Source organism: Canis lupus, chromosome 8 (assembly GCF_003254725.2).
Source record: "Canis lupus dingo isolate Sandy chromosome 8, ASM325472v2, whole genome shotgun sequence".
NCBI lineage: Eukaryota > Metazoa > Chordata > Mammalia > Carnivora > Canidae > Canis > Canis lupus.
In genome coordinates, this window is record NC_064250.1 from 31,818,974 (window position 1) to 31,875,956 (window position 56,983).

The window sequence follows — 56,983 nt, forward strand, 5'->3', positions numbered from 1 at the left end:
TTTTGTAATACATACTGGACTGCAGTGTATTACTTGCCTCTGGTAGGGACTTTGGGGGAGGAGGAGCTTGTTTGCTCACTCTGGGTAGATTGGACTTTGGGTTGTTGTTTGGAGGTGTTCGCTATTGAGGATTCTGAGTGTGAAGCCCCATTCAAGAGCCCATTTCAAGGAGACTCTGGAATCTTCTCCTGCATGCAGTTAAGATAGATAGAAACCAAGGAGCAGATTTATACCTAGAATTGCCCAGATGCAGGGGATTGGCTTATGTGAACTTAACAGTGTTCCCTGTAGTTTAGTGAAGTCTCTTCTGAGAGATTGTGACACCACAATTCTCTCCAAAAGCCAAGGTGGATGAAGAGATAGCTGAAGGAAGCTATGGCTGTACTGTTTTTAGTCAGCTCAGTAAAATGGTACCCAGATGATTTGCAAACTTAGTGCTTATTGAAATCATCTGGTGGGTCTATAAAACACACTGATGCCCTGGGCCCAGCCCAGTCAGGAGTTTTGTTACAGGATCTGAATCACTTATTTTTTGTCACCTTCATTGAGGTATAATTTACAAGCAATAAAATAGACTCATTTTAAGTACAGAGTTCAGTCACTTTTGATGGAAGCATACATTCCTCTAATCACCAGCATGATCAAGGTATAGAACATGTCCATCACCAAAAAAACATTTTCTCGTGTCCTTTGAACTCAGTGCCCCTCCCCACCAAACTCCTGGCTCCAGGCATTCATTGATCTGCTATCTGTTACCATAATTAGTGCCTTTTCTAGAATTTCATAAAAATGGAATCAGACATTACCATGAATAAAATATTATTTTGTATCTGGCTTATTTCTCTAACATAATGTTTTGAGATTCACCCATTCTGTTGTATACATCATTGATTCATTCCTTTTAATTGATGATTAGTATTCCATTGTGTGTCATACCACAATGATTTATCCACTCGCTATTTGATAGCCATTGGGTTATTATAGAGTTTTAGCTTATTAAGAATAAAGCTGCTATAATCATCATGTAAAAGCTTTTGTGTGGAATTTCTGGGTCATATAAGAAGTATATGTTTAGTTTTATAAGAAACCACTAGCTTGTTCTCCAAAATGGTTGCACCATTTTTAGATTCCCACCAGTACTGTTTGAGAGTTCCAGTCCTTTCATGTCCTCACCAACACTTGGTTTTGTCAGTGTTTTTAATTTTAGCCACTCTGATTGGATACCTGGGATTTTGTAAATAAGCTCCTAGATCATTCTGATGCACACCTAAGTTTAAGAAGCCTACCTCTCATAAAATCAGTAACTTCTGACAACCTAAAAGCAACCTGAGCCCTGAGTCTCAACCTCAGCTCTGAGCCTGCCACTGCTGTCTTAACCCTGTGCTCTTCCCTAATAAATAGGATCCTTGCAATTTGGTCTTTTCTGTGTCTGGCGGGTGGGTATCCCACCTCTCTGCCACTACAGCCCACCACATACTGTTGCCCATGTACTGTCCTCATATCTGCTAACTCTACACCTAGTGACTCTGGAGCTGAGTTGTATTGAGTGAGTAGACACTGTGGGGAGGGAGTTCACAGTCCAGGCAAAGGGACCAGCAGAATAAAGGTTTGGAGACCCAAAGTAGGCTGGTCCATTTAGGAAACTGCAGGTAGTTAGGTATCCTTAGAGGGTGACACTGAGAGGAGAACTTGATGAGCAAAGGCTGGGGAAGGACCAGACCTCAGAGCGCTTTTAGGGCATGGTCAAGGGCTTGGACTTTTTATGTAGGAGAGGCTGAATGAGGGGGCATGCAATGCTGTCTTCTGTGTTTCAGAAAAATTACCCTAGTGTTTGCCTGGAAAATGTATTGTAAGGGAGGGAATAGAGACGGGAACAGTAGTTGGGAGTCCAGTGCTGTACACATGTGTACAGTCCACATGTGTCCCCAGGACCTGTCCAGTCCTGACTCATTGTGGGTGTCTTAGAATTATTTTTAAATAAAAATGAAAATAATGAATGAATCTTTTTGGGTCACTCACATCTTGCTTTTTGGGGTCCTTCCCTCCCCTCTTGCCCCACCAAAGGTGGTGGAATACACTGGGGGATGTGGGGTTCTGGGTCCTACCCAGACACAAAGATCATCTTGCCAAGATAAACACCACAAGATAAACACCAACTTCACTACTCCATGGGGTAGCCTTGTCATCATGATAGTTTTGTGACTATTGCCGTCTGGTCTTCACTCATTTCTCCATTCAGCAAGCTGAGAATTTAGTATGAGCTAGGCATAAGCTGGGCATTCAGAGATGAGAAAACACCATCCCTACCCTCATAGAGCCTGTACTCCCTCCTCTCATCTTCAAACCTTAGGCCAAGGGCCTGAAAAAGACTTCTATAAAAGGCCAAATAGTTAATATTTTTGGCTTTGGAAGCCATTTGGTATATTGCCACCATTAAACAGCCATCAACAACATGGGCCAGGCTGTGCTTTAACAAAATTTTAATTATAGACACAGAAATTAGAATTTCACGTAATGTTTATATGTCATGAAATAGTCTTCTCTTGATTTTTTCCAATTATTTAAAAATACAAAAATTTTTCTTAAGTTGGGGCTGCACAAAGCCAGGTAAAGGGCAGGATTTGACCCATTGGCTGTGGCTTGCCCACCCACATCTTAGGCTGTCTTCTCATCATGTATGAACAAAAAGTCTTAATTTTGATACCAGGTACAGTCACCACTATTTTCTCCTGCTTACTCTCCAAGGTCATGTCCTTCCTCTACCTCACATATACTTGCCCCAGTCCTCCATCTTTGCTATCAGAGTCATCTTTCTACAAGGTAAACATGATGGACTGCATTCTTCCCTGCTCAAAACCACCCTCTGTCTGCATCCTGAGCTGTGCTGCGGGGTAGCTCTCAGCCTCCTGGGCCTGGCTGCCTCTCTGCTGAGGGCCTCTCTCCTTCTTTCTTGCCAGCCTCCTCCCTTACCCCTTCCCACCTCCAATAACTCAGGCTCTGGTTGCTCCAGAGCAGTCTGCTGCTGCTCTTCTTGGCTGTATTCCTCAGTTCATTGCATTTGCCCAGCTTTGGATTCTTTTTTTCTTTTTTTTAGGATTTTATTTATTTATTCATGAGAGACACACACAGAGAGAGGCAGAGACATAGGCAGAGAGAGAAGCAGGCTCCATGCAGGGAACCTGATGTGGGAGTGGATTCTGGGACTCCAGGATCACGCCGGGAGCCAAAGGCAGATGCTCAACTGCTGAGCCACCCAGGCATACCCAAGCTTTGGATTCTTAATCTCTTTTCTATCTGCTAATTCCTGCTTCCTTAAGGCTCGGGCCCTCATCTCACCTCCAGGTCACCTGCTTTGACCACACACCCCTGGATAGCATTGGGCATGCCTCCTGGCACGCAGTGACCCCTGGCAAGCTTGGAGCAACTGAGGGTTATGTCTTGTCCATTTTCAAGCACCCACTACAATGTGGAGCATAGAGCAGATGCTCTGTAGACACTTTCATGAGTTCTCAAACATCGAGACCCATTTTACATACTTAATAAAACCATTAAGTATTGTGTGTACATTCTTTTTTTTTTTTAATTTTTTTATTTATTTATGATAGTCACACAGAGAGAGAGAGGCAGAGACACAGGCAGAGGGAGAAGCAGGCCCCATGCACCGGGAGCCCGACATGGGATTCGATCCTGGGTCTCCAGGATCACGCCCTGGGCCAAAGGCAGGCGCCAAACCGCTGCGCCACCCAGGGATCTCTGTGTGTACATTCTTTTATAGATTTTCTTTTCTTGATTTCATGAATGGTTGCCACTGTAAAGTTTTAAGTTTGTAAATGCAGCACAGAGTCTGTGTTTTAGTATAGATCTTCCCCATCCTTCCCCATCCTTCCAATAACATTTTGTGGTTCCCAGATTCTCCCCTGGGCTTCTGGGTGATTGTGGTGGGATGTCAGTAGGGGGCCTCTAACCAGCTTGTCTCATAGGAACCACAGAATGCCACTGAGGTGCTGTTAGGGCTTTTCTCAGCAGATGAGGAAACTGCTGTGCCAGAAGCAGCAGCTTGCCTGAAGGCTCAGCTGGTAAATGACATAAACAAAACACAGGCTGGGAACTGGGCCTCCAGATCACTAGCATTTGAAGTTTTGGTGCAGTTTGTGTCAGGTTGAGCTCTGATATGGATTTGTGATATGGATTAGGTGTAGGGTGAGTGGAGGTATGGAGTGTGCCTGGGAGGCTGGGCAGTGGTGACCTTTAGTACCTCCCATCTTCTGAATAGGATTCCTTGTTAGCTGGTCCTCATGGCCTTTTTCTTGTTCCTTTAGTTTATCAGTCATTCCCTAAAACAGTGACACTCATTATAGCTGCCAAACAAATGGTCGGGAACTAGGCAACTCCAATTATTAAACTCAGCATGTAAAATCATTTAATCAGAGCTCGCAGGACTGAGGGGCAGTATTAAAAAAGAAATAGGCACCCTGTCTTGTCCCTAGAATGAACTCTTTTCAGGAGAGAAGAGAGCTTATTTATTGTGGCAGGAGGAAGATATAGTGTAGTAATTCCATGAAGGAAGGACGTAGATGGAAGTGCTTAGAGACGAGGACTCCACTTGAACTCTGTTCCTGATTTCTTTTTTCAGTTTAATTTTAGAACAAGTATGTAATTACTATGTAACTCAATTTCCCCCACCATAAAATAGAACCACTGCCTTTTTAAAATGTATTTATTTATTTATTTTTTGTATCTTTAAGATCTCTTATGATACTACCCTGGAACCTGGAGCAGAAATGTCTGTATCATCTTGCATTCATCCAAATGGTTGTAGTTATGGACCTCATTTTATGGTGGTTTTAACTGCAGTATGTATGCCATCTTGGCGGTTCCACTGAGTACAAGGATACATTTTTTAAGGCTTAGAAGCCATAAGCACACATTTAAAGGGTAATTTTGTGTTCACCACTATTTGCCTTTTTTTTTTTTTAATGGTATAGGCAGCCTTTTGTTAAATGTGAGATTATGGAGGATGGAGCATTGTGCTGGGAAATGTAATAGTTGGAAAATACATCAAACACTAATCCAGACAGATGCTGGTAGTGGCAGCAGGCTTTCCTTCATAACTTTTTTTTTTTTTTAAGATTTTATCCGATGTGGGATTCCATCCTGGGACTCCAGGATCACACCCTGGGCAGAAGGCAGACGCTCAGCTGCTGAGCCACCCAGGCATACCATCCTTTATATCATTTCTAACTTCTTTTGGATTGAGAAGGATTCTTCCAGAACTGTGTATACAGGGGCAGGAGGCTGCAAGGGGACAGCCAGCCTCCGACCCAGCCACCACCACTTGGAACGAGCATGCACATGGGTGCCGCATAGTCCCTTTCTGTCTCTCCAAAGGTGTTGCTACAACACATTTTTTGGAAAACACGCTACTTGTCTTCAAGAATCTCATATTCTTTTCTAAGGAAAAAAAATTAACATTCTTCTCCTGACTGCCAGAATTTAAAGATAAATGCATAATCCTGGCAAATAGGATGGAACTTGTAAATGACCACACAGAATATGCTTTCCTCACAACATACAGAGGCATGGGCTAAAACCTAATACCTCCATTTAATAAAATTAATTTCACTTAGATGCTACCCAGAAAGCTGTATGTGCATGTTTGTTTGTTTGCAATTTTTTCTTTCAGTTGTTATTGGCCTTCAAAGTTGTTTTTGTATCTCAGATAGCTTTGGGAGCCTAAGGACTAGTAGACAGAAATTACATAAACTGCCAAGGTGGGGAGTGTGCAGTGTGGATAGTTAGGGAATTAATGAGGATTCAACACACTTTATGGTTCCTGCAGCCTTCGTGAAGACCCTGTATCAGGTCTTTTAAATGAGGAGGATTTTATTTTATTTTATTTTATTTTATTTTATTTTATTTTTTTTTTTTTTTGAGGAGGATTTTAATATGCAGTGTCTCTCTCATTTCATTTGAATCGAGCTCTCTAGGGTCCAATGTCAGTGGAAGAAACTGCAGTCATTTGCTCTGGGCAAAACCTTGTATTCTTACTGCTTGGTAGTGGGACTTGGAGGGAGAAGAAGGCTAACAGGAGGCCAATGGTAAGTGGTAAGCAGACCCACATTAATCAGGGTATTTTAGTCAAGCAGAATCACAGAGTCATTATAATTTTTTTAATTCCCCATATAAGCTCTTTTTTTTTTCCTGATTTTTTTCTGTCCTTCTGTCTCATTAGGTTTTTTTTTTTTTTAATATTTTATTTATTTAGTCATGAGGGACACAGAAAGACAGAGACATAGGCAGAGGGAGAAGCAGGCTCTCCGCAGGGAGCCCGGTGTAAGACTTGATCCCAGGACCCCAGGATCACACCGTGAGCCAAAGGCAGATGCTCAACCACTGAGCCACTCAGGCACCCCAGTCTCTAGTTTTTAAATCTCTACTTCTTTTTTTTCCTGCCCCCCCCCCCCCACCAGAAACAAACAAACCAAAATATTCAGAAGACAGGTTTTAAGAGCTCTAACCAAGAAAAGAGAAACCATACCGAACCACAACTTGGCCTTAGGCCTTACACAGCCAAGAAACAATCTTTTTGAATATTCTGATCAGGAGCTTTGAAAACAAAGATTTAAAACTTCGGCTCAGAAGAGTATGATTAACTTGGAGCGGATGTGGTAGTTCTAGTCACGTAATTTTAGACATTCTAATTGGCAGTTTAAAAATAGCAGAGTTGCAGCCTCCTCCACTGTGTTTTCCCTTTGTTTGCCTCTCGCCTCTGTATTGCATTTAAGGAGTCTTGTGTTGCCTGCGGCCTGGGAACCACGAGTCCCTGGGTCCTCATCTCCTGCTTCCCAGTTCTCCTGCCTCTGCCTTGAAATACCACGAGGGTAATAAAAACTTGTATTTTCTTAGGAATGCTCTCAGCCTCGGACTCACAGACATATTCCTCTTCCTTCATCTAATAACTAGGTGCTTAAGGGGTATACTTCAATGATGATATTCAATTAAATCAATTTCTGGACACTTTAAGCTTCCAGCTGAACTGCAACATTCACTTGCTAGGTAATAAGTACTTTAAGATGTCACCAGAAAAAGGAAAACACTGATTTCAAATAACCCAATTATTTACTAGATTCTTTCCCATATCTCTGTGAGGTAGTGTCCAGAAGCTAAAACCAATGTTTGTTCTTCTTAGCTGCTGTTTCAGCTGACAGCAAGATAACATATCCTGGTAGGCACCCACGACAGAGCTGATTTCCTTTCCCTGTGTGTTTCCAAGGGGCCCTAAGAGGCTTGTCCAGTTAGGCATGAAGTCGCTTATCTTTACCTCATTTCAGTCTCTGAGTTTCCCTTCTGGGAGACACTTGTGTGTCACTGAGGTGAGGGTAAGAAATGCCCAAAGCAGTGTAGCTGCCTGTGGCAACCCCAACCCCCTTATCCCACATGGAGGTTTGGTGGGACCCGTGCTGCCGGATTCTCAATTGCAACCACATTCCCTGTGGGATGTGGTTTATCTTCCCTGCTTTGAATTTTTATTAACACGGAACCTTGCAGTTTCCTAACCAACAAGGCCACAAAAGCATAAACTATATTAAGTTCATAAATCCCAGAGTGCCAAATCTCTGGAATATCAAGTGTCTGTTTTCTAACCCCCGGTGAGTAATAAATCTCCCTGTCCATTTGTGTGGCAGGCCTTTGGTGCACCAAGAGTACTGTTATTCTCAGGGCACCCTTTTCTTCCTGCTCTTTTCCCCAAGGGGTCTTGCGGCCACCTCTCTCTTACATCTTAAACCCTCTTATAATGCACCATTTTTTCAAAAACTGGAAACAGGGAAAAAAAACAAAACCCAAAGTTGTTTTTTCCTGGCTGGCTGGTCGCAGCAGGTGAAGCCTGCTGACATGAGGCTTGTCTTTCATCCCAAGCTCTCAGAAACACACTGGGAATAGCAACAGAGATGTGTGTCCCTCCCCTCATCACTCAGTCTTCTCGAGCCCCCTCTGCCCCCATGGTGCCAGTAGTCAGAGAAACTGTTCACCCAGAACCAGAGGCCAGTCCCTCTTTTGCTTTTCCCAGAAGTCATGGTAAGAGTAAGACCCTCAGTGTCCCAGGGAGAGGTGAAGAACAAGCCTCATCCCTTATAAATTTCAGCACTGACAGTCATCCAAGGGCCCTGACAAACAGCTCTGGAGAAATGAGGTGATCTGTACTCTAGGAAGTGGTGATGACATTTCTGAACATGAAGGATAGTGAAGAATATACTCAAATTTTAGTTTTGGTGTAGAAAAAAGGAACTCTCATGCATTCATTGGTGGGAATGTAAATTAGTACAACTGTGGAAAACAATATAGAGTTCCTTTAAAAAGTAAAAATAGAAATACCATATGATCCAGTAATTCCTCTACTGGATATTTATCCAAAGAAAATGCAAACACTAATTCAACAGGATAATATACAGCCCTGTGTTTATTGCAGCATTATTTACAATGGCCAACATAGGGAAGCAGCCCAAGGATCCATTTATAGATGAATAGATAAAGAAGATGTGGTGTATATAGTGTATATACAAAGTAGAATATTATTCAGCCATAAAGAAGATTGAGAGCTTGCCGTTTGTAGGGACGTGGATAGACCTAGAGGATATATGCTAAGTGAAATAAGCCAGTCAAAGAAAGACAAATACCATATGATTTCACTCCTATGTGGAATTTAAGAAACAAAATAAAGACAAAAAGAGCCAAACAAAAAACAGACTCTTAAATACAGAGAACAGAGGGGAGCTGAAATAGATAAAGGGGATAAGATGACACATATTGCGATGAGCACTGAGCAATGTATAGAAGTTTTGAATCACTATTGTACACCTGAGACTAGTATAACACCACATGTTAACTCTACTTTAGTTTTTAAAAAGGGAAAAAAATAACACACTCAAGTGGCTCTCAGTGGGGAGAGGCTAGGTGTCACCTATGTGTCACTTTGGGTCTAATAATAGTACCTACCTCATAAGTATTCATATCATGTGGATTAGCTAGTTATTTTATTTATTCCTACATATTTGCATTTATGTGTATATACATACTTATACATACATGATGTGTGTATAATATGTATGCATGCATGAAGTCCTACAGTACTGGTAAAAAAGGCTTAAGATGGAAGCAGCACTATGAAAGCATTTGCTAACTAAATAAACAAGGCTTTGAGGTAGGTGCTACTTTTCTCTCCATCTCAAAGATGCCAAGAGTGGCATAGAAGGGTTGAACAACTCTCCCACACTTATAATGGCTTGTTGGTTTCAGAGATGGGATTGGAGCCCAGGCCACCTGCACCCTTTAAATACTGTGCCATACTGGTGCTTGGTAAATACTGGAATGCATGAGTGAAAATACAGGTAAACTGATAAGAGTTCCACACTGTGACTTATGCCACACTCTACAGCTAGTTGGAAGAATTGGTATAAAACTCTAACTCCTAAAATTGAAGGTTTACAAGGATGGTTAGGAGCCTACAGGTTCTGTGCCCCTTAATGAGAATCAGTTTGATGAGACTATTATATCTCCAACACTTCCTGAGATGAGCTGTGCTGATGGAGAGAATAGGGATACCGAGAAAGAGAGACAAGGAGATTTGGGAGTGCGAGGCTGTGTGGGATTAAGGCAGGCCAGGACTGAGAAGCAAAAGTAGCAAATGTTTGACCTGCAGGGAGAACTGAGGATAGGTTTGACTTCAGGCAAAACTTCAAAGTTGAAATTTTCTTTTGCTTAAAGTCAGGCCTATTCAGAGAATAGACTGCAGTTGGCCATGACTTAGAAATGTGAAGCCCTGCTGAGCATGCTCTGAGCCGCCTGGAAGAGTACAGGCTGCAGGAGAAGGGAAGAGGGGATTGCTGCTCCTATTTCCAGGCCATAGGAATCCTACCTACTTAGAAAGAAGCACCTCAGGCTCACTTTGCTGTCTCTCACATGATAAACTGCTTCTAGAGAAGCAGGGATAGATAGGGGGATCCACAGACCCATCCAGGGTCTTCTGTACATAACCTGCGAAGGGCATGTATAAAGCTTTAGTGATGAGATAGCTATTACCTATCACTGCTCGCCAAACACTGGCTTTACACTTAAAATTATTTAATCCCTGTAGCTCTGACATAGTTAATCCAACCTATGTGTATATGTTTAAAATCATGAGTTAGAAAAGGAAAACATCTTAGACCATGACTCCAGAGCCAATAGTCAATATAGTCACCTCAAGGAGTCCATCAGCCACCAATAAATTGTTCACTTCAAGCATATGGTATTAGGGTCTTTTCTAGACACAGCTGAATCTGTCCCCGAAACCTGCAGCCTTGGTGCATCCTCACTTGCAGTCTGTCTGGTTCCACTCAAACTATTAAGAAGTCGAGGTCACTCTGCAAGGCATGGCCTGTAAATTTCAATCTCCCAGCCTAAATGTGTGCAAAGTGGTATGTGTATGTCTCCAGCCAGATTTCACTGCCACAGGAGGTGAGAGAATCAAAAGCAGGGGGTTGGTTTTTAAAAGGCCCAGAGAAATTTATGACTCAATTTAAAACCACTTGTAGTTTATCAAAGCAAAGGAAATGGAATCACAAGCTCCAGGGCAGGAGCAGATTTTCTGTAAGGGAGAAAGAAGAGCCTGTCCTTCTACCCAGTCTTCCATGACAGCAAAATCTTTCCCCAAATCCCACAAATCTGGCAACAAAGCAGTTTCTTTTTGACATGACCAATAATTGTGCAGAATTTATAAATGTCAAGACTGCCTTTATAAAACCTTGACTAATTGGGGGGTTGGGCAAGAGCTTCTTGGGATGGCTCTGTCTGTTCTCTGACTAATTTCACTTAGCATAATGCCCTTAAGTTCCATCTATGTTGTCACAAATGGCAAGATTTCCTTCTCTTTTATGGCTGAATTATAGCCCATTGATATGTATACCACATTTACTCTGTCCATTCATCTATCAAAGGACATAGGACATTTAGGTTGTTTCTACACCTTGGCCATTGTGAATAATACTGCGGAGAACATGGGTACTCAGATACCCATGATTTTCTTTCCTTCAACTATATACCCTAGAGTGGGATTGCTGGATCATATAGTAGTTCTAATTTTAATTTTCCAAGGAACCTCCATACTGTTTTCCATAATGGCTGTACCAAGGAGATAATGTCTTCTTTAACACTTCTGCAAGATGTGTTATCCATAGGATGGTACACGAATGAAGGAATAAAACCCGAGATTCATAAGTATCCTTCCACACCCATTTTAACTCTTATTCTCTAAAACTTCTCTCTTCCTCTTTTATCTAAAGAGAGATTACTCTGTCAGTTAACAATATCTACTTCAGTGTACCACGAAAAATCAAGGAGACAGATCTTGTAATTCCTGATCCTGGCTGCAAATCACAATCACCTGGGCAACTGTTTTAAAAATATAGATTCCAAAAATAAAAATAAGAATATAGATTCCCAGGGCTCTATCCCAGAGATTCTTTTTTTTTTTTTAAGATTTTATTTATTTACTCATGAAAGACACACAGAGGCAGAGAGAGAAGCAGAGACATAGGCAGAGGGAGCAGCAGTCTCCCCACAGGGAGCCTGATGCAGGACTCTATTCCAGGATCCTGGGATCACGCACTGAGCCAAAGACAGACTCTTAACCACTGAACCACCCAGGTGCCCCTCTCCCAGAGATTCTAATTCAGTAAATCTGGGATGGTGTTACTAAGCACTTCAGATAACTTTGATGTGTCTCCAGAGACGGAGTCCTCCTTTCTTTGTGTCAATACCTTTGCTTCCCTGTAGAGTATTTATAGGATGCTCCAGGAGCTTGCTCTCATGCCTAGCTCTGCCAAACCCTGGAGGGTGGGAACTGTCTTTTCTCTTAGCATTTTGTCTGTAGCACAATGTTTGAGTGCCTGGTGCATAGTAGGTACTCATTAATTATTTTTTACATTGTTTAAATGAATTAAATGTATAATTTACCTCTATGAAATGCTGCTGAGAACACTAGTACAAGGAAGTTTGTCTTATCTACTGAGTGACCTGTCTTAACTTCGAACTCAGGAACAGAATGTGCTGTGGAAGTGACTAATAAAGGATTTTTAATGACCTTGGTAGTGAGTCACTTGATAGTCCTGAGATTCAGGACTTCTTTTTTTTTTTAAACAAAATAACATGTATACAAATAACTGTGATGCCAGTTACCCATGGTGATCAAAAAGTTTATTTGGAATAACACACATTAAGTGCTTAGTGCAGTGCCAGGAAGAAAGTGATCTAACAATAAATATTAGATGGTGATGCTAATGATATGACAACTCTAATTATAAGAGAAAACCCTTAAAAACAACTTAGAATATATAGAAAAATATAAGGAATAAAACTACCCTTAATCTTGCCAGCAGAATCAATACCTTACAGTATAATTTCTTTTAGTTTTTTCTGAGTATCTATATTAACATGTACTTTTAAAATATATAAAGTATATATTAATTAAGAGTATATATTATATGTTTTTGAATGGCCAGTAAACACATGAAAAGATGTGCTCAGCATCAGGAATCATTAAGGAAATGCAAATCAGAATCACAGTGAGATACCACCTCATACCCATTAGGATAGCTACTCCCAAAAAAACAGGAAATCACAATTGTTGGTGAGGATGTGGGGAAATTGGAACCCAAACACTGTTGATGGGAATATAAAATGGTTTTGCTCTATGGAAAAAAAAGTATTGTAGTTATTCAAAACTTAAAAATGATCCAACAGTTCCATTTTGGAGTATATACCCAAAAGTATTGAAAGCAGAGTTTTGAAGAGATGTTTATATACTGGTATGGGTTGAATTATGTACCCTCAAAATTCTTATGTTGCAACTTTAATCCCCAATATGATGGTGTTTGGCAATCAGGCCCTTGGGAGGTAATTAGGTTTAAATGAGATCATGAAGGAAGCCTCATAATGAGATTAATGCCCTTATAAGAGACATTAGATATTTACATATTCTCTCTCTCTGTCTCTTTCTCTTTTTCCTGCTCCCCCTCCTTCTCCTTTTTTCTCCCTTTCTGTCTCCTTTTCTCTCTCTATCTCTCTTTTTCCCCTCCCTCTCTTCTCTCCCTTATGAGGACACAATGAGAAGGCCATCTGCAAGCCAGAAGAGCACTTTCATTAGAACCTGACCAGGGTGGCACCCTGATCTTAGACTTCCAACATCCAGAACCATAAGAAAATAAATTTCTCTTGTATAAGCCACCCACTCTATAGTATTTTGTTAAGACAACCCAAGCTGACTAATATAAATCCATATTCATAGCATAGCAACCCAAGTGTCCATTGACAGATGAAAATGGTATATACATATAATGGAATATTATTAAGCCTTTAAAAGGAAAGAAATTCTGACATATGGTATGACATGGCTGAACTTTGAGAACACTATGCTAAATGAAATCAGCCAGTCACAAAAAGACAAATACTGTGTAATTTCATATATATGAGATAATTACAGTAGTCAAAATCATAGGGACAGAAAATAAAATGGTGATTGCCAGAGGCTGAGGGAGAGGAGAATGGAGAGTTATTGTTTAATGGATACAGAATTGCCTTAGCTATTCAGGGCTTTTGTAGTTCCATATAAATTTTAGAATTGTTTGTTCTAGCTCTGTGAAAAATGCTGGTGGTATTTTGATGGCGATTGCATTAAATGTATAGATTGCTTTGGGTAGTATAGACATTTTAACAATGTTTATTCTTCCAGTCCATGAGCATGGAATGCTTTTCCATTTCTTTGTGTGGTCTTTAATTTTTTTCGTAAGTGTTCTGTAGTTTTCAGGGTATAGATCTTTTACTTCTTTAGTTAGATTTATTCCCAGGTATCTTATTGTTTTTGGTGCAGTTGCAACTGGGATCAGTGCCTTGACTTCTTTCTCTGAAGCTTTAATCCCGAATAGCCAAAGCAATTCTGAAAAAGAAAACTGAAATTGGAGGCATCATGATTCAAGATTTCAAGCTATATTACAAAGCTGTAATCAGTATGACAATATGTTACTGGCACGAAAACAGACACATGGATCAATAGAACAGAATAGAGAACCCAGAAATGGACCCACAACTGTATGGTCAACTTATCTTCGACAAAGCAGGAAAAAGTCTCTTCCACAAATGGCACTGGGAAAACTGGACAGCAACATGCAGAAGGATGAACCTGGACCACTTTAGTACGCTATACACAAAAATAGACTCAAAATGGATGAAAGACCTAAATGTGAGACAAGAAACCATCAAAATCCTAGAGGAGAACACAAGTAACAACCTTTGTGATCTCAGCCACAGCAACTTCTTAATAGGCACATCACCACAGACAAGGGAAACAAAGCAGTAATGAACTATTGGGACTTCATCAAGATAAAAGCTTCTACAAAGCAAGGGAAACAATCAACCAAACTAAAATGCAACCTACAGAATGGAAGAAGATATATGCAAATAACTTATCTGATTAAGAGTATCCAAAATCTACAAAGAATTTATCAAGCTCAATATCCAAAACAAATAACACAGTTAAGATATGAGCAGAAGGCATGAATAGACACTTCTCAAAAAAGACACCAGGTGGCCAACAGACACATGAAAAGAGGCTCAACATCACACATCATCAAGGAAATACAAATCAAAACCATGATGAGATACCATTTCAAACCTGTCAGGATGGCTAAAATTAACAACACAAGAAAAAACAGATGTTGGTGAGGATGCAGAAAAGGGAAACCTCTGCACTGTTGTTGGTGGGAATCCAAACTGGTACAGCCACTCTGGAGAACAGTATAGAGGTTCCTCAAAAAGTTAAAAATAGAACTACCCTATGATTGAGCAGTTGAACTACTAGGCTTTTACTGAAAAGATACAAAAATATAGATTCTAAAGGATACATGCACCCTGATGTTTATAGCAGCATTACCAACAATAGCCAAACTATGGAGAGAGCCCAAATGTCCATCAACTGACAAATGGATAAAGATGTGCTGTACACACACACACACACACACACACACACACACACACATATGCACAATGGAATATTACTCAGCCATCAAAAGGAAAGAAATCTTGCCATTTACAACGACGTGGATGGAGTTAGACTGTATTATGCTAAGTGAAATAGGTCAGTCAGAGAAAGACAAATACCATATGATCTCACTCATATGTGTAATTTAAGAAAGAAAACAAATGAACACCTGGAAAGGGGGAAAAGAAATAAAGGAGAAAAGGAAACAAACCATGAGAGACTTTTAACAATAGAGAACAAACTGAGGGGTAATAGAGGGAGGTGGGTGGGGGATGGGTTAGATGGATGATGGGAATTAAAGAGGACAGTTGTGATGAGCAGTGGCTGTTGTATGTAAGTGATGAATTACCAAATTCTATTCCAGAAACCAATATTGCACTGTATGTTAACTACCTAAAATTTAAATATTAAAAAAGGTAATACAATGAAAAAAGATGGATACAGAGGTTCAGTTTTACAAGGTGAAAAGAGTTGTGGAGTTGGATACACAGCAGTTTGGATGCAGTTAATACCACTAAACTGCTCACTTAAAAACAGTTAGGATGGTAAATTTTATGTCATGTATATTTTACCACAATCAAAAAATTTAAAAGATATATATGGTTTAAAATATTTTAAGAATCTACTTTAAACATATTAATATTTTAAACATGTATAATGTTGCATATTATTATATATAATCTTATATCACACATAAATTAAAAATACATATTTACACATACTTAGATACACATACTTTACACATATTTTTAATTTAATATTTACACATACTTTTTAATACATAAAAATATGTATTTAGATATATTATATCCAGCTTTGTATCAAGTAGCACTATTCCCTGAGATCCCTCCTTATGCCTCTCCCCATTTTACCAGCTTCATTGGTTTGGGATCCATTGGCCACGGCTCCCCTTCCTCTGTGTCGAGAGCCCTGCCCACCACTCTGCATAGGCCAGCCTGGGGTGGCAAGCCCAAACTGTTTTCACAGTGATGATAATTGGTATGACCAGGAGCTTGGACAGTCTGGTCCTGTCGTGGGGCTCTGCTGAGCTGTGGGGTCACTATAATGCCAACGAGGGGGACTTTTTTCCCCCTCAAGCTGTGACCACGTTCATTACTGGCCCTCCCTTCTGCTGCCATTTGGAAAAATGACATGTGGCCGTGGCTTTGTTGCCACACGTTAAGCCTCATCTCACAATGGGCACTTGGTCGGGCACTATCCTGGGCATTTGAAAGTGACATTACCATTTCCTACAAGCTGAGACCCATGAATCATTTCCAGCCAAAGGTAAAAATTTACATTTCAATGATCAGCAAGTTTTAGTACATTTAAGAAACCGGCCAGAGATGCTCAGCCCCCATATACAGGTTTTGTTAATGAATTTGGCAGAGAGGAGCTGCATTCCTAGGCTAAGTATTAGAACAAAAAGGACCTGTTTTCCTATGTAATGAATTGCTGAGAAATTATTCAAAATGTGACTTAACAAGCCTCTTGCCAGAGAGCTCAATTCTCTGAGTCATGAATTAGATAATGGGCTTTTATAAACCCACAGAGGGAAACCCTCTGAGGATTTATGTGGGTGAGGAGAGAATGTCTCTCCAGAGCTGCCACCTTCTCGCAAATGCTCATGCACAATGCAGAGGCTCAGGGACTTGCACACAAATGCCAAGGCCAACTGTATTACCAGCAAGGGTGGCATCAGCAGTGCTCACCGTGAATACTTGCCTAGGCTTGCAGCTGCAGATCTGAGCAGAATGCAGCAGAGTGCTGCCCTTGCCCTGCCACCAGGAGAGAATGAATGGTCAGGGAGAGAGGGAAGGCCTTCTTCCCAGCACCATCACTTTCTCAAATATGTGCTCCCTGTCCCTACGCCCTAACCCTAATTCAGATGACAAGACCTGAGCCTCCCATGAAACTAAGGCTTATAGCTCCTAAGTAGGTATGGTGGGAGTGTTTGAAGATGAGTCCACAGAAATGAGGTCTGTGTCACACAATAGAAATAGAGTCCTTTTCACAAGTAGAGCTTCAAGAATGAAGGAGGTAGTGACCAGTGAAGAAGGTCTCAGACTGTGACAATAGAGCTCCATGATATCTTCTCATCAAGCTTTGCCTTCATAAAGCCAAGGACACTTGTGGGCGCATAGCACTTATTCAATGCATTTTTTTCCCCTTCACTTAAATGTTCTCTGGTACAAGGGGTACAAATTATTTCTATCCCCACAGGAAACCTTGCCTTGTTTAACTTTGATTACTTCTCAAGCTAGCTGCCTGTTTTGACATGAGTAGAGCTCAGATTTGAGTATGCTGGTGCCCACTGCCCACTCTGACTGTGTGCCCTTGGACCACCAGCTTGGAGGTCTGGCCTGGTTCCCAATAATCACTTGGGCATGAGAACAACCTGGAAGTGACATCTGTCAGCCCAATGATGGCCAAGATAATCTGGCAGCACCTACCCTTTTTTGATTCCCAAGAGGTTCCAAAAACTATTTTGCAATCTCATATGACTAGTGGTCACAGAAGTCACAAAAGATTTCTTCTATAACCTAAGTTTACATGCCTTTTGAGAGAGAAATAAATAAGATGCAAGAGGGTCTTCCATAGATTAGAGCCAGAAAGATACAGTGGGTGAGAATGCCATGAAGTAGTACAGCAGACCACCCCAGTATATAAATTTAAAAAGAACAGAATCCTTTCCTAGATCATACTGGAAATGTCATTATTCTGGGGGTAAAACCCGCCATGTTTCTAATTCTAAAAGCTCTCACTGTTACTTCTCCAGAAACTCCAAAGTTCAATGAAGTGTAGACCTCATATCACTCTGGGGAACTAGAAAGGCAGATTGATATTAACAAGATATTTTGTGGTTCTTGGAGGTGTAGGCAGAAGCTGGTTGGTCGGTTTGGTTAGAACGCTGCAGCAAGCAGACCAAGTTCATATAACCAGATGGCCCAGACAACATTCTTCCCATTTGTGGCCATACTTGTGGTATGGTACTTATTTAGTGTATGGTCTCATTGGTAGATGAGTGTGTGTTTGTGTCATTCCTCCTTTATTTTTTTTAAAAGATGTATTTATTTTAGAGCAAAAGTATTGTGGGGAGGAGCAGAGGGAAAGGGAGAGAGAGTCTTAAGCAGCACAGGACTCAATCCCAGGATCCCTAGATCACCACCTGAGCCAAAACCAAGAGTCAGACGCTTAACTGATTGCACCACCCAGGCTCCTTGTGTCATCTCTCCTTTAATTCAGTAAGTCTGTCCTAAATACAATGCCTAGCATTATAGTAGATGCTTCAAGATATAAAAAATCACCTCAAATTTATCTTTTTCCTCCTCATTGTAAGGCTGTGGCAGCTGATAACTGAAACCTAAAAACTCAGCTCCAGGTTTCTCAGCCATTGTGACTCAAGTTGCAAGGTATAAGCACTTACACACCCTCTGATCATTGTAATCTGGGATTCACCTGGCAGTTGCATGCCCCAGATCAAAGCCACCCCTCCCCCCACAGTCTCCATAATTGTGCCATTATAGCATTTTCTTGACTATACCTGAGGTTCCCACTGGTGTGAAGGGTTTGTTGTTTTAGTGTTAAACCACTTGTCTGAGGTTTGGTGAGTTCACTTAGCTTTGGCCAGTACCTATTCTTGAGGGAAGAACACCAATCTCTCAGTAACCACTCTTGCTCTATGGAGCCCTGTCCTACACTTGAGACTTGGATACGGTCACCTCTTGACTTGCATACTGTTGGTTGTTTTATGCTGATTACCACATCAGGAACACATGGCTATTGATGCCATTTGGTCAAGGCTGAGGGCACCATTTCTATTTGGATGACTGACAAATGGTTCTTCTTGGTCCACCCTTGCTTCTGTCATGTCCTCGCCTCCTCTGTCTGCCTGGCTCATATTGAAGTCCCTGTGTGAACTGGAGCTGAAACTCCAGAGATATGAAAACCTGTGATAGACAAACTCTACTGGATGGCAGAGTTTTTATGCTAGTTGTCAGTACTATTCCTTTCACAGAGCGATAGCACCCAGGTCATAATCCCTCAAAGAACGTCCTAAATCAGGGCTGTTTCACTCTCTACTTCATTACTCTCAAAGCATTTAAAACCAACTCTTCTGTATTGGATTTAAACAAAAAATCATAAAGTCCCCATTTCTACACAGCCTCAGTCTTCTCTCTCTCTCTTTTTAAAGATGTTATTTATTTATTCATGAGAAACTCAGAGAGAGAGAGGCAGAGACATAGGCAGAGGGAGAAGCAGGCTCCATACAAGGAGCCTGATGTGGGACTTGATCCCAGGACTCTAGGATCGTGCCCTGAGCTGAAGGCAAGTGCTTAACTGCTGAGCCACCCAGGGGTCCCATCAGTCTTCTCAATCATGCACCTGTAGGTTGAAAAGCCAGAAGTCTGGAAGAGACATTAGAGGGCAGGAAACCTGTATAAAAAAAATAAGTATTAGCTATACTACAAATTGGTGGTAAAATAGAGTCGGCTATAAAATACAGTAAGATGAAAAGGCTGAGACCTAGAGAGCATCCACAGATGTTGAAAGTAACACATTATTTGTCCTCCTTATTCTTAGAGTTGTTGGATTGCCCTGTAGTAGTATCTGCTACGCTCTTTTCTGGTGATAAAATCCCTCTTCTTTATTTTGTTCTTTTCTTATGCTCTGCTCATGCAGTACCTCTGGCTACAAGGGTGGCATGGGGACAATACTAATCACAACACTTTATCCCCCAGCTATGGATTCATTGACAGGTGAGCACATGTCATAAGCCAGAAAAATCAGAGGCAGCCCATTCTGGGATAGTAATGCAAACATGAAAGACTGTGGGAACCTTTAACTGCTGAGAACTATTTTGTCCACCACACAGAGACAGCCTGCCACCACAGAGGAGAGCAAACCTTAAAATGTGAAGAAACAGATTTCTGATGACACCACTTGACCCAGCCATGCTAGAAGTCAGCAGATCTATGTCACATGGTCTATTTGGTGGCATAAACAAAGAAATGATGCTTTTGTTAAGTTTGCTTGAATGAAATTTCTCTCATTTTAAATCAAAACCTTCCTGACAAGTATCCACCCTATTTTTGGGATGATGAGGCTATAGCCTGGACACAGTAAAAGTTATGAGGAAGGAAGGTTATTGGTCCATGTACCAATAACTGGAGAACACACTTGCAGTGAGTAACACATAAGGCAGTTCCACAGCAATTAATGGGATTTAGTTTTAAAAGTATTTCTTCTTTTTCATGGGGAATTTGACACTTGATAATAAAAGATTTATTTTGTTGCAGAGGTCCATATAGATGACATACAAACCACAGTTTTCAAATATGCTAGCCAAAGTCATTGGGAATTACTACAAGATCAAGAAAACTTGAGGTTTTTTCAAGCATGGAACTAGACTGGAATGAATCAAATGACAAATCTCTCTGCCCTTCCACTTTGTCATGAAAATACTAGGTGCTACACCTTATCATGAAAATGAGCATGCCATGATACATAATTTATATTAGGGGTGGAATAATTTACAGGGACTATGAATCGATTCCATAGAACCGAAAAGGCAAAAGTAACAGTGGTTTGAATAGGACAGGAGCTTATGTCTATCTCAAATGAAAGAAGTCTGAAAGCAAAGAGACCAGAGCTACTCTGGGGACTCTACTAACTCATCAGAGATCCAGACACCTCCCAGCTCTCTGCTTGCCCTTCCTCTGAGGGCCAGCTCTGAGATGGCTTCTTGAATTCTAGCCATCATACCCTTGCTGCAGGCAGCTCCATGGATATATGGATAAAGAACAAACCTGTCTCAGAAGTCACATGGGCCTCTGGCCAAAAGTTGTCACATGGTCTCTCTTCACAACTTTTATGGCCTAGTGAACGTGTTCTTTCAATTGGGTGGCAATATGCCCGACTAAAGATCCGGGATTATATTACATAGAAAAGGGGCAGAGTGGATTTGGGGAGGGGAGCAATGCAAGAGTAGGGCGGGGATTCAGGGATCTTGAACCTTTCAAGGCTCAAAGATTTCTGTGTCTTAAACTTGATGTGTCTGAAAGGAAGCTATGGAATTGTTCATTATATGTATACTTGGGCTCTTGCTTTTTTGAAAAACTTTGTGTTTTGGCTTTCTCTGCCTTGTCCTTTATAAAAATCAGGTCCCAAAAATGCACACATGAAAACTAGATGTTTCCATTACTCAGGGATTTTTATTCATTGCATGAACTAGATTACTCATATATTTGCTGGTGATAGGTATAAGTCAAGATTTTAATGATAAACATAAAGTGAGTACATTATTTCCTTTCTTACTATGCATAATTTCTAGTTCTTCCCTTTCTGCTTCAAAGAATCTTCATTTGGTTTAAACATTTGGATGATGGCAGAAAAAGGACTAACACCGTTTGAAGAGGTAGACTTAAAATTCTTTCTCAACTCTTCATTGTTTTATCAACCTCCTACCACCACCTCTTTACCTCTCTCTAGCCTTCCAAAATCTACAAGGCACTGTACAGGGAAAAAAGTGTCTTCATAAAACTGTGTGTAGATTCTGATACATGGCTGTTTGACTGGCTGCCTGATTGGTGAGAGAAAAAAGGATTAAAGAGTTTACACAGAGACCTCCGGTCAAGATGTCATGATAGATTCAGGCTTTGATGTACCCATGTGGCAAGCATGTAGCAAAAATGGGTTTATTAAGATGAACCATATGAAATTGCCAATATTTCACCATTTTGCCAATAAACTGACAATTTTATATAGTTCAATATAATGTAAAGAAAAAAAAAAGAGAGAGAAAACAAGTTTCAAAATGACATAGCCAGGATCAAAAATAAGATAACCATAACTTAAGGCCAGATTTGGAAAAGAATCACTAAGCAGTGAAAGGGGCTGAAACCACTGGCCTGTGTGGACTCTTGGATTCAGGCAGTAGCATATAGGAGTTTGGCTTTTGTGGAATAACAAAGACTCAAAGCGCTCTGTGCATGATATCTAAAGCTCACTCTTGAATTAGCAAAGCCACCCTGATCCTGAAAGAAGTCTGAAAAATCTGCTTTTGACTGCTGCTTGGGGCAGTGGTTCTTGATAAGGTACAGGTTTGGGAAGATAGGAAAATCCAGAACCAATCTCCCAAACACTTACATAGGTATACATTTTAAGAATTCAAGGGTGTTCACCCAAAGAATAGAAGGAATAATGCTCATATCCTGCTGAAGTATAAGTTTCTCTAACAATTTTGAAAAGTAAGTTAACAGTACATAATAAAGTTGAAAATATACAAACTCCACAAACCAGCAATACTATCTCTAGATGTAAATACAGAGAAAGTCTCAGAAACATATGCTGGAGGTGTGCAAGAATATTCATTGCCAGAGCGCCAGAATGGTTCAGTTGGCTAAATGTCTGACTTCAGCCCAGATTATGACCTCAGAGTCCAGGGATCAAGCCCTGTGTTGGGCTCCCTGCTCAACGGGGAGTCTACTTCTCCCTCTCAAATTAAAAAAAAAAGAAGAATGTTCATTGCCGTGTTTTTGTGATATGGAAGTGAGGAACAATTCCATTCATAAATGAAATATCATACAGCAAAGAAAAATGAATACACTTGACTAGAATCACATGTACAAACTATATAAATCTCAAAAAAATGTTGAGTACAAAAATAAGTTGCAGAATATGTACAAAACTATACTATTTTTATCCAGTTTGAAAACACATAATACACTTCTATATTGCTCATATGTAGTAAAAATATAAGTTTCTTAAGAATTATAAGTCCCTTTTGGGATATGAATTATCTCTGAGGAAGGAGGAAAGCATATGGAAGGGAGAAGTACTTAGGTGGCTTCAACTGTGTATGTAATATTTTCTTATTTTGTTTCACCTTTTAATATAAAAACAAGATTTTTTAAACTTGAGTAATAAGAACACAAGTGCCCTGTTTTTCTTATACTTCTTTGTATGTTTGAAATATTTCACAATTTAAATAATTTTTAATGATTTTTTAAAAGATTTTATTTATTTGTTTGACAGAGAGAGAGAGAGTGAGAGCGAGCATAAGCAGGGGGATCAGCAGACAGAAGGAGAAGGAGAAGCAGACTCCCTGCTGAACGAGGAGCCCAACATGGGGCTCGATCCAAGACCCTGGAATCATGACTTGAGCTGAAGGCAGATGCTTAACCAACTGAGCCACTCAGGAGTTCATGATTTTTATACTCATGGGAACCAGGACCTAACTAAAATTAATATATGGAAAGTAAGAGATCCAGGAGCTTCAGAGAAGTGGTAAGAAAAAATACAGAAGGAGTTAACATCACACAATTTCATAAAATCAGTAATGCTTCTGTCTTGTTCATTGATATGTTGATTCCCAACCTAGCATATTGGTGCTTAATAAATATTGATTAATAAATTAAATGAGAATGTGTTAGGTGTAAGAGAACTAACACATAGCAGTGGAGGGCAGATGCCCACAGACTAGAGCAGTCGTCTTTCAACATTTTTGTTCACATAATACCGAAAATAATTTTGAAAAACTATATGACCCTTGCACATTTTTAAATGACATTCAAAAAATTTTATCCTAAGTCTAAATAGTTGGAAAAGGTGCAATTCCCAGAAACTGTAAATATTCACATTTAAAAATAAAACTTTGTCTTGCTCTTTTAAAAATATCCAGAGGTGGGGTGCCTGGGTGGCTCAGTTGGTTAAACTAATGAACTATTGGGACTTCATTAAGATGAAAAGCTTCTGCACAGCAAAAGAAACAGTCAACAAAACTAAAAGACAACCTACAGAATGGGAGAAGATACTTGCAAATGACATATCAGATAAAGGACTAGTGTCCAAGATCTATAAAGAACTTATTAAACTCAACAGCAAAGAAACAATCCAATCATGAAATGGGCAAAAGACATGAACAGAAATCTCACAGAGGAAGACATAGACATGGCCAACATGCACATGAGAAAATGCTCCGCATCACTTACCATCAGGGAAATACAAATCAAAACCACAATGAGATACCACCTCACACCAGTGAGAATGGGGCAAATGAACAAGACAGGAAACAACAAATGCTGGAGAGGATGTGGAGAAAGGGGAACCCTCTTGCACTGTTGGTGGGAATGTGAACTGGTGCAGCCACTCTGGAGAACTGTGTGGAGGGTCCTCAAAGAGTTAAAAATAGAAATGCCCTACGACCCAGAAATTGCACTGCTGGGGATTTACCCCAAAGATGCAGATGCAGTGAAAGACCCTGCTTAGAGGGAAGCCTGCTTCTCCCTCTTCCTGCCACTCTCCCTGCTTGTCCTCTCTCTCTTTCTCTCTCTCTCTCTCTGTCAAATAAATCAATAAAATCTTTAAAAAATATATCCAAAGGAAAACATTCGGAGGTGATAAATATGTTTATGTCAGATTGTGATGATGGTTTCATGGGTGTGTATTTCTCTCAAGACTCATCAAATTGTGTACATTAAATATATACAATTTTTTGTATGTTAATTATACCTTAATAAAGTGGTTTTTAAAAATCCAAAGAAATCTACAACATAGTAGTCTGATACTCAACATTATCCACTTAAAAAAATAGATGTGTTATGTATAAAAAAATCTAATATCTCAAATATATATCAAATATAAATATAAGAATGAGAAAAATGCATAAGCCTACTTTTAAAAACTGGTCATTTTATATCATTTTTCTCTTTCAGTGCCCCCAGTTAATCTTAATGTAGTATTTTTGTTTAAAAATCTTATATTTATTACTCCATTATACTTTGCAACCAAAAAAATGTATATACATAGAAATTTAATTTTTTTAATTCCCCGTGACCAAGTCTATAAATGACAAAATTTCTTCTGAATTGGGTATAAATTTTAGCAATATGAAGCTGGTAAAAAACAATAAGAACGTGTTACCAAGTTTAGTAATCAAATTTAAAAGTACAATTTTATTGGAAATTTCTCTCAATATTGATAGGGATTTTAATAATTTCAATTCATTCATGTATCAGTGGATAGATATATTTTTGCTAAATAAGTTAGGGTTCAGCATCAATTCCATTGCCATTATTGCTTTTATTGCTGTAAGCTGAGGAATAATATTAGTATGGCAATAGCCATGATCCACACAGACTCTGGAGTGGGTCAGAGTTTAAATCCTAATTCTGTGACTTGCTGCTCTGTGAACTTGGATGCATAGTCAACTTCTCCGAGCTTCCTTTTTCATCTATAAATTAGCTGTAATAATAAAACTTACCTTATAGGGTTGTTGTGAGTATTGAATGAGTGTGTGGAAAGTGCAAATACTCACTGGTGGCATATAATAAATATCTTTAAATATTTAAGCAAAATGCTAAATAAGCAGACAAAATAGAGTTTTTGCTATAGCATAGCATCCAGTTGTGTTCATTCCTCTGAGCTATTTGCCAAAAAAAATCACATCATGATCTATTTTCCAAAATTATTTCTAGTAATATATCAGGTGACAATTCCTCCTTCATGTCTGTAAAAGAAGTGAATTGGAAATTATCTGACTTGAGGGAGGAATTGTTAGTCATCTGAATCGTTTACTTTTTCAGTGTCTGCACTAACGTCTCTAACTTTCCTTTGCTTGATGACCCCAAGGTTTTTATACCCCTGGGCATTGCAGTAGAATTCTAAATGGAAAATCAGAAGGCAAAAAAAAAGAAAAAAGAAAAAAGAAAAGAAAAGAAAATCAGAAGGCCTCTTTCTTCCAGAGGCAAAGGCAGACTGTAAAATAGATTGTTTGTCTAAAGGTAAGATCCCAGGATCAGTCATAGTTAGGAGCCCGCCTGAAACTCAAAGGTCTTCTTGTTGGGAGTGTGCTGTGGATGTCTTGTGACTCCCAGCAGAAACTGCCCTGTTGGACGTCTCTGATGAGTAGCAGACCTGGGGGTGGTTGGGGCAGCCTGGGATTCAGTTCCTTCTACCCGAAGGGAAGCAGTAGAAATAACCTAGTTTCTCAGTGGCCTGGAGAGTTAAGATGCCAATGGTTGGCCTACAGTTTGGAGGAGGAGCCACAACAAGAAGCCAATTTTTTCCAGAACCAGGAAAATAAGTGTACAAAAGGATCCAGAAGCAGGAATTGCTGAGACTTACCTCCTAAGCCAGATGTAGTCAGTGGCCCTCAATGCTTTCCTGTAAGGGGATTTTTTTCTCACGTTCTTCCTCTTACCTGTAGGAAATTGCTTTTGTTTGTTAGCAGAAATGCTGCCTGCTTTAGGACTGGGGGCTTGGCAAGGTCCTCGGCTCACAAGGTAGAGCACACTGGTATTCAAGAAACGTGGGAACTTGGGGAGGACAAACAGGTGGGCCTGACATTGGACTGTGCTCTCTTGGTGAGGCACATGCATTTCCAGGGTCATCTCCTAGGATGGCAGAAAGCTCAGAAGAAAAATCCCCGCTGTGGCAGAGGATTCTTTAGCCTGAACTGAGTGGTGGGTTTGCACCAGAGACATGACTTTCCCTCATTCACCTATTGATATAAATTATGAACCTCCTCTTTGTATTGCCTGGAAATAGGATTTGTAACTATTTTCCTACACTTAATTCTTACACCTACAAGTGGATGCAGTGAAAGAGCCAGTTATTTTTTAATAACTGGTAATTTAAAAAATTCCAGATCATAGCTGGCTAAGAAATGCTTCTGTGCTTTCCTGAGGTGTAAGTGGGTGTGGTGGTATGCATGCATACATAGCCCATGCAGTGAGGGGCCCAGCAGCACACCACCAGCAAAGACCAAACACTTGTTCTATATCTCCTGATTTGGGCTGCTCTTGGGTTATTATATTTTGCTTCTCTCTTTTTCGGTGGGGGGAAAGGGTCTAAGAGAGAAGAAGTATACGGAGAATCAAGACATTTGTTGAAATTCCATGTGATTGTGAGAGGCTTTGCTAAACCCCAGATGCTGTATACAATCTAATAAAGGCATTCTGTAAACAACAGCCAAGATGTAGACAACTAGTAGAACACTCCCATAGAAAGAAAGAATGAGAAGAGGTAAAAGAAAAAAAAAAGTTAGGCTTCAAAAGACCTTTGGAGATTATTTATAGAAACAGCAGACAATGAGAACTGACAAAATTATTTTCCAATGTTAGATGGTCTGGTATCACCGAGGGAACTTTCCATCTGATTAAAAATAATTATTGCTGGCATTAAATCCAGTTGGAATCACCCAGCACGATTTATCTTCTATGTCATGCTGCTACCATATGCCCGACATTGTGGAACAGAAACATTCTCTTTCATTCTGATAAATAGTACTTTGTAAATATTTAGAGACGGAAGCTCTGGATCACTGAACAGTTCTGACAGGGAACATGTGCAAACGAGCTGGTTATTCATGTTCCTGACAGAGACTCTGTTTGAGGTGTAGGGCCCAAAAGCATTCATGAAGCCAGGTATGCCTTTCCCAAAAGTCTTGTTCAGAATTGACAGCATTTGGAGCAGCGTGGCTGGGCTCTTCAGCATGAGCTGTGCTTTTCAAAAGTGCATACATACATACATACTTGGGAATAAGACGTTCTGCTGTCTGGCTAACGCTGTATACGATGATAAACTGCCATATTTATTAAACTGGCTGTTTCCAGAACACTTGATTCAAGAAAGAAATCATACTTAATGTGACCTTATTTGGAGAAAGGGTCTTTACAGAGGTAATCAAATTAAAATGAGGTCATTAGGGTGGACCCTAATCCAGTATGACTGGTGTCCTTATAAAAAGGGGAAATTTGGACACAGAGACAAACATAGAGGGAAGACAATGTGAATAGAAAACTGTCACCTACAAGCCAAGAAGAAAAGCGTAGAACAGCTTTTCTCCTCAAGGCCCTTAGAAGGAACCAACCCAGCCAGTGTCTTGATTTGGAACTTCTGGTCTCCAAAACTGAGATAATCAATTTCTGTTATTTAAGCCGGTCTGCTCTGTTACGGCAGCCTTAGCAAACTCATACAGAAAGAAACTATGCCCACTGCTTTTGGGGGGCTTCTGTTTGGGGAATTTGAGTCCCCCCAGAGGAGAAGGATTTCTACTTTACTCTCCAGGTAGGAGCTGTTTGGAGGAATCCCTGTTCCTCTCTCCCCTCCTGAGAGGAGTAATTCATCAGATCACTAACACTGGGACACAGGTCACTAATTGCATGGCCCAGCTTATTGTGCCTTGCTCTCTCTGGGACTGTCAAGCCCTCAAACTCAGCCTCCTCTTTCATCCACTCTGCTGCCTTGCAGCAAACTGTCCAAACTAAGGTGCACACTCCCTGTGCTGGGGTGACCACCTTCCTCCAGGGCTTTCCTTGGGCTTCATTTGAATGGGAAGCATAAGAAGCTCCAAGTCAGTCTCATGCTCAAGCTGGCTCTCTAGCATCTGCAGTGACAAAACTACTAATTTGATATTCTGTTGTCTTAGTCCGTTACAAGGATACTCTATTGTCTAGGACTATAGCACCTTGAATAAACTCCTGCAAAATATTAGTTTGAGGGGGTCTTTGGCTCTTCTAAGGAGTAGAATTGGACCATGATATACATCCTTCTTGTTTATGTGTGGGTGTGCCTCCCCCCCCAAAATCGGAACTGTTAGAAAAACATAAAGAGTAGGAATTTCAACATTCAGTTACCTTTGGACTCAAGTTGGAATTTTCTGTGCATGCCTTTTATGGATATCTGACATATCCCCTCCAATAAGGAAACTTGCCAGATCAGCATTCCTCTGTAATTTTGATGTTTCAATAAGCCTATAGAAAATCATTCTCTATGTCTAGATAATTTCCAATGAACTTTTTTAAAAAAAGGAACATCTCATCTGCCCCATCCTGCCCTCATTCTGAAGCCTGTAGCTTTAAATTTAGCATCCATCAGGAGCAAGGATGAATATCTTAGGACATATGTCTTACCTGTTCATTGTTAAAAATCATTTATCCATCTTGAATACATCTTCCAAAGTATTTACCATGTGTAATTTATCAGGGTGAAAGGGGGTTTTCTACTCAGCAAAGTTAGGGTCTGGTAGCTCTGTGATACAGAAAATGAATTGTGCAGAAAATAATGTCAATTGTCATTAGAAACAAAGAGTAAAAGGAAGAAATAGAAGAAAAATGTAGGGCAAGGGAGCAAATTCATTGTTGTTAAAGTGCCCAGAAAAGATGCTGTTAAGAGTTAGAGAGCCTCCTTTCCTTGTCCTGGACTAGATGGACCAGAGCCCAGCCATGCAGTCAGATGGGGGGGGGGGGGGGGTGGAGAGAGGGGAAGTAGGGAGAGAAAGGAGATAAAGAATGAATGCTAGCAAAATGTGGAGACACAGAAAAAAAGAAGTAGAAGAAATTATGTGTCTGCATGTATTTTCTCCTGATTGAACATACACAGATAAAATTAAATACTAGGTCTTTTCTGAATAGTCACCGATTCCTATAGCTATATACTAGACAGTGGTATTTAAAAATAGCATTTATGTAGAATATAGTTCTTTATCCTTCATTAAATAAAAAACACTTTACTTAGGAGAATTTGGGTTTTGCAGGTTATGCACCCAGCTGATACAGGTTAACAAGTCTTTAATGGAAACAATGGATGGTTTGGAAAAGAGCAGATTCAGCATTTTTCACCAACTGGTGAGGAGGAAAAGTTGTTTAACTCTGAGTAGCAAAAAGAATACACACACAATGACTCTGCAGTCCACAGTTGTTATTAAAGGATGCAACTCATTTCTGATCCATGTGATGCATTTTCTGGTTTTGACTGCTATAAGGGTAAAGAAATACTGGAGAAGCCCGTGTTCACCCTGACTCCAAAGGAATATGGCAAAGTAAGATGTGGAAATGGAGTGTCCCATCACTGACAATCTTCAGAATACAGCTCAAGGGGATGAGAGGTGGATGTGTAATGATAATGATAAAACTGTAGCTCCAGCTTAATGATTCTAATACATATTGAGAAGGGTTGGAGACTCTTTAGAAATAGATATGAATAGTTTTGCTTAGAGCTTGGATGCCACCTCAAAGATACGGTCATTAACGTTGTGCCTTCAGTGCTTTTTTGAGAAGTACCTAATATATCTCATCTCCGAGGAACAGTGTGTCTCATCTTTATGTTTTTGTCTACGCCATTGGAATGTTGCCCATTCCCTCCTTTCTGTTTTCTCAATTTTATTCAATCTTCAAGGATTCTATTAAATCTCTTTTCCTATGAAATTTCTTGACATGCCCAGACAGTGATGATTTTAATGTAATCCCATAAAACTTAGTGTATATATTGCCCATAGCTGGTATGAATTTTGCTTCACTACCATGCTGGACTGACAAAAAAAATCTGAGCGATGAATTCATCCCAAACACTAAATTATATGACTTGGAATTCCACTGGCCAGGATGACAAAAAAATCAGTCTCAGTTCTTACTGGGATTTGCCACACCATCCCATTGTTCAAAGGCCCCATGGGTCTTACAGAATCTAACATAGTCTGCCTTTAATCCTTATTTGGTACTACTGAGATGATGCTCCTTGTCCCACACAGTTCTGCCTTCCATGCCACATGGGGCATGGAGGCCTCTGACAAGGCTGGGGGGTCTATCGTACAGGGCATAGCCTTCCCTTAAAGACAGCACTCTGCCATTTTCCTCTTAGCTTTGTCCACTTTCATAGGATGCTAAAAAGGTTAAGTCTTGAAAATTTAACCCTGGGATTTGAAAAACTCAATCCCAATCTACTCTCAAGGAATCTCATGTACCCTGGTTCCCTGGCTTATTTCTACCACTACCCCTACAAATATTTTTTTAGTAAACTCCTCCCCTGCCTCCTGGCAAATCCCATGTACATGTCTTTCAATGAGCCTTTAGAAATACATCCTGAGAATGGGGTTTGGGGGGGCAGGGTTGCTGATACCAGTCAGTTCTCTCTTACCTACTCACCCAATTACACTGTCATTTGGCATTCACCATATAGAGCTTTATAGTTATTACTTGTTACATTTTTCAAGTTCAGTGTCTCACCTATGCAACTAGATTATAAATTTCTGCAGACATTGCCCATACATCAAAAGCCTTTATAATCCTTACAGTGCCAGGCATACAATGATTTATTTTTATTAATAGGTGGAGAAACACTGTTGGCTAGGTGTTTTGTTTTTTTCTAATCATTTTATCTTTGCAGAAACTGCTAGTAAGTCAGTTTTCTTGTAGGGCCTTTTTTAAAGGTGAGAGAAATTCACTATAACCACTATTATATAAAATATAAATGCTATTTATATTTTAGGACCTTGTTCAAACATCATCCCTTCAATGAAGGCTTTCCTGAGTTCTCTAAATAAGAGTAATTCTTTTTTTCCTATAAACTTATAAAATACTTTAACCCTTTCTCTCCTTTTCTTGGTCTAGATTTCTGGATATTGAGAAAGTAGTGTGTGGGGTGGCTAAGGACAAAGATTCTAGAGCCAAATCACTTGGGTTCAAAATGTAGGTATGTTGTTTCCTAGGTTTGTGACTTTAGGTAGTTTTATCATTTGGAAAATAATGATAATAATAGTAACTATCTCCTGTTAAGTATTATGTGAGTTTATATACAGAAAGCACTCGGGACAGAGTGGGTATTCAATATGCCTTAGCCATTAATATATGCTGATTTGGCTCATAGTGTTGCAGCATTAATTTAAAAATCCCTAATAACAATAGTAATGTGATAATAACTTGGAGTGAATGGAAGAAAAAGAGATATATACTAATAGAAATGGATTTTTAAAGTAAATCACTGATTGAACATACACAGTAATCAGAACTAAACTGATAAAGATGTTTCCTAAACGAGGACCTCTGATGATCTGCTTTAAAGAAGGAAATTATTTGGAGTTAACATATCGGTTTTTGCAAAGAGTGCTTCTAAAGAGTCTAAATGTCTAAAAGTAATTTGCTCTATCTAGCCCTTGAAAGACTTAACAGTTTTATGTAATGTATGCTAGATATATGTACATTTTACAGGCCAAATAGAGGTGTGGTTCTACATCTAAAAAAAGAGAAATTACCATATTATTTTAAATGAGCCAAGTTAAGTAATATATGATGGACGACAGATACTAATTTGTCCCCAATCAATGAGGTTTTCCAGTTTTGTGATCTTTTATCCAAGTATACCAGATACAAATGACCTGGAATGCTTCTAGGAATGGAATTAGACCTAGTTTTCAAAGGATGGTAGAGATGTAGTTTAGGTTGAGACTCCTTGAAAAAAAAAGACTTTGAGATGGAGATTTGTTTGCAGGAGGTTTATTGGGGAGTCCTCTGAGGAACAAAACCTGGAAGGAAGTGAGGGAGCTGAATTGGGCAGAAGTGGAAGATGAATTTTGATGATGCTGCCACAGAGATCTGTTTTGATCCCACAGGAGCTTTGGAACTAGGGTGGCCCTTCATAATTACCCAAAATTGAGTCAAGGGTCTAAGCTTCTGTATAACCATCACACACATGCACACACACACCCCGACCAACCCGGGAAAGGAAAGGGGCATAACACTGTGCAGTGTAGCTCCTGTCAGCTGTTGGCAATTCATCAGCCAACACTCCAGAGAACTGAGGGAATGAATGTCCAGATTCTGAAAGCAGGATCTGAGTGTAACAGCACAGCATCTAATACACCACACCAGACAGACAACAGTTCATATGATTTGATTTTAAAGTTTATGAAGGAGGTGACATAAACCCTACTAGCAGACTCTAGTTTCAGTGCTGAACAAGTTATCCATCTTTTCCTCACTCAGGGTTCTTACATGGAAATTAGAGATACTATATGAAGAGTGGCTAAGATGGATGTTAGAAGAAAAGTCACCCAAATCTACTTTGATAGAACATTCATAGACAGCCTCTTACCAAGGCTTATACTACTTTAATTAAACCTGCTCCAAACCCTTGTGATTTTTGCCCTCAGGCCAAAAGAACAGCTCATCCATCCCTTGCCTATCAAATTTACTTTGACTCTCCATGGTCCAAAAATAAGGAGGGGGGTCGGTCTGGCAGTTATGTGGACAATTAAATTCATAGAATATTCTTCCTCGCCATCAGATCTATACTGAAAATGAAAAAAATGGAAAGATTCTGTTTCTGTGCTGGGAACTTGTGCACATCTTAATTCCCTCAAGGTGTCATAATACTATGCATTTATTTTAAATTTGATTAAAACCCAGGAGTAAACAATGCATATTAATTGATCCATGCATTGCAGCGGACAATAAATTTGAGTCCCTGGATTGATTTCTCCAAGCACGCCAATAAAGTAAGTAGACCTTGCATTATTTATCACTGGTCATCCAATGTAGTGTTTAAGTCGACAGCACTGCATGCTTCCTGTGTCTCCTCAGGGAGAGGAGCAGGCTTATTTAGGGGATATTAGGGTATAGCATCAGATCTTTACTTTCAGTCTTTCCAAACCCAATCCATCCAGAGCTTTCTGTTTTCTGAGTACACATGTGTATAAGGAAAGACAGTTCATCTGTAACCTTAGAAAGAAGTTAATAGACCAAAATGAAACCAAGTATATTTTTGCCTATCAGATGAGTCATTTTCCCATGAGGTTAATTATCATTAATGACTTTAATTAAGGAATCGTGTGAAGTATTTATCTTGGAAAATGTGTATCCATATGGTTCACACTATTGGATTTTAGCTCTCTGCTGTGATGGTGCCCTTTCAAAACACCCTATTAATGTGAAATCTCTTTGGTGCTATATGCTTAGGATGTGGTGCGGAGGGCATATTTTACAGTGACAGTGGCCAGGTGTAACCTGGCATTTAACTAAGTGTGGCGCTAGAATTATTCTTGTTCATCTGAGTTTCCAACTTGGAACTTGTAAGATAAATGAGTCAGTTGCATCTATTCTCTAGCAATTAACTGGTAATTGGGGCATTTAATCAGAATACTGACTTGAAGGACTTTAGCCTGATTAGATGCTGTTGGTATGAAAAAAAATTCAAGTCCTAGTTCATCTCATTCATGTGCTGTATTCGCACCTTAAGCCCAGATCAAACCCAAATCCATATAAATGAATACTGATGAAACTGCTTTATGAAGATTAAATAGATTTAGAAGCCAAAATTCTCCAAAATACTTAGGGTAATAATATTCTTTCTATAATTATTTGTTACTCATCTACTTGGTGCAAGAAAGTTCCTTATAGGTATACAAACAAAAATAATATGGCTGTTGAATTCAAGAAGCCTTCCTAAATTTCACTTGTATAAGTCAAGATAAACAACTGTTCCTCAGTGTCATCTATGAAAACCAGGTGACCACTGTACTTCATGATCCACACAGTGAAGATGCAACAGAGGAGTAAGTTTTTGTGGTTTGCACCAAAATTATCAAGGTTAACATACATAATTAGTTAAAGTCAGGAGTTCAAATCTCACTGTGTGTTAGAATCATCTGGAATGTTGGGGTGCCTGGGTGGCTCAGTTAAAAGTGTGACTCTTGGTTTCAGCTCAAGTCATGATTTCAGGGACCTGAGATCAAGCCCTGAATCAGGCTCTGTACTCAGTGGGAAGTACGCTTGGGATTCTCTCTCCTCCTCTCCCTCTGCCCTTTCCCCTGCTTTAAAATAATATATATATTTTTAAATGCAAAAAATTAGTCACCTGGGATGTTTTCTCAAAGTTTCCTTGACCAGACTCTGGATCTATTAAATTAGAATATCTGGTCTAGGGACCTTTGTATGCATTTCTCAAATAGCTTAGGTGATTTTTAATGTGTGAATTAATAACTGTAAAATTTTAATTTAAGTAAAAAGTTTTTAATTTAAGATTATGGATACAGAGTTATAGCAAGAAGATAGAAGATCCTAACAGTCTGTGGGGCCATAGGAAAACCAGGTGCCAGGTGTGGGTATAAAGGGGTAGAATGGAGTTGGAGGTACAGGGGCCAGGGAGCCATCCTCTGGCCATCTGAGTCTAGCCTTGCAATTGTCTCTCCACTCACAAATGTGTGACCTTACTTACCAGCAGAAAGCTGCAAGAAGATGGCCTCTGCTTTACATCTGCCTTCCAAAGCTCAGACAAGTATGACTTGAGGCCTCTTCACCTTTGCAGAATAGGAAGATACCATAAAAGGAGGGTGGAATGGGTTGAGCTACACAATCTAAGTATCCCTTACAAGCATCCCTCAGAGGTGGAACACATCCATTTTCTTGGTTTCAACAGCTATCTAAATGATGATGCCACTCAAATCAATACCTGCAACTAATACCTCTCCTCTGCAATTCAAATTTATATACCCAGATGCCTCCCAGACAGCTCCACCTAAGAATTCTAGAGTTAACATATTCCCAAATGAGTTCATCTTGCTTGCTACACTTGCGTCTCTTCTCATGTACCAATTCCCAATTGCTGGACATGTCACCATCATCCACCCAGGCACCCTGGCTGTGTTCTTAAACTATATGCTGAGATCCTTTCTTTGCCTCATCTCCCATATACATCTCCCATATGAGTCTTTCTCATTCATTCTGTCCTCCCCAGGCCTGCTACCACTGTTCTAGCTTAACCCCCCATCATTTCTTACCTGGATTTCTGCAACAACTTTCTAATTGGTTTCCCTAGTACCAGTCTTCAACTCCTCAAATCTATATCCTCCATAAAGTTGACTATGATTGCTTTAAAGACAGACAGGATCACATCAGCTCCCTTCTTGATGGTTCTTTATAACCTAATAAAATGGCCTTAACATCTGCCTGCAGATTAAAATTTATTTAGAAAATATTATAAGACACATCTTGGGGGCTTTTAAAACTATTAATGCCTGAGCTCCACTTAAGACCAGCTGGATCATAATCTCTGGAGCTAGGGTTCAGGAATCAATATTTCTTAAAAGCCCCTTAATTGGTTCTAATATGCACCTAGAACATGTTAGATCAAATTCTGTTCTGGCTATCCAGCAATTTTATTGCTACCCAACAAAATTTATATGCCCAACAACTTAGTGATTTAAACAACCATCATTTCATCATATCCCACAATTTCATGGATCACAAATTAGGAGAGGGCTTACCTGGGCAATCTGCTCTATATCAAGTGGGATCACTTGTATTTAAAAGACAGATGGGCTGGTCTTGAGGACCGAAGATGGTGTCACTGAAGTCGGAAAGGCTGGGCTCCCCTGGCACCATCAACTAGAGAGCCTACACATGACTTTTTCAGTATAACAATCTCAGATTAGTTGGTCTTATTACATGGTGGACCACTTACATGGCTTTGCTGCCCAAAATATGGTCCACGGAACAGCAGTACAGGCATCATCACCTGGAAGCTTGCTAGAGAATAAAGAATCTCTGGCTCCACCCCAGTCCTTCTGAATCAGAATCAACTTCTTAACAATAGTCACTGCGGTTTGTATGCACTAATGTTTGAGAAACAGTGCTACCAAAATATTTGAGGTCTTCTTTTATCTGACACTTGCCATGCTCCTCCAGGGTTAAAACTCTACTCTTTTCCAGACTTTAGGATGCAAGATCACTAAGCAACTCTTATCTCCCTGGACTTTATTTTCCATGTTTCTGCTCATTGCTGTCCCTGCCTGTAGTATCTTTCCTCCTTCCTCCTTCCACTAGACATTTTTCCTGCTAAGTCCGAGTATTGCTTCTAGCAGGATGTCTTGTCTGCCCTTCCCCACATGTGACTTAGGGTGTGGTGCCTCTCCTCTGTGCTAGCATAGCCCTTATGCAGCCCTCTATCACTGCACTTGTGACATTGTATTGATATTTTTACCAAGTTTTCTGTTTCTGGGTCAGCATCCTCTATTAAACTGTGAACTCCTAATGGACAAGATTTGTGCCTTAACTACATCTATTTCCCACCACTTAATAAATAATAGTTGCTCAATTAATGGTGACTAAGTGAAAAGTAATATTTATGAGTATATAGTTATGATTGAAATTGTTCTCAGCAAGTTGTTTATCAGAAGCATCCATGCAGCTCTTTAAACCTATCTTCCTGAGTGTGCATCATTGCTAGAGATTCTGACTGAAGGACTTGAGTGGAGGCCAGACATCAGTATGCTGAAGAAATGTCACAGGTAATTCTGAGCCACAATCAGGATATGAGAACTGTGGTTCTGGATATTATGAAGAATTTATGTTTTCCTATTTTGCACTAATTTATGTTTTTCCTATTTTGCAGTAATCTTAGTAACTAGTAGTTTTGTCCAAATGAGCAAGCAGAAAAATGTTAAGATACTTACAGTGCCAAATTGTGGCAGACTTTGATAATACTATTAATACATTTGTAATTCAAGTAGCTCTAGGTTACAAGTCAATCAGTATAGGTGTAATCTTGTTAATAGACACCTAATATTTATACTAGACATTGGATATAAGGCAGAGGAATCCCTGAGACAAGGGAGTGAACCCTGTGATCCACCTATTCCTTTCTTGAGTTACTATAGTTCTGGAGGGAGAGCCCAGGCCTCCCTGAGTTGAGGAGATAGAACTCAAGAGTCTGGAAGTGGCCAAGGCAACTAATGTCTGGAGGGAGAACCCCAGGGAGGCGAGAGTTGCTGAGAGAGAGAGAGCTCTGAAGATTTGAAGAGGGACCTCTCAAGCTTTCACCTGATTGCTTATTAGCATGTGAGGAAAGTACCCAAGGCTGGAGAAAGAACCCCCAGGAAGCATTAGAGAAAACAATTTTCAGGGCTCGTGTGGTGCTGGAAATAGTTTGGGGTTTTGCCAGTCAAAGTGGAAAAACTTCATCATTTACATAACTCATCAAACATTAGGTAGAGCCCTCAGAAGAGTATTGTCTCAGTAGTGAGGAAAATTATCCCTAGACAAAAGACTGCTCTGAGCCTGCCTAACAAAGCTTAAAATCAAAGTCTTGCAAGGATCAAACTGTTTCTAATTAACTGTGTCCCAGAACAAGCTCAAAAATAGTTACAGGAATACAAAAATATTGACACTCAATAAAGTAAAATTCACAATGTTTTAGGACCCAATAAAAAATAACCAGGCATACAAAGGAACACAAAAATTTGACCCATAATGAGAAGAAAGTCAGCCAACCAAAACCAACCCAGAAATGACACAGGTAATAGAAGCAGTAGGTAAGGACATTAAAATAGTTATTTTAACTACATATATATGATCAAGAATGTAGAGGAAATATTGAGCATGTTAAGTAGAGACATGGCATATATTTTAAATAAAAAAGGGGGGGAGAGAGAAGCAAAACAACCAAATAAAACTTCCAGAGATGGAAATGTTGTATCTGGGATGAAAGCTACACAGAGTGAGATTAACTACAGATTAGACACTGAGAAAGGAAAAATTAGTGCCTTTAGAAATATAGCAGTTGAAACTAAAATGAAGCATCGAGAGAAAAAAGACTGAAAAAAACCCCCAGAGAATTCATGAGCTGTGGGACTAACTGAGATGGCCTCATAATACATGTTGAGTGCAAGGAGGAGGAATGAATAAAAAATATGTATACATTTCAAGAAAGTGACCAAAATTTTTCCAAATTTGGTGAAATTAGAATCCTATAGTTTCAAGAAGCTCAATAAGCCCAAAAACAAATATAAAAAAAAAGAAAAGAAAAGAAAACTACACTGAGGACATCAGAATCAAATTACTTAAAATCAGTGATAATGCAAAAATCTGCAGGGGCACATGGATGGCAAAGTCAGTTAAGTTACAACTCTTGATTTTGGCTCTGGTTGTGAGCTCAGGGTGGTGAGTAGAGCCCCATATGGAGTGCAGAGCCTGCTTAAGTTTCTCCCTCTCCCTCTGCTTCTAGCCCTCTCCCCCTGCTTGCACACATGTGCTCTCTCTCTCAAATAGATAAATAAAATCTTTTAATAAAAGCAATAAGGACAAAAAAGATACATTATTTTCAGAAAAGCAAACACTAAAAATTACGGCAGATTTAATCACCAGAAGCAGCGCAAGCCAGAGAAACATCACTGATGTACTAATGTAAAAAAACAGAATCTAGAATTCTATGGTCAGCAAAAATGTATCAAAAACAAAGATAAAAGAGAGACTTTCAAACCTTCAAAACTGAGCATTCTTCACCAGCAAGCCAGCATTTCTGGAGATGTTAAAGCAAGTCTTTTAGGCAGAAGGAAACTAAAACCAGATGGAAACCTGATTCTACACACAGGTATGAGGCACACCTGTAAATACAACCATTTTTTTCTTATTTCTAATTATTTTAAAAGATAACTGGTAATCTAAAACCAAAATCATAACAATGTGTTGTGAAGTTTAGAACATATGTAGAAGTCAAACCATGAGAACAGACAATACACTAAAAAGGCCTGGAAAAAGGAAAATGGAGGAATATTGGTATCGGGTTCCTAGGCTATATGTGATGTGTGTATCTAATGTCAGCTGAAGTTAGACTGGGCAGGGAGAGGAGCAGGAGGGAACGATTATGGAAAAACATGAGAAAATTTGAGGGGAGAGGACATTGATGTTCATTATCTTGACTTTAGTGATAGTTTCATACAAGTATATAAATATGTCAAAACATCAAACTTTATACTTTTTGTGCAGCTCAATGTATATCAACTATATTTCAACAAAGCTGTAAAGAGAAGAAAAAGAAACACCTGAGATACAATTTCACAATCATTAGACTTGCAGAATTCAAAGAGGTCTTAACAATGTCAGGTATTGTCAAGGATATGATTGTACACTGCAAAAGGAAGTATATTTTGCTCAACCTCTTTGGAAAGCACTTTGGTAATCCCAAGCTGAAGATGGGCAAATGAATATACATTCCACTTTGCATTTCTATTTCCAGGTAATGACAGAAAAATTAGATACATGCACCTTAAGACATATATAAGTGTATTCAATGAAGCATTATTTCTAATAGCAAAACATTGGAAACAACTTAAAGGTCCTTCAGTAGGGAAACAGTAAATATAAGCATATTTATATGAATATTATAACATATTTGTATATCATAAAGCATAAGTAAACGGTGGTGTTGTCATATGATGAATTGGATACAGAAATTTTTTTCTGATTTTTGTGTGTAGAGGAACCACCACCTGGGGATCTTTAGGTCTGGGGTGGGGCTTGAGGTTATGCCTCTTTTAAGAAGCCTCTCGGTGATGCTGCTGCTTCTGGTCTGTGGTATTTTGTGTAGTAAGACAATATTGCATGCATGAACTAGACATATTTGTATCGATATGGATCAGTCAAAAAAAAAAGGAAGGAAGAAAAATATAGCAAGTTACCAAAAGATTTGTACAGTATGATTGCTTTGATGTAAACGTTTAAAAATGCAAAAGAGTACTATACGTTCTCCATGAATATGAATAGATACAAGATTTTTTTTTAAAGATTAAAAACACAGACATAGAGGATAAGAAACAGGAGAAGTTGATTGTAGGAAGAGAGAAAAGGGAATACATAGTGCTGAAGAGGGAAACATGGATGTCCACTTTAATTATGATATCCTATTGTGTTTATATTTTTAAAAAGCCCTAGAGGTAAACCTAAAACAGAACCATTTGTTCCTTGTTGGATGTGTACCTGATGTTTTATAGATTTTGAGAACTATGACATGTTGTAAGCTTATAAAAAAACAAAAAAGGAAATTAATACTTAAATACAACCTATTACACAGTTCAACTTCCATAATAATAATAACAGTGCTAGGCTGTTGGGGATTTACCCCAAAGATACAGATGCAGTGAAACACTGGGACACCTGCACCCCGATGTTTATAGCAGCGATGGCCACGATAGCCAAACTGTGGAAGGAGCCTCGGTGTCCAACGAAAGATGAATGGATAAAGAAGATGTGGTTTATGTATACAATGGAATATTACTCAGCTATTAGAAATGACAAATACCCACCATTGGCTTCAACGTGGATGGAACTGGAGAGTATTATGCTGAGTGAAGTAAGTCAGTCGGAGAAGGACAAACATTATATGGTCTCATTCATTTGGGGAATATAAATAATAGTGAAAGGGAATATAAGGGAAGGGAGAAGAAATGTGTGGGAAGTATCAGAAAGGGAGACAGAACGTAAAGACTGCTAACTCTGGGAAACGAACTAGGGGTGGTAGAAGGGGAGGAGGGCGGGGGGTGGGAGTGAATGGGTGATGGGCACTGGGGGTTATTCTGTATGTTAGTAAATTGAACACCAATAAAAAATAAATTAAAAAAAAAAAACAGTGCTAGGAATCTACACTCGATGCCAAAATGGCCATATTGCCACTGGATCTTGAAGCCAGAGAGCCTCACTAATGCTTCATTAAATGAAGCAGCATCTCCTTTTGGTTGTGTGCAATATTTTGGTAGATAGAGACCCTAATGCCCTGCTGTTCATGTGCCCTTAGTCTCCCTAAGCAGAGGCCACCTTGTAATGAGATTTTCTTTCTTTGGACATCAGGTTGTATCCTAGTGTGGTTGAAGTTTATGGGACAGATGTGTATATGGCTGATGCAACTTGATTATAATACTATATATTGAATATGGTGATAACACTACATTAGAAATGTAAGTGTAGGAATGGATGTAGCTATGATTTTAAAGGGTGAATTATTTTCCTCTGATTTCCTATGATGTGACAAGACAGCTCAGCCTTCACATCTGGCTACTCTCCTTCAGAAACAGGTCCACATTAGCTAGCCCCCAATAATAAGGTCCCCAGAGCAGTCAGTCTGAGTAATTAGGACAGTCACCTTGTCTGTGCTACTGCCATTGCAGATTCTGAGACCGAACACTCAGGCTTTTTTTTTCCTTAAGTGAATGAAGAAGGACCCAATTTCCCAGAAATTCATAGGCCAACAGAACAACTCCCTCTTCACCACCAGATCACACTAAGCCCATCTGAATTGATGAGAAACTTTAGCCCTTTTATTTTACATTAATCCTCCCCCTTTTCCCCCAACTCACTTATGGGCGGACTGCAGGTAGCATTAAAGTGTGCTTGTTTTGGGTGTATACTCTGAGTTTCTGGTTTTGTGTAGTGGAAAAAAGATCACACTTCATTTCCAGGCTAGAAAATGGACCTCAACCATCCTGATAGATTGAATTGGGTGCAGGAGCCCCCACCACAGTAACCAGTGAGTCTGAAATTGATGCAGCTTTTCATTCACACACATGGCCACTGTGATCAACGTGAAGCCAAGCCAGGAATCTGAAGCCTGGGGCCCTGGCAGGTCCACAGAGGTGCCCCTCTAGGGGTGGAACTTGGCTCTTGTTCCTCTAGCCACCTGTGGAGATGGGAATCCACTACACTCATTGTTTGGAAAATTGGAATAATGCCACTGTACCTTGAGGCCAGAGATGTTTGTCTCTATCTTGGCAAAGAGAGAAAAATGTTCTTCTGTATTCAGCCCAGGCAGAGGAGTGGGGAAGGAGAAGGAAGGGTTGTTAGTAAGATTTATTGAGCCCCAAAGTGCTATGGTGCTTAATATACAGCTCATTCCATTTCATACAACTAAGTTCTTTTTCTACAATGACAAGTGCTGGCACTAGGACTAGGTCAGGAGGTTTCTGGTATCACCTATTGGGCCATTCCTAAAAACACCTCTCCATTCTGGCTCACTTGTCCAGATTCCCCCTTCTCTGTGATAACTTCTCTCTAAAGACTCCCTTGTCTTTCTGGCTCCCACTGGGGCCAACCCAGTCCATCAGACATGGCTGTGTGTGATTCCCAATAGTGGGCAGCATTCAACTCGTTTGTACCCCCCCCCCCCCCCCCCCCCCCGCCAGAGGCTTTCAGTCCTGTGTAAATTAGTGGCTATAAAAGGAAATGTCAGAGGGAAGAGTAGAGCCCAAATCTACTTACCAGGGGCCCCAGGGGCTCAGTTCCTGTCTAATGGAGGCTCTGTATTGTAGGCATATTGACTTTTTTTTTTTTCAGGTATTTCCATTTGATTATCACATGAACTCTGTGAGCCAGATGATGTTTTCCAGATATTTAAAACCAAGCTCAGTGAATTATAAGTGAAGCAATAGTTTAGGGAAGAAAGTAGTTGGAGGAGGTAAGATGGAACCAAGTTTTGAAAGAGAAGGATTTAGAAAGTGACTGTGAAAAGTGGCCTCTTAGGTTCTAAGTTTCTGGGGGGAGTCAATAGCCCAAATGAAGAACTCTCAAAGTTGGAATTTGACTCTTGAGAAGAACAATTTAAGATCGAAAAGTAACCCTGCATTGCCTGGAATTGTCCACATGTAGATGTGAGCCAAATAGTCTCAGGAATTAGAAGTCTGAGGAAAGGTCATCAAGATAACATTCTGGACTGTGGAATGATTCTGTTGACTGTCACGAAGACCAGAAGATGAAGGTGTTACCAAGGAGAAAAGTAGCTTATTCATTTCTTATTTGGCTACATCACATCATACTCAGAAGTATGGACAAAATGGATAAAAAGTGAACAAGTGTCTGAGGTCTCTGGATGTTGAAGGCTTTAGTGTATTTCAGTAAAAGAATTTAGCTAAAATCCCAAAATTTTTATGGGAAAGTAGGGCCAGAAGTTTGAATTGATTCAATAATGTGAAGAAGAGGAAAATTGCTATTACAATTACTGTGTCCTTGAAAACTCTCCTGACTTGCTGGACAACTTTTAGGTTTTACTGATACAAAGCAAACCGTGGAACTTTATTTATTTTTTTTTAAGATTTTATTTATTTATTTGAGAGAGAGAGAGCACAAGCAGTAGGGAGGGACAGGAGGAGAGGGAGAAGCAAGCTCTCCACTGAGCAGGGAGCCTGATGCACGGCTTAATCCCAAGACCCTGAGATCATGATCTGAGCCAAAGGCAGAGGCTTAACTGACTGAGCCACCCAGGTGCCCCATGAACCCTAGAGCTTCAGAAGTTCAAATGGATCTATACTAGAGGGAAAAGAATTTGGAGTATGGGCTTGGCATTGAGGTTCATCTAGAGTGTATGGAGGTGAAAGGCCAGGGGATAGCGTTAGCCTGAAGCATCTCTGCCCAGAGTGGCTAGTGTGAAGTCTTGGTGGAGAGGAGGCCACCAGTCTAGATTAAATTTAAAATCACTTGAAATCCCATATTAAAAATACCTCTTCTTTGGAGTAAACAAAGATTCATAAACTAGGACTTAAAATATATGAACCACAAAAGAAAAGCTGATAGGTTTGACTTCACCAGAATTAACTTTTGCTCATCAAAAGACCATAGTAAGAAAATGAATAGATACACCACAGAGTGGATCCAGAGATTGGACCTCTATAAGACCCAAAACAAGAGCTCAAGCCAAACTTGTCAAGATGTCAAGGAGGTAGGGAGATCCCTGCAACCATGTGGGTTATATTAAGAGCCTTCACTCAGGCTCACTGGGTTTGTCTAAGTATTTGAAAACATTGTATCAGAACTTGAAGGATTTTTTTGGATAAACTTTCAGTGTCCGTTATGCTATATTCTCCAGTAAGATCCAGTGGTGACCTAAGTCCAGTCATTAAATTCCTTTTTTCTTGCTCTTTATAAAGGCTCACACAAGTGTATCCTCTCTATCCCCACCTCCCTCTTCTTACACGTCCTTGCTTTGTATTCCATTTCCTCTTTACTTCCTTCCTCTTATTTTCTACTTCTTTACAACTTTTCTACCTTTATTGACTTCAGTATTATTTTGTGCAAAGTGTTTCTGTGTTGGTAAAAGGGTCACTAATTATTCAAGATTAATTAAGATTGGCTTTAAGTATTATTTAGGTTTTAATATTTATCCTACCCTCTGAAGTGAAATCCAGAATTCAAACAATTTGTTTATATGGCAGCTCTAATCGGAGTGGATTGGATCCAGATTTTACTAATTTATCACCTAAAACAAAACAAAACAAAACCCCAACTAACCAAAAGGTCTAGCTAATATATGAATGAGAGCCTTGAATCAATTCACACAATGAACACAAGCTGTCCTTATAGTGTTCTTCTGTTGCTGCTTTTAAGTTTGTAGTGTTTCATAGTAAACATCAACATGTAATGTTACTCCAAGCATGCACAAGTGCAAAGCAAACTCACTGACATGTGCAGAAGAGAATGATAAGTGTTATTTTTGTTTTTCTTTTGTTGGTATTTTTTAAAGTCTGAACTTGGTTAAACTAAAAACCCATAATCAATTTTGAGACAGACATAAAAACTTCTGCAATTCTCTCTCTAGAGAGAGCAAAAATAGGCAGCTTCCAATGCAAGAAATAGCTGTGGTTATATGGAAACCTTTGACTCTCAGTTTCTCTTTCCATCTTTCCAGGGCTCCAAGAACAGCTTACAATCATGGAGAGAAAGCCTTTGAGAACTTGTTCTAAAGGGGGTTATTTTGGGGAAAACATAATTTTAAAAAATCATGGCTGGTTGATTTAGAATTTGCTCATGTAAAATACATGTGCATTTGTCTCCTCAATGCACAAAGGATTCCTGTTATAAACCTCCTTCATACCAGTGAAGAGAATTGGTCTACTGGCAAATTTATCAAGGGATTTCTCAGCTTAAGTACTATTTGTAAAATCTTTTGCAGATGGGGAAATTATTTTAGTCCACTCTTATGTCCTCCAGATTTGTGAAGAAGAAGAAGGAGAAGGAGAGAGGAGGAGGAAGAGGAAGGAGGAGGTGGGGAAGGAGAAGAAAAAGAAGAAGAAATTGAGACCTATGAGTTGTTAACAATGTCAGGACCTATTATTTTTTATTATTTTTTATTTATTCATGAGAGACACACAGAGAGAGGCAGAGACATAGGCAGAAGAGAAGCAGGTTCCTCAAGTGGAGCCTATGTGGGACTCGATCCCGGGACTCCAGGATCACACCCTGAGTCGAAGGCAGATGCACAACCACTGAGCCACCCAGGCATCCCGACAGGACCTAATTAGACACACTCTAAATATTTTTCAAGAAGCTGTAATATCCAGTCGATGTCAACAACTCTTAATTCAAAAATAAAAATAAAGGTAATCCAAACAATCCAATGATTTTGGGCAACTAGCAGACAAAGAAAAGAAAAAGAAGGAAGAAAGAAAGGAAAGGAAGGAAGTGAGGAAAGGAGAAGGGAAGGAGCTCTCTCTCACTTAGGAAAGAGAAATTTTGCTAGAGAATGAAATCTGTTCATCTGCCACTAGAAGCATCAATTTTTAGCACGCGGGTCACTGCTTCTGAATAGGGTGCCAGCTGTGTGCCATACATGCTGTTGACAAGGGAAAATTCTGCTTTGAAACCTCAAGTTGGTGTCTTCTCACTGGGAAATCAACCAACCTGCAACACCAAGAGTGTCATTTGTCTTTACAGACTTGATGAACCGCTGAAGGAAAGGTGAGCTCCCTAGCTTGCAACGCTAAATTATGTTAAGAAAGGCACAGGCAGGGATCCCTGGATGGCGCAGTGGTTTAGTGCCTGCCTTTGGCCCAGGGCGCGATCCTGGAGACCGGGGATCGAGTCCCACGTCAGGCTCCCGGTGCATGGAGCCTGCTTCTCCCTCTGCCTATGTCTCTGCCTCTCTCTCTCTCTCTCTCTGTGTGACTATCATAAATAAATTAAAAAAAAAGAAAAAAAAAAAAAAAAAAGAAAGGCACAGGGGTAGTGGAAGGGGAGGTGGGCGGGGGGATGGGGTGACTGGGTGACGGGCACTGAGGGGGGCACTTGACGGCATGAGCACTGGGTGTTATACTATATGTTGGCAAATCAAACTCCAATAAAAATATGCATAAAAAATAAAAAATAAATAAAGGTTGGGGAAAAAAAAGGCACTTGACCCACATTCCCACATTCTCACCAGGGACTTGATGGTCATGGCAAGCTCCAGGGTTGGTAAAACACTGGGATGGCAATGATGCAGGAACATGTGGCTTGAGTCCTCTTTCCATTTCAGTGCTAGCTCCTAGGGGGTAGAGTGCACACCTTTGTCCCCTGCAGTGGCTAATGATAACTAGAGTGCAAAGAAGGAAATAGAGGCCTTGGGGAGTTAAGTAAGGTGTCAAGGTCAGATAAGGAGATAAAGAGAGGCAAAACAGGTTTTAAATCCAAGTCATCTGACTATAGGTTCTTAACCCTTGTTTTACATTACCTCCCACAGCATGGGAGGGGGGGCAGTATGAGGAATATTAGGAATACTTGTTCTTGATTGTCTCCAATTTCAAGAGTTCTTTTCCATTAGTCACCTTCTCTTACTTTACTCCCACCCTCAAATGGTATTGCAGAGAAAGGCAAAAATGTCCCCATGGATTAGACAAAGAAAGAATAAATAAATGCCTGTCTCCTTAATACTAGCAGCTTTTCACTGCAACAAAAGCCTAAAGCTCTAAAAAGAAATATGAGGATGGGGCAGCCCTGGTGGCGCAGCGGTTTAGCACCGCCTACAGACTGGGGTGTGATCCTGGGGACCCAGGATGGAGTCCCGCATCAGGCTTCCTGTCTGGAGCCTGCTTCTCCCTCTGCCTGTGTCTCTGCCTCTCTCTCTCTCTCTCTCTCTCTCTCCCTTTGTCTCTATGAATAAATAAAATCTTAAAAAAAAAAGAAATATGAGGATGAACTGGGAGGGGTGGGTATAAGGAGCAGAAATGGGACAAGCAGGATGCATGATGCATTTTTCTATTTACCAAGGAATTTCTGGTTTGGTTTTATTTTGGCTTCACTTCTGTGTTTCTTTTAATGTAGAGAAAAGAAGATGTGAAGCTGAGCTGCAGAAAATTCCAAAGTGATTGGAAATAGCCAGGGGTCTAAGAGATTTCAGGCAATAGGAGGAAGGCAGAGAGGGTCATTATTTATGTGCTCCCAAGTCTTGGGGGGAGAATCTGCTCTGTGTATCCTGCTTCCATATGGCTAGCTTTCCAGGCCACAAAGATGGATGAATACAAAGATGTGTTGGAATATAAACCATTGTGGAATTAACAGAAAGATTTTTTTTCTTTCTTACTTCAGTATGTATTCTGATCTCAAGGGAGTACATCTACTGTCTATTAGATATTCACAAAGGTGAACAGATTGTTACGATGGGCTCCAAAGCACAAAGGTTACAGGCCACCAAACATAAAGCCTAAATACACTAACATCAGAAACCTCATGGAAGGGAGTGGTAAGCCATGAAAGGACAGCAGCTGGGGAGAGTGTCCCTGGGGCAGGAACTCAGATGTGCTACTAGCAGCTCTGAGTTGTCATTTTCAGTCTGCACCTGTCTCTTCTTCTGGACTCCAACCCCCTATTCCCATTCCCATTTCCATCTCCCAAATCGGTCTTTGGATTTTGATAAAGAGATATTGACAGTTTTAATAGCTCATTGAAACTCATCCATGGCCAAGCTTGTAGACTTCACTTTTTCTAGTTATTTTCAAGAAATCTTTTTATTAATCTATTTTTACTTCATTCATTTGAAAAATGTTAGCAATGATTGTTACACACATATTTGGTTAGAGTCCATAGAGAAACATTCTGGGTCAAATCAGGGTAGCCAGTGCCCAAACCCTAGAACCAAAGCAGGACTTTCTCCAAGAGACTGGGCCAAAAAAGTCTTTGTGAGTATGGAAACAGTATCAAACTGTTCTTCCACAGTAATATGAAAAATCAAATAGAAGTTTAGAAAGCATTTTTCTTGTGATTAACTGTATTATGTATTCACAATTGTTATCATCATCCTTGACGTTATCTCTTTTATCCTCCAGGCAGCAGAGAAGCTTTCAGAGAAGGAAAATCTGTGTCTTCTGATAGAAGAAATTGGTGGCATTGATAAAATTGAGGCTTTGCAACTTCATGAGAATCCTCAGGTTGCCCTTACTGCTTTGAACATTATTGAGAACCATTTTTGTGAGGGAGAAGAAAGTGGTGCAATATTACCAGCCCTGGACCAAGATAATGAATTCCTAAACCGCTTAACAAAAAAATACCAAGGCCCCACGACTTCTAAACAAAGGACCAAACCCTAATGGGTAACTTCTTTGAGGACCTTCTGTGAATTGGCATGGCATGGGTGTAAAGCTTTTTAAACTAAATGTTAATAAAATTTTCAACACATTAAAAAAAAGAAGGTATTTGGTATTTGGTAGTCCTGAGAATGATGTTTTTCATGGGCCTTTTTTGTCATGATGCCGATTTTGTATTTTTTTCTGCAACATTTGTGTAAATAGAAGAAACACTAATAGGAAAAGTGAGATAAACTGAAGGTTTTGAGTTAATTCCTTTATGTATTTCCTGCCCAAGTCATAAACTGGTAACAGAGTATGGGTGATCTGAAAACCACAAGTATAAGCTAAACCTGTGTTTTACAAATCAACTTGATGAGTGCCAACATTTTTTTTAAGTGAAAAAAAAAAAAGAATGGAATAGAGAATATCGGAGTTGATCACATATAATTTAAATATTTTTTCATGAAGTGTTTGCTTTAGTTGAGTGTATGTTGGCTTTTAATTGGTTTATTTCTATGGGTTTCATAAAAATTTGGGGGGGAATAACTACTGGCCAGAGAGCAGAGGAAAGAGAACCGCCAGTTAGGTTGAGAGAGTCTGGATTATTCAGAATGCTGAAAAGCAAGTTAAGGAACTTGACTTTATGTAGAATCCACTGTGTCTTTTTAAACATATATTAAAAAATGATACGGTAAAAGTGAAGTTTTTGTAATAGTTCGGCAGGGTATGAGTGATTGCTTGGGAGCAGGGATAGATATAGATAGAGATATCACTGACATTTCTCAGAACAGACACCAATCCTTGCTGTCTTAAGTATGAAAGGAATTTTTCAAACGGATATTGGATAGCTCACAGAAATGCTGGGAAGTTTAGAGAACCAGGCTGAGGAAATGAGCAGAACTGAAGGGTACTACCTAGCCAGAGTCACAGTTGAAATCACGCCCATATAGCTGATTTGGTGAGGACACTGTGCAGCAGCTGGACACCAAAGCTGTAGCTGACTTGGCATGCATGGGTCTCCTGTGTGGCACTGAAGACATCCATCATCCATTGGCACTGCTGCCACTGTGACTGCAGCAAAAAATTCTCAACTGTTTCCATCCCCTATGCATCATAGTCTCAGATTTAGTGTCCGGGACGGGTACTTCTGATGGCCAGCCCGGGAGACAGACACTTGAGGTCTAGCTGCAGAAGAGGCTGGGAAACATCATCTGCACTTTCTGGCTTCTGCAGAAGGAAGTTGGCTTTGCCTCTAATGATCCTGAATGCAATTCTAGTATGTGGTGGTAGTTCCCACGCACTACCAGGCAGTTCTCAGACACCAGCTAGGTGTCCTACAATTCAACTCAATGCTGACACCATCTATTTGGAGATAGCAACAGACTCCACAGGTTAAGGGCTCAATCCCGCAAGATTGCTCTCCACTTCAGATGCCAACTGCAAGTCCAGGTTGTTACCTGTACTTCTCAACAACTGGCTCTAAATCAGTTCTCACAACTGCCTCCTTGGGTTCAATTAATTTGTGAGAGGGGCTCACAAAATTCAAAAAAAGATCTTATGTACTAGGTTATTGGTTTAATATAAAAAGGACATAACTCAGAAATAGCCAGATGGAAGAGATATATAGGGCAAAATATGGAGAAAGGACACAGAACTCTCCTAAATCTTTATTTGTTCACCAATCAGGAAGCTCCCATCCTTGTTGAGTTTTCATGGAGGCTCCATTACATAGGGATGACTGGATAAATCATTGGCCATTGGTGATTGATTCAACCTCCAGCCCTTCTCCCTTTCCTGGAGGCCAGGGGTGGGACTGAAAGTTCCAACCCCCTGATCATGGGGTTGAGTCCCCTGGCACTCAGCCCCCATCCTTTGGTTACCTAGGGGCTTTCCAAAAATCAGCTCATTAACATAATAAAAGATACCTTGATATTCTCATTACTTAGGAAATTCCAAGGGTGTTAGGAGCTCTGTGCCAGGAAATGAGACAAAGACCAAATCTATATATCTTATTATAAATCACAATAATCACAGCCTCCTGTCAGGATTCACACAATAGGAAAAGTCTCTAAACATGGAAGAGGAGTTGGTTAATCATGGACTAGCTAGATGATTGCAGTTTTCCAGCTGGGGTGATGTGGGCTTTGGAGTAGGATGCTGACAAAGAAAAAGCCCAAAGAACTAGCCCAAGAGGTTAGTGAACAGAGAAACAAACAGATTTGGTGACAGATTATGTACAGATGATTAACAATGGGGAATGGAGAAAGCCACTACCAGGCTTCTGTCCTAGAGGAAATGAAGAGAGGTCGTACTGCTGGCAGATATAAGAATGGAAAAAAGAAGAAACTGAAGAATGTTTGTGAAGCCATATTAATGACCATAGGACTTAATCATTCTTGAAGATAGTGGCCATGATGAAGACAACTCCTTCAGCTAGTCCTGTTCTTTGAGATCATTTGTAAGATAAATTACATAATTATACTGTTGTCTTTTGTGGCTCCTCTATATATTGTCACTGGTGGTCTGATACTCTTGTGGGTTCAGAATTTCCTAAGCCAGTGTTCTCATTTAGCCTTGTAGCCTGCATCCTACTCTCTTTCAATATTTATTTTTACATGTATTTTGAAGACTCAAACTAGAAAGAACCTTAAAGAATGCTTTATTTCTTTAAAATTGTAACACTTAGTGCCTACATGAATCACAATTTCCCATTGAGATTCGGCATGTTAAAAGACTCAAGAACATATTTATAATGCAAACTCAGAAGCACAGATAAACCCTGGATAATAAATCTATATGGCATTAGCAGCCCATGCTTTCCCCTCCCAAGATGAGAAAGTGTCAACTATCCATCACACTCCAGTGCCCTTCATTTTCCCCATTTGGGATAGGACTGAAATTCCATATCCATGCATCCAGTTGATGTGTGCACTTGCTCATTTGCATCTTGTGTCTCCTACAACTTCTCATTCTAGACCTTACAACTTAGAAAGTACAGTGAGTTAGGTTATGAAGAATATGAACAAACCAAACAAGAGAGGTGCTCAAATCAGTTTGTAGCAGTTCACATCTGGAAGTGTGCACTAAAAACCACTAACAGTCCTTCCTACAGCATTACTTCCCTGGTGTCTCCTTTCCTAATTACTCTTTCCCACCTCCTTTTATATGCAGAGCTTACTTACACGTTTCAAATTTCCTTGCTTTTAAGATTAAAGCCAGATATTGAGTCTCCCTAGTAATTCTGAAGCTCTTATTTCCTCTCTGGCATCATGGTCTCTGGATGCTTCCAAATTTATTCTCTTTTACTTGTATTTCAGACAAAGAAACTAGGAAAGTGTAAATGGACTGAATTTAATGAGAGTTAGATGACAATCAAGAGACTTGGAGTGAGGCAAATGTTTTCCAGTTCTGGAATAATATGAAAGAAGACTGAAAACCAATGCTTTGAATGAGTTTAGAATGAGTACTAACCAATTCTTCATTATCATGATTTTTAAAATCATACCAAATAAGTCACTCCAGACTCCAGTTTTACTTTCCTTCTAAACTAGTGCTTGCTGATTCTTGTTATCAACAGGGATTGATGATTGGAGATTATATTCTTTTTTAAAAATATATTTTTATTTATTTTTCTATTCACGAGAGACACAGAGAGAGGCAGAGACATAGGCAGGGGGAGAAGCAGGCTCCCCACAATGTGAGACTCGATCCCAGGACCCTGGGATCATGACCTGAGCCGAAGGCAGATGCTCAATCGCTGAGCCACCCAGGTGCCCCCAGAAATGTTCTTTAAGAAAAATTCAGTGTAAATTCTTACTGATAGGCAAGAGTAAGATGCTGTTTCACCAGTGCAAGCATATTATCAGGATAGGCAGACTGGTTATTCTGAGCTGGGATAGAATGCTTATTTTGAGATATTGGTAGATTTCTTGAATGCCTTAGGCTTTTGTGTTTTGGGACATTCAAACTTGGATAAATTGCTGAGGATGAAGGGGTAGGTGTTGGGGGTCAGAACATCTCTTAAGGAAAACTGAAAAGCTTGTTACAGAGAAAAGTGGTGAGGATAATAAGAAAATATTTATAATATATGTATACCTATATATTCTGCCCTACTTGAACAGATGGCAGTGAATCCTTCTGAAAAGTGAATATTTGTATGCTAAAGTATTTTGTAAATTCAGTTTTTCATCTGATGAGATTCTGAAAGCCCTGCCCAACCACATTTCGATTCATCTGCTTGCTTCTTTGCATCGAATTCTTCGTTCTACAACTTTAGTGCCAGTTTTTTAGAAAGATTCCCTGGTTGAAGGGGGAGATTGAACTCCACATGGGGCCCTACCTAGAAATGAATTTCTGCATCTAATAATAACCAGAAGGAAATATCCTGTGCTAATATTTGAAAATGAGACAGAAAGCTTTTGACACTTTTGCCAGTGTCTTTCATAAAATGTTTGTCTAAAAGAACAACTGCAACCCAACCATCTCTGAACTGTATCTCATTTTGCTTTAGGACATTTATCATTCTGTTCCTTTCTCTGCTCTGCTTTAATCTCATGGGAGTTTTCATTAAAAACTGATCTGAAGAGGAGAAGCCATGTCAGTGTTATGAATGAGGACAGGTTTCTGATACCATCTCCTATCGGTCTAGGATAGGAGATGTCTGCTGAACTTGGATGCTGGGTGAGAAGCAAGCTTGAGCTAAGAAATGGCCCTGGGAAGAGCAGGAGGCGGTAAGTGGCTGCTGAGCTGCCATTTTAGCAGCTCCCAGGTCTGGTAGCTCAGGCTTGGAGACTAGTGCCCAGTTAGAGGGACAAAAGAGAACTGCTGCCCTTAAGAATCATTGCCTAATGTACAGCATAGTGACTATAATACTGGACTATAATGCAGTTCAGTTAATAATACTGGACTGTGTATTTGAGGATACTGAGAGAGTAGATCTTAGAAGTTCTCATTACAAGAGAAATATTTGTGACTATGTGTGGTGACAGATGTTAACTAGATTTATTGTGGTGATCATTTTGCAGTGTATACAGATATTGAATAATTATGTTGTATACATGAAACTAATAAAATATGTCAATTGTATCTCAATAAAATTTTTTATAACGGCAATACAGGTAATACTATATTGTCCCTGACAAGTTTTCTATCGATTACCTTTTCATATGCTAGTAAATTCTCTGATGATTATGTGAGAATTATGTACTCTAAAAAAATAATAATTCAGTGCTAATAAAATAGCCCTCTAGGGATGCCCGGGTGGCTCAGCGGTTGAGCTTCTGCCTTTGGTTCAGGGTGTGATCCTGGGGTCCAGGGATCAAGTCCCACATTGGGCTCCCTGAATGGAGCCTGCTTCTCCTTCTGCCTATATCTCTGCCTCTCTCTCTGTGTCTATCATGAGTAAATAAATAAAATCTTAAAAAAAATAAAAATAAAATAGCCCTCTAAAATAAAAATTTAAAAAGGAATCAGTGCTGTTCACTGAGAGAGGAAAGGGTAGCCCAGAATCTACCATTCTAGGCTTCCTCTTGTGTCATGCCCCTGATAGTACAGCATAGCTTCATCCTGGCTACCAGCAACTCTCAAGGCCAAGGCAGAGATTTCAGTTCAAGATGCTCAAAAGCTGCTGCTTCAGGCCCTTCATCACTATCATATTTCTCTTCTCCTCTCCTACGAGGATTTTTTTAAAAGATTTATTTATTTGTTTGTTTGTTTGTTGTTTGTTTATTTATTTATTTATGATAGACATAGAGAGAGAGGCAGAGACACAGGAGGAGGAAGAAGCAGGCTCCATGCTGGGAGCCTGACGTGGGACTTGATCCCAGGACTCCAGGATCACATCCTGGGCCAAAGGCAGGCGCTAAACTGCTGAGCCACCCAGGGATCCCCTCCTACGAGGATTTAAGTGAGAGGTAGAAATAGACTGATACCACCAAATAATAATAATAATCAGTATTTGTCGAAGTCTTGACCAGGCAATGTGCTGAGTGCTCTCCATACTGCCTCTTTAATTCTTTTAAACTGAAGCACAGAGTGGTTAAATAACTTAGCCAAAGTCTCTAGTTGGACAGTTGTAGACCAAGCCTTGAACCCAGGATATAGAACTTCAAAGTCTATACCTTAAAACTACATTATCAGATGACTCCAAACATCTAGCTGAGGCACTTAACACATCAAGTACAATGGACCTTGGAACAACACAGAGATTAGGGGCACCAACCACTACACAATTGAAAATCCATGTATAACTTTTGACTCCTCCAAAACTTAACTACTATAGCCTACTGTTGGCTTGAAGTCTTACTGGTAAGATAAACATGTCTATTAACACATATTTTGTGTGTTAAATATTTTATTTATTTTTATTTTTAAATATTTATCAATTTAAATATTTATTTTTGTATTCTTACAATAAAGTAAGCTAGGGAAAAGAAAAGTTTACTAAGAAAATCATAAAGACAAGAAAATACATTTACAGTGCTGTAGTTATTGAAAAAAAAAATTGTGTGTAAGTGGACGCTCATAGTTCCATCCTGTGGTGTTTAAGGGTTAACTATTTTGTAGATGGACTAATGGGCAGGTGGTCCTTGATCAGGCCCTATACTTGACATAGTAAAGATTAGACAGTAGTCCATCTTTACATAATTTATGTAATTTATATTACTATATCTTATCACCAAGATTCTCCAGTTAATTTTAGAAATACTGAAAAAAAAATGGGAAATCATTGACTCAAGATCAAGAATTAATTGAATCCTGAATGAAATCAGATCTTATGAAATTCCTGCTATACAAAAATCTTTGTTGTTTCTATGAATCATGGTTGAGGGCTTATGAAATGGGGATGAAGTATTTCCTGAGGTTTAGAGCATGATTGTGAAAGGTCTATTATGGTCTGGGAGTCAAAGAGCTCTGAGTCTTAGACCAGGGCTAGCTCTGTGTTAACTCAGCCACTCTGGGGCTTTAAGCAAGACTCTTGGAACCAGTTCTCAGGTTTCTCATCTGAAAATTGAGATGTGATTATATCAGTAGTTCTCTCTGGTGGCACCTTAGAGTCATCTGGGGAACTTCTACAGATAAAAATGCCTCATCTCAACCTAGGAGATACTGATTGAATTTGTCTGGAGTGAGGCTTAGACCTTCATAATTTTTAAAAATTGTTCAGGTGGATGATGCTGATGTGCAGTCAAGTTGAGTCCACTACCCTGTATCAGATATCATCCTATTTTTCTGGCAGACCTAAACTTCTAAGAGTCAGTGCTTTTGTCGCTAAGCCAGGAGGTAGATAATTTCAGAAGCCAAAAGTGCAGAAGGTTGAAACTAGAGCTAGATATATGAACCAATGTCAATTTGAAGCACCACCAAGTCTGGTCCAATTTGAGGACCGGAAGATGTCTGCATAAGGTAGCCTTTTCACTATTTTCTAAACTTTATAAAGGAGTTAGATAAAAATCCCTAAAATATTGTAGTTTTTAGCCTGTTTTGGCAAACCAGAAAGTGCATTGTTAAGAGCAGAGCTAAGGATTGGATGTGCTCAACAGTGAAAGCTATAAAAGAGCCCAAGCAGGAGACTAGGGGAAAGTATTTGTTTTATACATATATGGCTTCAAAGTCTTTCTTGGTAAGTCATTCTTTGAATTAAACCTGGTTAAGAATTTTCTTAGAAAAAGGAGGTAGAGGGACAGGTAGGGAATAACATGAATACCTTAAGTCAGTGGTGTACTGGTAAATATTTAACAACTGTATAATAATAATAGTAATAATAATAATGCTCTAATTTGTAGCATTTGTCAATTTCTCTGGTGTAAATATTCCTACCACTGCTGATTTCAAGCTATCAACCTGATGTCACTGAATGTAGAGTTGGAAAGAGATATACACAGTTGGTTCTTGTAAACAATTATAAAGAGCTCCAGCACACCACTGCTTATGTCCATAAAACAGCATAGTGTGAATTAATTGATCAGATTGACTTTCTCTGTAATTGAAATGTCTAAGCAGCCTAAAAGCTCAGGATTGACAAGAAGGGTTATCTGAGGGTGGTGACAAGGTCAGGATGAAAG

At 39.7% G+C, this 56,983-nt stretch overlaps 1 protein-coding gene across 4 annotated transcripts; it reads left to right on the top strand.

Moving 5' to 3' along the window:
- The first annotated feature begins 39,088 nt into the window (after window positions 1-39,088).
- On the top strand, window positions 39,089-49,227 carry LOC112657796 (importin subunit alpha-8-like). 4 transcript variants are annotated; one of them, XR_003135298.3, is made up of 3 exons: window positions 39,119-39,214; window positions 45,554-46,338; window positions 48,681-49,213. XR_003135298.3 is itself a non-coding variant. In XM_049113212.1 (3 exons), the coding sequence occupies exons 2-3, from the start codon at window positions 40,787-40,789 to the stop codon at window positions 48,939-48,941; spliced, it is 447 nt and encodes a 148-aa protein (XP_048969169.1). In that variant the 5' UTR covers window positions 39,121-39,214; window positions 39,610-40,786; the 3' UTR covers window positions 48,942-49,225. The 4 variants fall into 4 exon arrangements, 1 of the variants encoding a protein (XP_048969169.1); XM_049113212.1 differs by lacking the exon at window positions 45,554-46,338 and adding an exon at window positions 39,610-40,972 and having other exon boundaries at window positions 39,121-39,214; window positions 48,681-49,225; XR_007412356.1 differs by having other exon boundaries at window positions 39,126-39,214; window positions 45,592-46,338; window positions 48,681-49,212.
- Window positions 49,228-56,983: the final 7,756 nt, after the last annotated feature.

Excerpts from the sequence above, each read along its gene's own strand:
- LOC112657796 (XM_049113212.1), top strand. The coding sequence starts at position 40,787 with ATGTTTATAGCAGCGATGGCCACGATAGCCAAACTGTGGAAGGAGCCT. Across the intron at positions 40,973-48,680 it reads AGAGTATTATGCTGAGTGAA|GCAGCAGAGAAGCTTTCAGA; the intron begins GTAAGTCAGTCG and ends TTTATCCTCCAG.